Raw genomic sequence first — 54579 nt, 5'->3', positions numbered from 1 at the left:
TTTCTGTTTTATGCGTTGTATTCGTTCAATGTAAATGCTTGACTGTTTCAAGGTTTAACTTTTGATGATGACATGTTTGTGAAGTTGTCAGTTTCACTGGGTCACCAATTTGTTAGGGAAAACAAGTCAATACACACTTGTTTAGCTGTGTTTACAGCGACTTTATTCGACAATAAATGTCAATATTCACTGAATTAGCTGAACTGGTTTAAAATTGAACTTAGGAAAGGAGAACTGGAACGAATAATGAATATAGGGATTACTGAATACTGACATGTAATAATTGAATGAATGAATCGCATGAACGAGTGAATAAATTGAGGGGCAAACTGTGGTCAAGGGGCAGGACAATACTGTGGAAACAGTAGATGTTGAAATAGGAAGTTGAAATAGGAAGTTGAAATAAGAAATATGTAAAAAGGGAAAAAGTCGTTATTGTTTTGGTTACCTTGGTTCTCAGAAATAAAAAGTGACTATGAACGAGTAACAACATCTTAAAACAATGGTATCTTAACTTGGCTGTACTGATAAACTTTCGATTTCAAATGACCGTAAGACATATTTAAGGGTTAAGAACCTATAATTATGTGCAGCGGTCGAGGTTATTTACTCTGTTTAAAAACAATCTAAACTTCATGTAGGCCTACACTGTGAATGTCTATGGTGTAAATCGAGGACACACATGAAACATCATTGCGTAAGTGGGAACAGAAGTCATATTGAGGACGACCTGGATCAGAAAACGTAAACAAAACCAAAGGGAGCTTGATCGATGATGAGAAACAATATACACATGTAGGCCTATAGGAAATCCTCGATTTACACCGTAAACAAACCTGTATGTGTGTGTATGTATGGAGACTGTGAGTAGTGTGGAGCACAAATTGACCAATCGTGAGGATTAATTACAAAGGAAAGACAAATGTTCAAAACTTAATTAGCTAAAAATGAAGACGAATTGATAATTAAGAACTGGTTATCTAAAAACGCTTCGACCCTTTACCTACCTAGACATGCCTTTTGTAATTTTAGTGATCCCACGTACATTCAAGTAATCATACATAAATGACCTTTAATGAACTCTTCGATAATCACCACACAATATTTTGAACTCTCTTCATTCAATCATTTCATTGACCACTCCAGCCCTGCACATCCCTCCTCAGATCTTCTCACACCCCCACAAATCCAGTCTTCAGATTGGTCAATTATAGCGTGGAAATGGATTGAGGCCATGACCGGGAAATAACCTAAATCTCCGCCATAATAACCCGAAGGGAAACATTCCAGCGCAGCGTGCACAATAATGGCCTAATATTTTCGGTAAACGTACGCGTATACACTATGGTTACCGTGTTAAATTTTGAAACTAGCGTGGGACCTGGGCCCAATTTCATGGCACTGCTTAACACTTAGCAGAACGTTAAGCCTAGTTTCTGTATCGACATAAGAAACGCAGAGAGCATAGCAAACAGCACCCAAACCAGGGGCGTAGCACGGTCATTATTTATTGAGGGGGGGGTAAACATTTCTTGAAAAAGACACTTGCACATCCGTGGTGAAAATGAAAACACTTTTTTTCTCCGGACACTTGGCCTCCGTAAAATCGACCCCCCCCCCCCTGGATCCGCGCCTGAATTTTATGGAGTTACTGTTCTCAAACGGTCTCAACCAAGTGTGTAAACACCTTCCATCGTGGACCCCATATTGTCCTTTTGTTTGTACCGCTAATTAACCTTTTAGGAAGACGTCCCATACATTATGTACACGGTCGTCAATTGTGCACCTTCAGGAACTGTCAACCCTGTTGTCCTCTATTGTTTAATGTCCCAATGCATAAACAAACCACATGAAATGAACGGAGGCTGTATTAGCAGAAAATCGTGTGCTTAACAGCGCCTAAAAATTGGGCCCTGATAAGTTCACAGTTAATGTATGCATGTTGTTGCGCCTATCTTAATAGGGTCACATAGTCCTGAAATGTATCTGCCTATAACATTGTTTACTTATGGTTTTCTTCGTTGAAACCAATGACATTTTTTTTTAGCATTATATTTCCCCCACTTGTGTTTACATATTAACTTGTTCTATTTCGCACACTAAATTGTTTATTTTTAGAATTTGTCTTCTTTGCTTTAAGTTTTTGAATACCTTCTGATTTTTTTCCGAACAACTTGTGTGCATTTTTTTTGTCGGTTCGTTACCCAATAAGGTAAGGAATTTCTATGGGGTATCTACCATTGCAAATGTGAATTGCGCAAGGATTTGATCTTTAGAAACTACTTCCACGATATGACCTTGCTGTATTGATGTTGGATATAATACAAATGCCAACTCACAATTAAAATAAAATCGCGTATACTTTCAATCGTGGCAAGTGTAGGGAATTCTCAGGTACTGACAAAATGTCCAATTCCATCTCTGTAGTGCGTAATCACAGATCCTATACACAAGAGGATGGACGACTGTTATGAGCGCCAGTACAAAATGCACTGAACTGAACATATTACATTGAACGGAACTACAAGCCCACAGTCCAGAACACGTTTTTCCTTTTGCACGGCAAAAATAGCGAAGTTTTATTCTACGACAAATGTACTTACACTTCCGGCGGTCCTGACCAATTAGATGACAAGGATTTATTCAAGTGTTGTATAAAACAAATAATGGATGGTTGTCATTCGTGCAATGGAAAGAATAATTACATTTATGGCAGATGGAATTGTTTCATTTCACGAGGCGAATGTATCACCTCATGAAATTATTCTTACCATTGCATTCCAAACATTAATTATAATTGTATAACATTTAAATCAAAGAGGAATGGTTATGTCTCATTACTGCATCCTTAAAGGGCTTATGTAAGGTAATGTTTTTTACTGCAATTCTTAAAATGCACCTTTATGTCAATTTAACCCTATTTTCAGTTAGCCATTTTGAAGGATATCTTAGTTTTTTTTTTTCGAAATGCGAATATCCATATTCACGAGCAAAACTGTGATAACAGTGTAACAGGTATTTCAGCACCAAAAGTTGCCAGAATTTTGGATATTACACTGTGGTGGATTTTTCTTTCTTAGGTGAGTCGTTGTTTTGTCAGTAGGCCTACTCGATATTAAGCCAGTGAGCAAAGTTTTTTTTTTTTTTCAATGAGCAAATTTGCGGGTTCACAATTTGCACAGAAAATCCCTGAACTAATTACGAATGTTTTCCAAAAATTAAATACATCACGCAACAACGCCCTCAGATGTCAGGAAAAGCTAGGATTTTTTAAAAATGTTTAAAACAAGTTACTTTTCGATAACATCAACTACTTTAAAAACGGAATGTCAAATACTGTAGTTTTCATAGAATTAACAGGATCAGAAAGTTGCATAAAATATGTTCTCATGTAAAATCCATATGCATGCCGTGAATCCTCTTTTTAAAGAAAACCCGAATATAAGGCCGTAAGTCGGGTTTTTCATCAAGACTGAACCAGGCTTTTTTTTAGTCTTTATCTTCAGATTTTATCTCCTTAGGGCAGTTCACAGCAGCAGATGAATGCCTATCACCAGCAGGGAACAATTAGTATTGCTAGTCTTAACGACTTTTTGGGCATTCCTGAATCATTCTTCAGTGGTCTAAACGCACCTAGAATTTTCATAAATTAAATATCAAACGTAATTTCTGTTTTTGTTGGGTAATGAAACCATGTGTTCTTTTTTGATCATTGAAATTGATGCATGAAAATCAACGAAAATCATGAATTTGTTGGACTGTGCCTTTTCATGTAAAATGTATGGGGTTTTAAAAAGGTAGATCCAGCAGGATCCAATCAGATAATGTTACACTGGGCTCAGTCAAAGATAAACATCGAAAGCCTGGTAGAATTTAAAGGGAAAATTGACATTAACATCCATGACAGTTCCTTGTAATTGCTACATTTACATTAGGCCAATTGTTTGTAAAAAAAAAACCAAAAACATTAAATTTCAATACAAAGTACGAGGATAATGATTGTTTGTGTCAACAATGTTATTTTATTCTAAACTTGCTAAATTTAAAGTCTAAAAATGCACTAACTTCTATTGTTTTAGTCATATAAACACTAATATTGTGTATTTTAGTACCGTTCAACTCTCTTTTTATTTAATGACATTATGTTCAGTTAAGATCTCACTTTAAACTGAATATATATTCTTATATCTCCTATTGGTTAGAATATTTTCAAATAATTTTAATCCTTGTAAATTGCTAGTTGTGTCGTTGTTGCTAGTTTTTGTTATATATTTTTTATCGTCTATGTAATTGTAAGCTCAGGGCCCCTTTGGGTACCACAGTATGTGAACGAATAATCATGATTAAAGATCAGAAATAATTTACATGAACAAATTAATAAATATATAAATAATTAAATAAATAAACTGAGGTTCAATTGGCTCATTGAATTGTTTTTTTTTCCTAGTTCTTACTTAACCTGATAGTTTAGGGTACATATTTTCCGAGCCATTGTGCACTTTCTGCTTTAAATCAAGTAACGAAAGGTATTAACCTAAATATCAATTGAAATCATTTCGTGGGAATATTCCAGCGTAGTGCACACAATTGACATAGGCCTACAAAATATGTCAACAATTCAGCGCCGATAGGCCGTTAGTCACGTGTTTCTTTTTAAGATGTAAACGAACGCGTATATGCACTAGGATCGATGAGTTGCAAATCTTTATGGCACGCAGGATAGAAATAATAATACTATATTGTAACTATAAATGAAACCTCGTTTCAATGGATACAATCTTGCTGCGCCATATGTTGGCTCCCATCATGCCTTGCGCGATCTTAACGCGCACGCGCCCCTGGAGTCAAGGCTGGTATGAATAAGCTACGATGAGCTGCATTTCATGTGCAAAGCAGGGTGGGCAGCCATGCGAGTAGCAAGATACACCACACAACTCGTTTTGTTCCCCCAATACACTGTAGCCTATGTCTAACTTGTTTGTCCGTTTGTGTTATAACTGCTGAAATGTAGGCCTGCATCCATATTTATATGAGACCCTGGAGCGTTTTCTGCACAGATTCAAGTAGAGCTCGGTCGCCTTTCGGGGATTGATAGCTATTTTTCAGAGTAGTTTATCTTGAGATTATAGTATATACCATGTTCTATTTTGGTGCGTTTTGTCGCCTATTTCAGGGGTCGTGAGTGGCATGAAGATTACATGACCAGTATAGCGGATCCATGCAGGGGGTAGGGGAGGGGTGGTGAGGGGTGTGGGTGGTGGGGGTCAGAATCCCCCTTCAGCCGCTGACTAAGGTTATGAAACTAGTAAAATGAGGCCAACAATAATAAATGGAACGCTAAAGTTCGTAAATTCATCTCAAATTTTCTTAGAATGCAGGAAAATGCATACTACATTACAACATGTTCCCGGGGGCAAGCCATCTGACCACCGGAACTCGAGGAGGCACGCCTTTAATTCGAATCAAATACTGCTTGGAAAACCGCGCCTCTGTAATTCCATTGATGCTTTTTTTTCTTAACCTCCAAATTAGGAATATATAACTCCCCCCCCCCAAAAAAAAGGCTATATAGATAGGTAACTTCCACCCACGGTATTTGTACGAATTAGCTACCAATCTTGAATTTGAAACTGAAAGACTTTGTGTAACGGAATAAAACGCGCGCGCATGGACATACGACTGCAATATACTGTTGCAGTCCAGTAAATAAGCGATAAAAAAGTCCAGGGATAAATACCTCACTTCCAAAAGTCAGGAAAAAATACTCACAGCTCTCGAAGGCATTTGAGACACATCAAATTAACGCTTATTTCCTCTATCATTATATGTTTTTTTTTTGTTTTTTTTTTTGGGGGGGGAAATCTGATGACGTTTGGTAGATATTTCCATCCAAAGTAATCACCCCTAAAGTAGTCCAGAAGCCCATGAACATTTTGAAAAATGATGCCTGCGCTCTTTTGCAAAATACGGCAATAATAGGGCCCCATTTCATCAAAATTAGCTTACGGATTTCAACCTTCTTCTTTTTGCAAAACCTGAATTTCATTGCCCACAAAATATGTTTGGACCTGTTGGTCAACACAATGTCACAAGACCAGAGAACCATCGTCAGAACCAATTATCATAAAGAACCAGCAAGAAATGGGGGTCTGAAAAATAGACCTTAAGTAAAACTTAATCAGAGTGAATCGATCACTTTAACAATGGATGGACGTAAAAGACTTTCCATAATTCTGTCAAGATTTGAGAAGCAAGATTTATTTGTTAAATTACTTCTGCGCCAGTACCTATCTGCTGGAAAAATCAATCGAACAGTTCTTTCCATCAAGTCGTTTTTTGAGACAACAAGGGCAAAGATTTTGGAATTTTGTCTTTTTTTGCCGTTCTTGCGCCTCGGAAGTTCTTTTATCACAACCATAATGGTAAATTCAATCCGTCTTGTAAGAAAGTTGGACAGACGAAAAAAAAACCACAATTTGTACTGTCGCGAGGTGGCAACCCCAGCGATGATGTTGGGTGGTCAGGTTCACCCTCATGAAGATGAAGTAAGGTGGGAAACAAGCAGACCAGTCGAATACTCAGATGGTTATTTATGCTGATTCACTTGATCGAGTTTTAATTTAATTCAGTTTCTCATACTATACAAAATAATCCAAATGAAGATCGAAATGAAAACACAAAATGAAGTCCCCTGAATGAAGACTCAGGTGAAGAACCAAACAAAGACCCAGATAAAGACCCTGTTGATAATGAATAAAAGGAATTAGTCTTAACTTAACTTGTGTGAGTCTTGTTCCAACTCATTGGAAGTTAAATTAATGTTATTATACACAATATGTTTTCTAATTATACACTATCTAGTTGTTTTATAGGCAGGTGTCATGACCACTCGAAAGAATACTTAATAAGATGAATGATTTATCAGGCACACAAAGAGAATCACAGTCTTACCCTGATATAAAATAGAGAAGGATAACTACAATGCACTTTAGGTATCAAACTTCAAAGCTTGTGGCTGAACATTCTCAGTAAAGTCTCATGCAGCTACAGATTAAAATGCATAAAAATACAAATATCATAAACGGGGAACATATTTAAGGAAATATCTTCTAACATAAAAAAGTCCCGTGCACCCATCGCGACATACACGGACAGCTATTCCAAATAAAGCGAGTAATTGTACCATACAGCTGCGATTCAACGTTGTGCCGTGCATACGCATATATATACACAATGTACATGTACACAATGCTGAACTCAAGTGTCACCATTATTGTGCAGTGCATGTATACGAAAACGGTCATTCAACTCTAGAAAAGTGTTGACACTTTCATACAAAACTAACACCCTAAAAACTATAAGAATCAATGAGTTTGACAATAAGTATATCAATCAACCTCTTCTATATCCCTTAAATTGTCTACTCAATACCTGATTACAATCAAACTTACCCCAAAAAGGAGAGAAAAGTGGGCGACTTTTAGACAAGAGTTGACTCGGTCTGAGTTTCTTTCACGGCTCGCTCACAAGAGGACAAACCATGTGAGCGATAGCGCTCTTACCGTAATGCAATGACAACAACCCCTCGTCGCGGATACAAAAAAAATGTTAGCTTTGATACTGACAATGATGATGATATACTGTTATCAAATAATCATAAATATTTATATCAAATGACATAAATATCAACGAACATTGTTTCAACTAGGGCCATTACACAGTGGCGGAGTATGTACAATAAAGGGAACAGCCAAAAAAATAGCATTGCATTATTCATATTCCTCATGAATTAATCATAATTTTAAACCCCAAAACCCATATCGTTACTTTACGATGAAATATTTTCTTTAGAACAAAAAACGGCCACATTGGGGTGCTGCAGTGGCTATATGAAAACCTCCTTAAATAAGTCGCGAAGTACATCTAAACTCTATTGAAGAAAAAGAAAAACTCGAAAGAGTTTTACAATTTGTCTCCCTTGAACAAACTGTAGGTACTAACTGCAGATCTAAACAGTAGTATGGATTCTCCCGTTCGCGAGAAACAAGATGTTTGTGCAGATTTGGAGGAATCTCATTTGTGCACTGTAGCAGGTACGTATGCCGGTCACATTTCACATTCGGAATAGACCTGAGACCTGATGACGCTACGCTTGTTTACATAAGCGCTTCCCTACGTGGTAGACGGTCCCTGCTTCCTCTGGCATTCCAACTTCAGTCTTATTATAGGAAAACCCATATGAAAACAAAGCACTACGTCATTAGGCCTCAAGTTTAATAATGCGTACTTATTGCCTACGGTGTTTCTGTTGTTGAAACAGGTGCATACCTATGTGTTCCTCAGTAACTATGTTCTTTAATACCTATGTTCCCTAACCCCTAACCCTAACCATATTACCATAACCTAACCCTAATCCTAACCCTAACCCTTTGGATTTTTGGGAAAACAGGTATCGGGGAACATAGGTATTGGGGAACATCGGGTACTAGTAGACCCCGTTTAAACTGTTCATTTACCGCCCTTCTTTTTCATTGATCTGTCCTTCAATAGTAAAGATGGGAGGCATTTGTGACTTGTGGTCAAATGGTGCCATTCTTTGTTCTTTTTTTTCGTGTTAAAGGTCACAAAGGTCACAAGTTAAAACCATATGAGTTGAGGAAGAAAAAAGCCACGGGCATCCGTTGGCTTCGTTAAATTGTCATTATGCATTTCGTGATTCCAGTTCGGACTAAACGGATTAACGAAATTGTCAATTTCTTTTTGGAATATGGCGCTGAGTATAAACGTTATGTTTGAGTTAACAACAACACTTTTAGCCACGATTTTGGATTTCGGAGAAGTGTCACTAAAACAATCACATGCAAGGTTGAGGACAAATGCAATCATTTATTCCAAAAAACTGTTAATGTGATTTTTTTTCTGTCGTATATGACTTTCCTCTTCCCAGGGGAAGGATTAAGGATGAACATAATTGAAGAATGCCATTGGGCTGAAGACGCTGACCTAGAAAATACTCCTGGTCCCTCAAACGGCATTACTGAGAAGCAAGAGCAGGCGAGAGACACTTCTGCATCAGCATGTAGATGCATCGGTAAATTGTGCACATGATCTTAAGTTTCATCATATTGTTGTTAAAACATTTTTGTGCCCCTCGTTCGTATCAACCTGTTTTTATCACTTTTTTTATCCAGTATGAAAAAAGAAACGCAATAAAAAAAATGTTAGGCCTAAGTTAAGTTTTTTGGTTATAGTTTCGAAATAATGTGTAACTGCGTCCGCTCAATTTTGACTGAATGTGCATGCTTTTCACCCGATGTGTGCCCTCCTCATTTTGTCGTGAAGGTCAAATTAGATTGTCGCATGACTTTTAAATGTCATGGCAACATTATAACGGACCACCTGGAGGTAATAAGAAAAACCTACAATTTGAGTCTCAGCCACTTTTAAGCATTTTCAATTATTTAATACAGATGATCTAAACTTAAGTAATCTCGTTCTTTTTCCAACTTATGTACAGTGGAAAAGCGAAAGAGGAAGAAGAATATGAGGAGAAGGAGTTGGAAAAAGACGTGTAAGAATAGCCTCCTATAACTGACGAAACTAAATACTTACATGAAATAAAATTATGCAAAAATTCATGATAGTCCGTTAATTTCTTTTGTACTTGTCTACCACTTCAGTATGGAAAGTTTGATTGACTTATTGTTCCTCAGTTTTAAGAATCACATGTCTCTTACATAATACCATGTCATTTACTAAACTATTCGTTTCAATTTTTCGATAATGTTATTCCCATTGCATTCTTATATTTCATGAGATGACAACACTTGTGAAAATATAAAAAAAAAATCCATTTCCGGATAAATTTAATATCACTATACTATTTTTGGTATTCTTAAAAAGTTAACTGTTTTTTTTCATTATTTTGGTATCATTTGCAGTACAGCAACGGAGAACGAATATGCTGATAAGAGTGAAAAAAGGTAAGACATTCTTTGAATTCAATAAGAACAGAACGCAATCCACTAGAACTTTAGAAGCAAGTCCAGATATTACACACATGTCTTAACGTGAAACAAATGGCAACACTTTTGTATATTTCTCTCATAGTTCCTTAAAAGGTAGCCCAGAGTGTTGGGAAAAAAAAGTGTGTACACCAAAAGTGAAGAAAAAAACTGAGTCACTGCCATTAGTGTGGCAATTCGTATTTTTTTTCAAATTAATTAATTTTCTCGAAATGAGGTCAGTCACGTTCAGCGGGACACTGTTGAAATAAATTAAGCTAAAAATACATTTGGTATCATTGGAAGGCAATTTATTCGCTTAAACATGATAGTCCAGGAGATATGTAAAAAAATTGTGCACTTTTGCATAAAAGCGTGAAACTTGGCACAGGTGTTTATATTCATGCGAGAAAATGTTTTAGATGTGGAGCCATCGCAAATTTACCCTTTTAGGGGCGTGGCATCCATTTAAAAAAGGGGGCGGGACTTGTCGTGCCCGCTGTGAAAACGGTTTTTCCTACTTGTTACAAAAGCAGGAAACTTCACAAAGACATAATTATATAGATTATTAGTGTTTTCCAGATTCGGAGCCACCACAAAAGTACCTTTTTGGGGGCGTGAAAGCCATTAAAAGAAAAAAGGGGGGGGGTAATTATTATGCCCACTTTGGAAAACATTGTGCCCATATTTCATGAATGAATAAATCGTCCCACAGACGTTTACATTCATGAGAAAACAAATTCCAGATGTGGAGCCATCTCGTACACACCCTTTTAGGGGCGTGGCAACCATATAAGAAAAAAAGGGGGCGGGGTTTTCATTATGCCCACCCTGGAAATATTGTTCCCACACTCATAGAGAAATGAAACTTTCCACAAACATTAACATTCATGAGAAAAACAATTCCAAAGGTGGAGCCATCTCGAACACACCCTTTTAGGGGCGTGGCAACCATATAAGAAAAAAAGGGGGCGGGGTTTTCATTATGCCCACCCTGGAAATAATGTTCCCACACTCATAGAGAAATGAAACTTTCCACAAACATTAACATTCATGAGAAAAACAATTCCAAAGGTGGAGCCATCTCGAACACACCCTTTTAGGGCCGTGGCAACCATATAAGAAAAAAAGGGGGCGGGGTTTTCATTGTACCCACCCTGGAAATAATGTTCCCACATTCATAGAGAAATGGAACTTTCTACAGACATTTACATTCATGAGAAAAACAATTCCAGATGTGGAGCCATCGCGAACACACCCTTTTAGGGGCGTGGCAGCCATATTGAAAAAGGGGGCGGGGTTTTCATTATGCCCACCATGGGAAAAATGTGCCCACATCTCATAAACCAATGAAGCTATTTCCCACAGACAGTAATACTCACGAGAAAAAAAAAACACACGTGAAGCCATCAAACCTGTAAACTCACCCTTTTAGGGGCGTGACAGCCATAATAAAATGGGGGGGGGGGTAGTCATGATGCCCCTATAGAAGAAAGTTGTGCCTACCTTTCATAAATGGATTAAATTCTACTCGGACAATATATATTCATAAAAATCTTTTTTTTTTAATGTGAAGCCATCACAAACCTACCCTTTTAGAGGCGCGGTATCCATTTTTGAAATGGGGGGGGGGGGGGGTACTCAATATGCACACCGTGGGAAATTTTGACCCGTTTCATATAATAAAATCCACCTCAGATAGCTCTTTAATGTGTTGGAGTAGGGCCGCCTTTATAGTTGGAAGTTACCGTTGGCAAACCCTTTGTTTTCTTACACTATGCATTCTTGCCTCATCTATATTAACCCAGTTACTGGTTCTGTTGTCTGTAGAATTATTGTTAACCTTTCAACTGCAGCAATTTCAGAATTGGGGTATAAACTGGGGTACCTCAGTTAGTCTTGGAAAGACTAGTGTTACTTCTTCAAATACATTGTTTCCCCTGCCTTTTTTTCTGACAGACCAAAAGGCATATGCAGTGTCGCAACTGTATAAAGTATAAATTTGTTTTAATGGATTTGGTCAGGGTAAAAAAAAAATACTCATCAGAGCTTGATATACCATTTTTAAGAGAACAGAGGGGTTGTGTGGTGGGGGTACACAGATTTATTGAATGTGAAGTCATAGTGGACGTTTCCACCAATTTGTGAGGCGAGTACATCGTGTTGTTACCCAATCTGCTGTCAATGCAGCGCAACGGGTAGGGGGTAGGGGGATTTTACACTCCCCCCCCCCCCCATAAAAAAGGATTTCCATGGCCCTTAAATGTTTAATGTTAGAGTTTAGGGCTGCCATTGTGTGCTGTGTATTTGTAATTATGAAATCACTCTGGAATTTAGATGTGCATGATAATATAGGTGCAAGTACATACATTGAACCCTATAACTGGGGTTAGCCTACCGGTACTTACCCATGCTCTTTGGTATAAGTCATTGTATTACCAAAAAAATATAGGTTACGGGCCAATCAACATTATAAGAAATCAACAACAAAATATACAAAAATTGCAATTGGGGGCACAGTTAGTAGGCCCCTCACACCTCTAAAAGAATGAGTTTGCTATGGCTCCAAATATGAATTTATTTTCTCGCACCAAGTTTGTGTGAAGTTTACTCATTCATGAAAGTTGGATGGTGGGCAAACGATTAGTAGCACCCACCTCCCATTTTTTTTAAAAATAGATGCCATGCATCTTAGAAGATAAGTTTGTGATGGCTTCAAATTAAAAAAAGAGAGAAAGATTTTCATGAATATATTGTCCGGGTCGAGTTTAATCCATTAATGAAAGGTAGGCATGACTTTCTTTTATAGGGGCATCATGACTACCCCCCCCCATTTTACTATGGCTGCCACGCCCCTAAAAGGGTGTGTTAATATGTAGAATGGCTTCACGTGTGATTTGTTTTGCTCGTGAAATTTAATGTCTGTGGGAATTAGCTTCATTCGTTTATATGATGTGGGCACATTTTGTAAATGTTGGGCATAATGAGAACCCCGCCCCCTTTTTTTTCAATATGGCTGCCACGCCCCTAAAAGGGTGTGTTCGTGATGGCTCCACATCTGGTACTGTTTTTCTCATTAATGTCAATGTCTGTGGAAAGTTCCAGTTCTCTATGAATGTGGGAACATTATTTCCAGGGTGGGCATAATGAAACCCCCTCCTTTTTTTCTTATATGGTTGCCACGCCCCTAAAAGGGTGTGTTCGAGATGGCTCCACATCTGGAATTTGTTTTCTCATGAATGTAAACGTCTGTGAGACGTTTCATTCATTCATGAAATATGGGCACAATGTTTTCCAAAGTGGGCATAATAATTTTCCCCCTTTTCTTTTAATGGCTGCCACGCCCCCAAAAAGGTACTTTTGTGGTGGCTCCGAATCTGGAAAACACTAATAATCTATATAACTACATGTATGTCTTCGTGAAGTTTCCTACTTTTGTAACAAGTAGGAAAAACCGTTTTCACTGCGGGCATGACAAGTCCCGCCCCCTTTTTCAAATGGATGCCACGACCCTAAAAGGGTAAATTTGCGATGGCTCCACATCTAAAACATTTTCTCGCATGAATATAAACATCTGTGCCAAGTTTCACGCTTTTATGCAAAAATGCACAATTCATCGATATTTTGTCACATATCCGCTGGACTATGATGCGTAACTTGAAAGCCAAACCTGGGTGTTATTCCTCATTATGCTATGGCAGGTCACATATTACAAACCAACCTCAGAAAAATGGATTTCATTAATGTGTCAAAATGGATTCAAATTTTTCCACTTATCGTGTGCATAACTAGTGTGTAAATGAACACGCCTGTTTGCAGTTATTTCTCCGGACATTTACGCCTCCGAAAATCAAGGGGGGGGGGCCTCGTACCATATTGGGAGCGCTGATGAAATCCTACAATCATGCAATAAAGGTAAAGTTAAAGGGGACGAACCTGCATTAACAGGAACGGAGTGCCCATCTCTCTTTCGTTAGCGATTGGGCCGGACTCGTATGCAGCTGTTGGGCAGTGTGGCCGCTCTGTTTTTTTGTTTTTTTTCAAGATCGCCATCTAAAATTTTTCAAAATTTTTCAAGCCTATGAAAATTACTAGACCAGCCAACCTGTTCCATTATGCAAAGGTTTTTTTGAAAGGATTGAAGCTCTTTTCAACAACTGTGCCATTTTTTTTTCAAATTTGCTGTTAATTTTCTGTCAAAATACTATTTTTCCAGAATCCTGCCAGAAATCTGCCAAAAAAATCCATTCTGTCAAATTTTCTGTCAAACTCTTTTTTTAACAAAAATTCTGTCAAAGTTAGCCGAAAATCGGCTGAAACGGTCACAATGCCCTCTCCCGGAGAGGGCATCTAATAAAGCGCGTCATGTAGTGCCTAGCCTATAAGCTAGTGTATGTACATACACTGCAGGGTCTGACCGTAAGTATAGCGCGCCAATGCTAAAAGAATTACATTAAAAATAAAAGTCGCTAAAAAGCTCGGGTGTTCAGTAGAAAAAGTTGTCAAAGTTTCTACAAAACATATGGTTTTGTACTTTTAGTTGAAAATTTTCAAGATTTCTTGCTTTTTCATTTTTTTTCTTCAAGTTTTCAAGTTGGGTCTCAATTTTTCAAGATCTTGAAAAAAATTTCAAGCAGTGGCCACACTGCTGTTGGGGTTTAGATCGCCACACCCTCCTCCACAGCGAGTCTGTTACTTTCCCAGCATTGAATAATGCCGGTACCCATTTAACACCTTGGCTGAAAGGAGTAATTGAGGTAAAGCGCCTTACTCAAGGGCAGAACACACATTGCCACGGCGGGGCTCGCACCCACAATCTCACGATCATGACTCCTATGCTCTACCGCTAGACCACACGTGCACAATCATGCACTGTATTTCTTACTGAATAGTGTACAAATGCCCCCTTCTCACAAATATTTTTTTTGGGTAGACCGTTCGCATGTGACGTCATCTAAGCTTCTTACATTCGCTACTGCCATTTCATTTTTTTTGAGGAGGGGTCCCCCTCCCCTAGGCCCCCCTCCAAAAAAAAAACGCGCCTGGTTGTATATCATATGACACAGAGGCAAGGGATATTACTGAGAGTATCGTTGGAAATGAATAAAAGCACAATCTTAAAATTCTACTTTGTTTCTCCGGAATAAAAGAAGATTAAATTATATCAAAAGCTCCTTACTTTCTTTTTCAAAAATAAAATAAAATTGTTATCGTGAGACGTATGTCGTTTTGCAAATGGTCAGGGAAATTAATTGGTTACATCGTTTGATATATCTTTCAAACCTGATGCAGACACAAGGCCAAAGAGGAAGACAGAGAAGAAGAAAACTACAAAGAAAAGGAGGAAGAGAAAATGTAAGTCAGCTTTGCAGCCCAGGACAAAAAGAAGAATCATATGCTATATATATATACACTCAACCAAAAAAAGACAGTCTCCCCTTTATACTTTTTTGTCCAACTTAAAAGAAAATATACTGGGCACATCTTGCTCAAATTACGACTATGCTATGGTGTAGGAAAAGTAAACATATCGATTGGCCTAATTGCAGTTTGCCGCCCCTTGATGGCATTAAGCCAAAAACGATGTTCTTGGCATAAGGATGGATGGTTTCTGCTAAGTTGATACAAATGTATTAAGTTCACGCGCGCGCTTTGACGCGCTAAGTGCATAGAGGGCAAGAAAGGCCAGTTCGGCGTAGCATTTTGAGACCGCTACATCAAAAATAAACCCACCTTCTCCCCTTCATCCGCCATATTTTACGAATTTATAAATGGCAGTAAGGTCCTGGGAGCGACGGGCAGTGCCTCAATTCAAACTAAATAAACAAGTTGGGTATTTAGTTTTGAAGTAAGACTTGGAATTTGGACGTTAAACATTTAACAGGTTGTGTTTAGTCTTTGTAAAAAAGTACGCCAAGCACCCATTTGTACTGATGGGGCATGTCAACCGTATCTACGAGCGGTGGACCAAATGAGGGTGCTTTTCCAATTTATTTAGTAATTTTGCATATGTTTAAGTCACGTGAAAAACTTACAAACACTTTGGCTAGCACCCACTTGTTCTGGTGGGGCTAGTGAATGTTTGGCAAGCGTGCCAAGGTTTTGGGCCCAGTGATGCCAAGCATGGCAAGGAGGGGCAAGCGTGCCCCGTTTTATGGCAAGCGTGCCAAAATGTTTAGGCAAATAACTTTAAGTAAACCGAAAGATAATTTTAATTGGTCCGTTATAGTCCATCAAGGTATTCACTGCCATTTAATCAAGTTAAATATTGACCATGGAGAAATAAAATAGCGGCTCAAAAACTATGCCAAAAAGTCAAGTCATTGTTGCAATGCGTGGTTTGGTTTTGTGCGTTGTCTGAGAATAAGATGTGTTATTGCTCAGTCTAATTCCACACAATTACCAACAAAAAATACTATGTTTGAGAACTTTGGAGATCATAATTTTGTTTTGTTTCAAGAAAAAGAACCCCCTTGCATATAGTTTAGACAAAATTAACACAGTTCAACACACCATTAACTCACAGCTATCCTATTATATAGTCCTGTCCAGTTTATTCAAATTAAAAGATAAACAACCTGAATATCCGTATTGAGTTCAATTCTGTACGGATCAATACATTCTCAATTATATTTCAATTTTTACTAATTCAAATATTTTGTGAGTTGGACTGCAATTAGAAAAAAAATTCCATGACGTTTGAAATCTTCATTGGTTTTTTTTTTTTAATTCTACACAGGGTTAAAGCCGAGGCGGATGAAGAAAGGTAATTAGAGCATTAAACAACAGACAGAAAAAGGCAAAATACTATTTAAGATAATGAACAATTCTTAATGCAGCGAACATTGAGCAGCGTCTCCCAGTTTTCCCCGAGGCTTTCGTTGTACATAATGACCCCGACTCCAATCCGCTGGAAATTATGTGCATATTTAAACATGAAAGTCATCAAAGTCAAAGACAATTTTGGTTCTTGCATTTTTGGGGACATTTTGGAATAATTTTATACATACATGAATTGCGGTATTGACACTCATTAAGATGAGCTATTATTTTGCTGTATTTTACTTTACATTTTCACGCCAAAAGGTGATCTTTAATTTTTTTATTTATTTATTTTTTTTTAGTGAGGATTGTTCAAGGATTGAGAAAGTCCCCCTTTTCAAAAGGGGGGGGGGCAATGCTCGCTGTAAGCGCCGTAGGGAGAAGGCTTATCGTGCATTTTCGAAGTTGTTCACTTCTAAATTGGTCCTCGTTTACATTTCAAACAAATTGTAGTTCTAAAGCAAACAGCAAACATATGATATAAGTAAATCGTTCGATTGACTGTGGACTCTTGATATATCTCAAAGAGTGTTAGTTACCATGAATTGAGTGAATGACAGTTATGGATTTGTTTTGGTTGGTTTTTGCTTCGCACAGGTGTGCTAGTGCTCAAAGTAATTGTTTTGAAAAGGTTTTGAAGCAGAGTATTTTCTTGCGTGGCCTTTTTACATATTTATCATTTGTATTTCTATACTCTGTAGGCCAGACACGAAATATGTCTCCCACCTCAACTCAGACTGGGGAAGAAAGCAGAACAGATTCCCCAACAGCTGATAGTGACAGACAGGGTAATTTCGAATACTCCGACCAATCTGGGGAATCTCATTCTTCTACTGTAGAAGGTACGAATATCAATAACTGCGCAGTTCGCTTATAAACGAGTTTTTTTTTGGAAGGCAAAATGTTCCCTCTGTTATTTTCAGTACATCTATTGGTTATCGATTTACAAGGGCACTCTTGGAGCTAAAACGTTATGTAGGCATACGAAGTTAATGTAGACATAGACAGCCCCATATATTAATAGTATACAGATGTTGAGTGGCTCAGAGTGAAATGGGAGAAATATTATTGCAAGGTAAAATCTAGACTTTTCCATTTCACGAGGCGACGCAATGTAGACCTAAAGCACTATAATACCAAATGGTATACAAATGCCCCCTTCTCATTATTTTTTTGTTTGTTTTATATCATATGACACACAGGTAAGGGATATTATTGAGAATCATTGGAAATGAATAAAAATATAATCTTTATTTTCTGCCATGTTACTCTGAAACAAAAATGATTAAATGATATCAACAAGTCCTTACTTTCTTTTTAAAAATAAACTTGTTATCGAACGACGTTTGCCGTTGTGCAACTGGTCATGGAAATTTAATTGTTACATCGGTTGATATTTCTTTCAACCCTGATGCAGACACAAGGCCAAAGAGAAAGACAAAGAAGAAAACTACAAAGAAAAGGAGGAAGAGAAAATGTAAGTCAGCTTTGGAGCCCACGACAAAAAGAAGTATCATAATAGCAAATGCATAATGATGATGAGACATTCTTTCAAAAATTTACTGCAGTACTGGCCATGTATAGAAAGCCAAAGAGAATGATAAGATGTGTTATTGCTCAGCTTAATAATCATTCCAAAAAATTACAAATAAAAATAATGTTGAAGAAGGAAGAAAAGTACGGAGAGCTTTGGAGATCATACTTTAATTTGTTTGATTCAAGAAAAAAGAATCCGAGGGTGCAGAACTGAAGCACAATTCGATGGATGCTCATTAAGAAATAAAAATGATCAATGGTATGTAGCCCCTAGCATACATTTGAGACAAAATTAAACAAAATTTAACAAAACATTGACAGACGGCTATCCTGTTATATAGTTCTGTTCTGTTTATTCCATGTAAATTTAAAACAAACAACCTGGAATATTCGTATTTGAGTTCAATTCTGTTCGGATCAATACATTCTTAATTATATTTCAATTTTTACTTATTTAACTATTTTGTGAGTTGGACTGCAGTAATAAAATTCCGTGACGTTTAAAATCTTCAGTGTATTTTTTTTTAAATTCTACACAGGGTTAAAGCCAAGGCGGATGAAGAAAGGTAATTAGAGCATTTGACAACAGACCAAAAAAAAACAAACCTATTTGAGACAATGAACTATTTAGTAACACGAATATTTGGCGGAGTTTCCCAGTTATCGATCCCTGATGAGGCCGTCATTGCACATGATGACCCTCGACGCCAATCGGCTGAAAAAATATGTGCATAATTTAAGTCAAACACAATTTTGGTTCATGCAGTTTTGGGGACATTTTTAGAATTCATATTGCGGTATTCTGAGTAATTCTGATGAGCAGTTATTTTCTTTACATGCCAAAAGTGTTCTTCAACAATTATTTTTTGAAGATTGTTTAAGGATTGCAAATTCCTGCCCGTATCTGAAAAGAGGGGGGGGGGGGGGGCAGTGCTCGTCTTTATAGGCACCGAAGGGAGAAGGCTGATCGTTTTTTTTTTCGATGTTCACTTCTAACTTGGTCTTCGTTTACACTTCAAACAATATAGATCTAAAGCAAACAGCAAATATTCTTAATTTTGTAGCAGGAGGCCGGGCCTAGCAAAGTGTGGGGGGGGGCAGTTGGGTGTTCACCTATTGACAGAAATCCAAGGTAAAAGTTCAAAGCACACCTTAATTGTTCGTTATTTGAAAAAAAAAAATTTTGATGGAAACTATTTATAGAATGTGTTCGGAGTCCTCTGACAATGTTTGTTTGAATTTTTGTTCGGGGGGGGGGGGATTAAGCAGAAAATAATTGAAGTTTTCTTCGTTCATAACGGAAAATGTTACTCCTCGAAGAGTTATAGTTACTTCTGTTACAGTGTTTTGGCTGTTAGTTTAAAAACAAAAAACAATGTAATTTTTAATTTTTTTTTAAATCCGAGTATTTTCTTGCATGGCCATATTGAATTTATCAGTTGTATTTCCATACTCGGTAGGCCAAAAACAAAATATGTCGAACACCTCAACCCAGACCGGCGAAGAAAGCAGAACAGATTCCCCAACAGCTGATAGTGACAGACAGGGTAATTCCGAATACTCCGACCAATCTGGGGAATCTCATTCTTCTACTGAAGAAGGTACGAATATCAATAACTGCGCAGTTCACTTATACACTAGGTAGCGTGTTGTTTGGAAAACGCTCTCAACGCTCCCGACACTTTTAGTACATCTATTGGTTATTGGTTTACAACTGTCCATTCCTGGAGCTAAAACATTAGGTATATGCATACGAAATTAAGGTAGACAGCCTCATAGACCAATAGACGGATATACAGACGTCGACTTTGCTTCGGGAAGTGTTACCTTGTAATATATTTTTCTCCTACAGATCAAACCAATACTAGACAAGAGAGCGAAGGAGTAACGACTACAAAATCTGATGACCGAGATGAAAGAGCAGAATCCTTAGGCCCTGACGATGAGAAGAAAGAGAACTACGGTAACATTTTTTTGTTCTCTCTTATCGCACGCTGTTAAAAATAAAAGTAAATTACATAATAAACATTGACTTAGAGAAGGGATGGGGTACCCCAATCACCCCACCCCCGAAGGGGGGAGGGGGGATGGTATATGTATTTGTTCGTCAAGTTCACCAATTAAAACAAACAACTAAAACTAAAACTAAAATGTACCACCTGTCAACTGTGTGTTTTGAGGTAAGTTAAAAGACACTGACACTTTTGTCTGAGGTAATAATGTGAGCTTATTCAGCTCGTTTTTATCCTTTAAAATTATATACATTGAACAACTAATGTTTGTCGTTTATGTCCTTTCAAATCAACAGGGAAAGGGCCACAAAAGAAGCTCAGGAACACAAGAAGAATGAAGAGGAAACGTAAGGAGCGAGTTCCTGTGACATATCAAGCATTTTTCAAACATGGAAGGGGGACGTTTGCTTGGGTGTTCAGGTCAACAATTTTTCAGGGGGGGGGCTGTCGATGAGGCGTTGCAGTCAACTCGTGATATATGTTGTCGCGTCTGCATTATGGTGACACGCCTTGTTGGGGTGGCAAATTGGTGACGCCCTTTTGTTTAAACAAAATTTGAGGAATTACATTGTGGCAAACCGTCTATAGATCGATTCCTCGTGGTCCAAAGCATGTGTGCACCGAAATTTGTGGAGGCAGGATAAGGTAAACCTGGGTTAGTTGAAATTGTATGTTGCACAAGTCTTTGGGGAAGTCGACTTATTGTAGCATTCAGCGAGAATGTGATTATTAGTATTATTACTACTATTACTATAAAAGGGCGACAGATTTTGCTAACTCCGTCCACAATAGGGCGATACACCTTATTCAGGCGACATTTTAACTGTCGCCCTTTTATGAAAACGACCCTTAGGACAAAGAATTTTGATGTCGCAAACCATCTAGATCGATTCCTCATGGTCCAATTAGTATAAATACTAAATTTCGTGGAAAAAAAAAGGTAAGGTAAACTTGGGTTAGGTGACAGTTTAGGTTTGTGCACAAGGCTAAGGGAAAGTCACCCTACTGCAGCCAAAAGAGTAATTATTATTATTATTATTATTATTATTGTGCAATAAAGTTAGAGACACTGACCCTTTAATCTGAGAAAAATCAATAATGTTGAAAGCACAATCAGTTTTTTGTTTAATATAATAAGTTGATATTGAGCTACTGAAAACATAATTTAACTTTAGTGTACCTTTAATTATTTCGTAAATGTCTTTTTCAATATTCGCAGAGCAAAGGCCAGAGAGAAAGACCAGGAACAATACGACAAAGAGGAGGAAAAGTGAGTAGAGTTTTGGAGCTCATACTTTTGTTCTATTTCTAGACAAATACATCTCAGTGTGAGCAAGTACAATTCAATAGATGCTCCTTAAGAATTGAGAGGCATCTCAAGAAAAGTATCCCATGGATCGAGTCAACATTCATTGTATAGTCTCGACCATGTACTATATAAAAACAATGCACACCTTTGGACTCGCCTCTTGAAGAGATAATAAGAAAACTGAGTATACACAATTAGTACTAAGTGTATCTCTTATCTGCAACGAAACAGTCTATAACTGAAACAAAAGGAATAACCTAAAGAGGAGTAAACAATTAACTGTTTACTCCTCTTTAGGTTATTCCTTTTGTTTCAGTTATAGACTGTTTCGTTGCAGATAAGAGATACACTTAGTACTAATTGTGTATACTCAGTTTTATTATTATCTCTTCAAGAGGCGAGTCCAAAGGTGTTAGCCTTTAAAATGAAACAAAAGGTTTTTTTTTACTCTGTAGGCAGACAAAACTTAACCAAATTAGGCTTCATACAAGTTCAAATTCGCACACAAGGTAACTTTAATACAAATAAACAACATCGAATATGCGTATGTAAAAAATACTGTGTGGGATAAAGACAATCGTTTTGACAAATTTCAATATTATGTGAGTAGAATTGTCCTAAAGATTTTGATGGTTTTTTGTTCTAAACAGGGAAAAAGCCAAGGAGGATGAAGAACTGTAAGTAGAGTATTTGACAACTGTCAGAAAAAAGGCAGCGAGATATGGAACTTTTTGCCTGTATTTTGTTTTCCAATCCGATTCTGTTCTGTCCCAACGTTATACGTCAATACTTATCTGTCTACTCGAAGTATTTTTTTCCTTTTCTTCTTTGATTTTCTTTTCTGTCCCTTCCTTATGAAGCCCTTACTTTCGGTAGCCCTTTAGGGCCTTGTGATGGCAAAGTCTAAAATAATAATAAAATAATAAAAGCTATGGGAGACATTTACACACTTCTTAAAGTCGTGAACAATAGGCGGCATTTTCACCGATGAGGCCGTCATAGGGTTCATTGCCCTTGACCCAAAACCGCTTAACATATACTGCGCATATACAAACTAAATACAACTTTAGTGGAATATCCACTTTCAGGGACATTTGTGAATACCCCAGAGGAATATACTTAGTTATTAGGATGACCAATTGTTTTTCAGTCTTTTTCGTCACATTTCATGCCAAAACTTTGGGGTTTTATCTTCATTTTGTTTGTTTGTATGATCGTTGAATGTTGCAAAAAATTTAGCTCTGGTTATGATAACCAGTTGGAGGTCACGGCATTGAACCGTGTTAATTAAAGCTTTATTTTGCTGGTTTCACTTTAAACAGGTGTACAGGTGTTTTGCATTTATACCTCAGCTGCTTCGCTTGCTAAACATCAAAGAGTTTGTGGTAAGGCTAGGGCAAATTCAACTTTTTGTTTTCAAATTTAGAAGCTCCAACATGAAACGTAATATTTTGTTTGATAGAGATTCGAACGATTGAATCGAAACTTGAAATGTATTTGAAGAATAACAATAATTTTTGTGTCGCTCTAAGTAAATATAGTTTTATTATACTCTGTGGAAAATAAACGAAATATGTCTGACACAACACCTAAGCATGCTGAGGAAGAAAGCACAACATATTCCCGAAAAGCTGATTGTGAGAAACGACGAATCTGAATATTCCAAACAAAAAATGGGCATTCTCATTTGTCTACCGTGGAAGGTACGAATATCAATGAAAGTGTATAACCCGCTTCTATATACGAGATAGTGTGATGTTTGGAAAGCACAATATTTCCCTGTTATCTTCAGTGCATCGGCTTCTGTTAACTCCTGAGGCTAAAACTTTAGGTACAAATTTATGGTAGACGGCACTATATGCCAACGGACAGACACATAGACACCAACTTTGGTTAAGTAAGTGTTAGAACCTACCTCTGATTTTTTTTTAACAGGACATACCAATACTGGACAAGCGAGCGAAGAAGTAAAAACGCCACAAAGTGATGACCGATATGGAAAAGCAAAATCCTCTGGCTCTGACGATGCTCTCTACCTCATCATATGTGCTGGTGAATACATTATATTTGCTAAACATGCTACAATGCTGAAAAAGATGGCATACATATTACCTATCACCTTCTTCTATAATGAGAAATAGCTTGGCGATAACTTACACGCCCGTTAGAACAATATCGAACTAGATACAGCCATTCACCTCTGCATGCAAGTTTACTAATAGAATCGACGTCAGTGCTTCCTTTACCAAAATAAACCTTACTACAACATGTATACAGATTTTAACAGCATCGTGGAAGAAACTCGTGTTGTAGATTATTTGCATATTTGTCATGAAACGCAAAAAACACCCTGAATTGAAAAGTATATAACTAGAAATTAAACAAAAATAAATAAATTAGGCTGCATTTTTTTGTACCACTGAAGAAGATCTTGTTAAGATCGCAACATCAGGCCGCCATAATTGTTTTACATTTACTTTAAAAGTAGTACGGCCAGTTCTGTAATTCGTGTACAAGTTGGACGCTCACATTTCGGTCTGACGATGATGTTGAAACATTTCAAATAATATCGAAAGCCAGATAAGTTCTTTCTTTTCATAATAAATTGTTGTTGTGACATTTTGCTATAATAGTGAACGTATCATAACTTGTGACGTATACCAAATTGTTTATCAATACACAGAGGAAAGACCACAGAAGAAAACCAGGAACAATAGAAGAAGCAGAAAGAAAAGTAAGGAGAATTTCGGTGCTCTTACTTTTGTTATTAACTGTAAACATTGTGAGCAGCAGAACAGAAGCACATTTTAGGAATGTTTGTAAAAAAATGTGAACCTTGGGATGGAGTCGCTATGGATGTTATAGCCCCGACCATCTACCCTTTATCAATTGATATCGAAAGATCCATTCTGTTTCAAAATGAGTAGTTATTGTACGACTTATGGTGTTCAGATTTCTTTCAAAGGAATGCTAATCGCTAGACCTTTAACAGTGCTTATTAATCTTAGCGACAATTGTAACACGGTACCGCATTGCGATGCATGCTAGTCTTTCTTCAATTGGTAAATCATTCCAAGGCAATAGATATAGGTTATCGTAGATTTAAAGAAACATTGTCTTACTAAAGTACTGACAAAAGACGCCCAACACCACATTTGCTCTTTTTGTGAAACAAATGCACAACTTCTCTACAGGGTGAGTCAAATTATTCCATGTCGGGACTTATTGTTTTAGTGAAGTTCTGCATGTAGCACTTCAAAATTCTAAGACACGAAAGCCCAATTCATAGATTTCCTTTCAGTACAAGAATCATTCAAATCACTCATGTAGGGCTACTTTTAGAGTTACGGAATTTTAAACAAAACCACCGTTTTAAAGTTCTGTCCACGTATCACTAAAAAGTGTAAGTTCTTTCAGCAAAACTTAAACCATTCACACTCACCCCTATGTGATTTGTTTTCGTTTTGCTGAAGGAACACTTACCTTTTGGTAATCCAAGATTACAACAAGTTAATCCAAGATATCCAAGATTTTGAAAGTGTTAGATGCAGAACTTCACTAAAGCAATGATCCCAAAATTTGTTTTTTTTACTCACTCTATATATAAGATCAAGGAATAAATAAGGAATATAAGGGAATCAAGTAATAAAAATACATTAAAATACCGATTGTAATTTCCATACGTTGTAGGGCAGAAACGAAACATGCCTGACACCACATCTCAACATGCTGATCAAGAAAGCAAATCAGACTCCCAAACAGCTGATTGTGAGAGACAAGACGATTCTGAATACCCCGAAAAATCTGGGCAATCTCATTCGTCTACTGTAAAAGGTACGAATTTCAATAAAAGTTCACATTTCGGTTAAATACGAGATTGTGTACAGTTTCGAAAGCAAAATATTTCCTGTTATTCTCTTCAAGCGTGTATCAGTGAGAATAAGATGGGCTGCATCCTCAAGCTCGACACAGGCAAGAAGACACTCATGCGGACGTTAAGTTTAGTAGATGAAAATTGTGTCTCGCAAAATTGTTTCTTCACTCTCTTGTCAAAAAGAAAATAAAAATACACAAGAGAGTGAAGGAGTAATGACACCACAATATGATGACCGAGATGAAAGAACAAAATCCTCCAGCGACATGCAACGACAATCAAAAGAAGTACGGTTACACAAGAAAAGTTGTAATGCTCTTTTCATCAAGCGCTGGTAAAATTAGTTTACATTATAACTGCCAAGCATGCTGCGATGTTTAATAAGATGGCATATATTTCACTTTGTTGTAAAGACTAATAGCTAGGCGATGACCAAGACCTTCGTTTTTAACAATATTGAAACACGTTCAACACCCCCCACTCAGTATTAAACTTTACCACCAAAATTACAGACAGATGTTTCTTTCACACGGACACACCTTTACATATGTACAAACTCCCAGGATTGTGGAAAACAACTGTTCATATGGACTGGACAAGTCCGTGAGAGATTTTTCTTCAATGAATTCCGAAAATTTAAAAAAGAAGAGGTAAAATAAGTAATGTCCTCTGATTCATTGTTTAACAACATATTGTAATGGTTTAATAACATATCTTGATACAGGGCCTACACATTCCGAAGAAGAGACCAGTGTTAAGAATCTCCAAATTGATCCATCTATCCGTGTTGAATCTAGCGAGAAGCACCAAGACGCTAATGTACCTGACGTCTCGAATGCAAAAGGTAAATAGCACAAATAGCTTTAGGAAGTTGTATGTTATGTTGTCAAATTCACAATGGCATGAGGCATCTTATAGTAAGGCGAAATGATAACGGTCTGCAAACAAACAAAAAACACCCCAACACCCCCAACAAACAAACAAACAAACAAACAAACAAACACCCCAACAAACAAACACCCCAACACCCCAACAAACAAACACCAATGAAATCATAGGTAATAAAATAAAGCAACTTTTCACATTTTTAACTTGGGATCAGTTCGTATTATACTATTATTTTGATAGGAAGAAAAAAGGAGGAGGCTGCCACGGAGTTCAATCACTGTAAAGGAGAGAGAAGCACTGCTCTATGTAGCTCAGACAGTTTGAGGGAAGAGAAATCTGCTAATGCTTCGGACTCTCAAACCTCCTCTGTATCGACAGAACAGAAAGACAGGTGTGAACGGATCTCTTTTGTTCTGTTAGAACTTCTCTCTGGCATGTGAAAATTAGAACTTCCCACGTAAAGTGTTTGTTGAAATGTTTTAGCAGGCTTTTCTAGCCCTTCTATAGTCATCATTTTATAGCTTTTCACAGGTCACGTCTCTATAAGAAAACGTTAATGAAATGCCCTTTTTATCTCAATTACTGTTACCTCATCTTAATGAAATGTCTAAGTAAGTTAATCTCTAGTTCTAACCAGTAGTAACGTGCTTAAGTGATACCCCCATCTTGTTGCCTACAGAATACATAGACCAAACACACGCTGGGAATAAAATATCTTTTGACAATCTTTTCAAAAATGATATCTTTAAATGGATGAAATACCTCCCTATATATACAATCTGCTGTTTTTTAAACATCCTACGAGTACCGTTGCCATTCTTTTACTTCTACAGTAAAGAGAAGGGAGGACGCCTGATCCAGGTTTTTGTGAATAGTCCGTTGAGATCTCCTTTATGTCTGCAACTGCATCCATCAACCACTATCTCTGCTTTAAAAGAATTACTGCAAGACAAAATGGGAGTCAACCTTAAGAACAAGCATCTTTTCACCATGAGAAACATTGAAGTAGGTTTATTTAAAGAATCATGTTTCCTTTAGAAATAAAATGCTTCATGTCACTTGCACCAATCTCAGTGTTTATACTCAAACTCCAGTTAAGGTAGACAAACACTTAAGTTGCGTGGTTGTGTGACACAGCTTCATGTTTAATTCAAGACCACAACATGTATTCAGATAATGGACCATGACCACAACATATATTTAGATAGTGATTCCTATGACCACTACATATATTCAGATAGTGATACCTATGACCACAACATATATTCAGATAGTGATAAGCCCAGGACCATGTATTCCGGTAAACTTGTAATACAACGGTCGTTGGAGGTTTGTGCACATACAAGTTACAAGTTTACCGGAATACCAAAAAAGTAGGGCAAACCTTAGGCAATACCCCTGTTCACCATATAACTTCACAATGAGCAGTGATAACAATAACCTCTATATAGTGATACCAATTAACACTTTCCACACAATCAATCAACAAAGAATGCAACACTGTAAATGTTATCTACTCAAACCAATAATTAAAGTTGCGTTGAGTATAATGAATGTTATCATTTATGTGATAAAATGTGTTATCGGAAGGGCTAATTATGTCTTGGCTGCTTTTCTGTCTTTTCTTTTTATCAGCTTTATGATGCCGTCTCCCTTGAGGAATGTGGGATTCAGCAAGATACCAACATAGAGCTACGTCTTGTTTCTGGTCTGATGGGAGGTGTTAGGGAATGTGGTGAGTACATTTCAAGGGTTCAAGTGATCAATTTTTCTCAGGAACACATTTTGTTCAACTTTCTACTTATAAATGTATGAAAACTATTTTTAAAACCCTTTTTGCTTAATGCTATTGAAAAGTGCACTTCTTTAAACATTTGAATTTTCCGTGCTTTTCCGGACAACTGAGGGCGCTGTTGCTGTGATATCATTTCAGGAAGACACTGTTCAGATTAGGGGTTTTCTGTTCAAATTGTGAGCCCACAAATTCGCTCACTGGAAATATTTGTGAGAAGAGTTTGCTGATTGTCTTACTGCCATGTCTTGACATAACAACGAATCACCATGAACAGCGCCACCTAGTGTCATTTGCTGTCCAGCAATCCCCCTTCCTCCCCTTCTTATCCTACTCCCGCCCTGCTTTTCGAATTCCCACGGCATAGGAATATTTTGATTTAAGTCTTCCCCATCCCCCCCCCCTTATTCTCGAATTACGTAGAAAAAATTAGCATAATTATTTTCAATTTCACTATTAGTACATGGAAATGTTCAAAACAGTACAAGCAGCACCATGCATTATTTCTTATAGATGCAAGAGAAAAAAAACAGACATTATAACCCTTGTGTGAGGTCAAGGACAATTCTTTCTCGGTGGAGTTACTGGTGTCTCGGTGGAATTTTTTCTTCGGCAGAGGTACCAGTGTTAGCACGTGTAACAAGAGATGAAAACGAAGACGTTTTCTTGACACGGATTTTAAGGGCTATTGTGGATTTAAAGTGGCTAAGAGAAGAAGAAGGATATCTGAGGTCTATATCCCAGGAATGTTTAGGGCTAACTATAATAAAGGTTGACAGTGTGGAGGATGGATGGGTCAAATTGATCGCGCGTGTTAACAGCCGTGAGGGTTTGGACAAGCTATGGGCTTCGTACACCTCCAACGACCTAGCGAAGGAACTGACCCAAACGTTCATCACTGAAGAATTGACACCAGAGAGCAGCAGCACCTTGGCCATCCAGGTGAACATACCGCATAGTAGCTACGAGCAGGCATGCCGGGTATTTGAACCAGGTAATTATTGCATCATGGGAAGATCCCTTGTTTAATTTCCACTATTGGGCTTACTATATCAAACGAGGCGAGCAAACAAAATCTACTTCACACCAGGCAAGCTAAGGCAGCGCATGACTTAAGCTGTCACCCTCAGTGGCGTATCCCCTTGAGGATATTTTTAAAAGATATTTTTTTTTCAGTAACTATTTCCATAACATGTTAAAGAGTTCTGACTCCTTAAAGCATTGCAATGCGCCGTGAAAATTGGCATACATTTTCCAATAAGCATAATAATGGTCAGTTTTGAAGGGCGCCCCCATTTGGTAAATGGGAACCCCCGGCTTTTTGATTTTACGGAGGCTAATTAAGGCCTGAAACAAAATAATGTCTACATTTTGACACAGATGTGCGGTTGCGGTTGCCAACCGCCCCGCCCCTCCCTGACACCAAAAGCTGGATACGCCACTGGTTACCAAGTGGGTCACGCACATTCACACTATTTTCTACATTACATATTGTTCTGGTAAAGAAAAGACCATTATCATGTTGCGGCCATCTTGACTCTTTTGCCATTCAAATCAATATAAGCAAGGTTGGATCTGGAAGGAAAAGAGTCTGGTTGCTTTTTGCACGAACAATATCATACTGTTATTGGATACAAGGAATACGACTAAAATGGTGGCAGCATGATAAAGGTCTATAGACACGCATACTAGTCTGCATAGTTCGCGACAGTTTTAACCAAAAACTTAGCAGCTTGTTTATGCTATCAGTAAGAGTTGTTCACCTTATAATTATCCAGCCGACAACGGACATCAAAGCAGTGATAGTAGTGCCGTGCCTTACCCTCATACATCAATGGACAACACTGCTAACCAAGCCGCAAGTCCAGAACCCTTATCTCCAGGTGCCAGTCAAGGTAAATAATTGTTTGCTTTGTGTGCATTTTGTTTTTATTTAAAGCAACACAATTATTACTCCGCTTCATGTAAGGCAGTAAAACTGATTGAGATGGGGTAAATTTGATTGTCTAGTTGTTTTGTTTATTACTTCGGCATATGCCACTGCTTGTTCATTTTATATTTATTCAACAGTGGTTGTCCAGTATTCAAACGGTCCAGTTATTTTCGGACAAGTTGACCATTCGATTTTCAATCCTAGAACCACAGGTAGGTACTCACATTGCATACTGTTTATTTCCGAGTGTGATTTTTAAGTAAGAGGGCTAAGTTGATTAGATTTTATAAAATGCACGGACCAAACTATTTATAGGATTCAGTTCGCTTGCCACAAACAAATTATAATGCGTTACCAACGCATAGTGAATCGCATGAAGTGCATTTCCTCACGAAATACCTAACTTCTTTTCACTACAAGCGGCAACTGCAATTGTTTATTAAAGTTCATATTCTTTTTTATATATCCGTAGAAGAGCAATCACAACGTCCTCCAAATTCGAGGGAAGCCTTAAACAAGATTAGAGCGGATTTAGTGGAATGGTACAAGAATCATGGTGGTTGTACCATACATACGAAGCGCATACACACAAAATTACAATTGATCATAAAAGACACTGCAGAGGTAGTATATGGATGTGAACAGAAAAATGAAGAAATAATAAATTCAACTGAGTATAACAGAATATTTCAAGCAAAGACAAGTGAGGCAGTTATCATTAGGCGCGTTATTTTCATCGGCGAAGGCGGTGCAGGGAAGTCAACTATTATTGATAAGATAGCTTATGATTGGGCCGAAGGGTCAAGTGTGGTTCTCGCTAGGTTCAAACTTGTTTTTGTGCTACGGATGGGTGCCCTTGACCAAAGTTCAGACTTGTTGGATTCGATAGATAATCAGCTCCTTGGTAATTCGGGGGTATCAAGCGATGAACTGGACACAATCATTAAAGACAACGAAAGCGAAGTACTTGTCCTTTTGGATGGTTTTGATGAGTTAGGAACGAAAACCCTTGAAAGAGCTCGATTTGGTTCAATCCTAAAGGCACTAAATAATTCAAAATATCGGGGATGTTTCTTTGGTGTTACAACCCGCCCCTCTCATCTGAACAGACTTAAGACAGGATCGCTGATACAAAATCCTTGCATACATGTGGAGGTCATGGGCTTTGCTCAAGATGAAGTAAAGGAGTATGTCCAGAAGTTTTTCCATGATGATGAGGATCCCCATAATGGAAAACGACTTATGATAACCATTGATGATTCCTCCGCGCTGCGCGATATGGCGAAAAAACCAATGCTGCTGATGCTAATGTGCATGTTGTGGAGGAAGAATGGAACACTTCCAGAGAAAACACCAAGCCTCTTTGAAAAGGCAGTTGAGTACATGTTCACGAGAAAGCCAGTTGTAGCAGACTTACCAGATGCAGAAAGACGTAGGGTTTTCCTCGAAATAGGAAAAACTGCTCTGAGTGGTCTCCTCGATGACGACCTGAAACTGTCATTTCAAGAAGATGAGTTTGACCCAAATGCGCTAAAAGTCGCACTAAAGGCAGGTATTCTAACACAGTATCGGGTTGTCCGAACCCTGAGGTCTCACAAGAATACACAATTTGTGCATAAGGTAATTCAAGAATATTGTGCAGCAGCCTACTTGGGGAATTTACAAGCTTCAAATCAGCAGAACGAGTTCAAAAAATCATTAGAAAAATTGTGCGCATCAGTTACAAGGATTAACTCTCTGAAATACCTACTTCGTTTTTGTTCCGGTGAAAGTGAGCAGTGTTTGGTCGCAGTCTTAGAACAATTGGATAATGCTTTGCAAAAATATCCAGTTTTCGATGAAATGGCAGCACTCTGTCGAAGTTGTTTGTTTGACAGTGACTCAAATAAAATGCCACTTGTACCCGAAATAAACAAAATGATCCCGTCGGACATCCACATAAGCAACACCGAAGATTTTAAAAGCCTAGTTCACCTTCTGCAGATCGTCTGTCGGTCAAGGAAACGTGAGGAATTGCTGGCGCACGTCAAATGCATTCTTCTTTGTCAGATTCATTCGGTGAATTCCTTGGACTTTGCTCTGAGCCACATGAAACATCTCACACAACTGTTTCTGTGCAGCTGCCCCTTGGATCAGTCTAATCTGAACAGAATGTTACTGTCACTGAATTGCGACGTGGGCTTAGTTGAACTATTCATATATCGCTCTGAAAAGCTGGGTGGCCAAGCGATGCAGTGGGCACCTCATCTGAAACCCCTGATACACCTCAAAACACTTAGCATAGCGATCTGCAACCTGCAAGCCTCAGACATTGAACACATTGCTTCCTCCGTGAGTGACATGCCTAGACTGACTGACCTTAACCTATTCGGTAATAAACCGCTGGGTGGGTCAGCTAAGTTGTGGTCCCATCAGTTTTCACAAATAAAACAGGTACAAAGGCTGACCTTGAAAGATTGCTCACTGCAGTGTAAAGATGTTGAACACATTGCGCCGGCCTTGGGTGCTATGACTGATTTGACTGACTTGATCCTCAGTGGCAATGAGGCATTGGGCGGATCAGGTTGGTACTGGCACCGCAACCTGCGTTTGATGAAACAGATTCAGAGTCTTGACATGAGCAGATGCTCACCTGAGTCGGACGACGTGAGATGCATTGCAGAATGCGCAGAGTGTATGCCAAACTTGACCGACCTTGATCTTTTGGGGAACAGTGGCCTAGAAGAGTCAGATTCGTGGTTGCAGTATGTGGAAGAGTTGACATACCTCCAGAGGCTTCGCGTTGGTCTAAGCATAAGACGGGATAACCAAAAAGGGCCAACAATTATATGAACGGCTCAGACACGAATACAGTGACAAAATAACGAGACAATTAAGTTTGCTTGTAATCTTCCAATCAAAGCGAAGGAGCAATCAAACCTTCAACACCATGATGATATCACGCAGCGTGCTAGAAACAAACCAATACATAATCCTCTTTCCACAGAACTGAACCTGATGTATACTTTAAAAAAGGAAATATTCTGAAATACCATAGGGCCTACGAGGTGGAAACATGCAACATAGACGATATACCACGTTTTGTACAGAATGGAAAACTGCGAAGACAAAAGTACAGATATATATAGACAGTAGAGATAGAAGAAAACATCACATTTCAGACACTGTTTCAGAAAAGACTTAGTGATGAAAACTGTGAATATTGTAAATAACGAACATATTCTGGCAAGGGCATATTATTATGCTACATTAAATGTTGAAAAATGTCGTTATCGTTATGCATATATACTGCCTGGGGAATAACGTGATTAGGCTTATATTTCTTCATGGATGAGATTGTCAATAAAAAAAACCTTCATGGATTAATAGTTGTATTTCTTTCTTTTCTGGTAATGTATTTCTCTTAGATTCAAAAGTCTAAATGCAGACAAAAATCTAAACAATGTCATGCCTATTCTCACGAAAACTTAGTCACTGATAATTTGAAATCTTCCAGTCGTTATACTTTAATGTATACATGTAATGTGAACCAATGCTATTGAATATTGGCGAGTTTGTAGTTGAAACTTGCCTGAAGAGAAACGTTTTTATATCTATAAATTGACTTTTTTCCTCCAAATCATGGTGAACTCATTTATGACTGTGATTCTAGCATTAAGAACATTAAAAAAACCACGAGAAAGTGAGCAAAGGTTGTTCCATACCTCATTTAATTTTTAATTTTAAAAATTTGGCTAGGGCCTTTCATAAGGTGGCAGTATAAACTGAATCCCATACGAACTTTCCAATAAACAAGTGATTATGAAAGCCGATAGGTAAAATTTAAATATACGTGGAGAAATAGATGCACGTTGAGCGTATTGGCCGGGTTCCCATTTGATGTAGGTGAAATTAATCTCTAAAACAAATAACTAGATTTGTAACTTTTCCGATTTAAGTTTCCAGATTTGAGCATATTTCATTCAGCTGTTTGGCCAGAGAGTCTATAAAAAATGAGTTCTGTTTTTATTTCGTCCGATGTTTGTAGAAAACACTTTCAACCGTTTTGTTGCATATACTTGTTAATATTTTATAGAGTACAACGTATTCAGAGGAGATGAATTCAGTCTTTCATTTTTAAGTCAGAAGTCGAAACGACCACGAGGAGAAATCTTTTGAAATACTCAAAATGGGTCTTTTTTTTGTAAATAATTTTCTGGAAAAAATATTTGCGATATGAATGTTTATTTTGTTTGAATGCGTTTTGATAATTGTAAATAGCTCTTTGCTTAGCCATTTGAATTTTGCTCCTGATCTTTCTTACAACACATTTCACAGTATATGACCCTGATGTAAATTGTTGTAAGACTGCTGAAACATACGCTCTCGTTTCGTTCATCCTTAATTATCCTATCATGTGGTATATACTTTATTCTTACTTGGTTTTTATAATATTTAATTAGTTTCATGTGAGCCTTGGGTTATAATTCCTACAAACACCTATTCGTAACTTTTGAAAAAAGTGGTCATGAAAATTTAATTAATATCATTTTTCAATGAAATATTATTTTATTGTCAGTTATCTACAGTTGTATACCAGTTGATCTGAATTGAAAACAGCTTTCGGTGGTCGGTCAGTATTCCCTCATTTAAACGATGTTTTGGTAAAATGCAACTCATTTATTGCGGCATCACATGACTTTGGTTCTTGCTTGGTTTGTGTTTTATATGATATATAGGTTTCCCGACCAATTTCGAATTCTGAAAATCGGTCATTTGTTTTTGTTTGAATTTGAATGCATGTCTTAATCCCATTTTAATTCAACGACAGTTCAATCACTTTTATTGTCCGTGCATTCGGTTTTGAGAAACAGACGGCCAACTACGTTACCTTTGCATTCATTTACGCAAGCATGCCTTTTTTTGCGCGGAGGTCTTGAATACAATTTCGTGAATGTGCAATTAAAAGTACATTTTACTCATTCAAAATAGCAGATTACATCACAGAACATTAAAATTAAAGTGAAATAGAATGGTCAATGTTTGAAATCGCCCTCTAAAAGCGAAAAAGAAGTCTTGTAAACGAATCTGAATGAACATAAACGAAAGGTGCTGATCAATCACTTACTTGAACTGAAATAGAATTGAATGTTCTGGTAGCGAAATTAAACGCGTGTTCAGAGCAATCCTCAAATTCAGACGAAATTGAATAACCAATTTTCAGAAGTGAATGAACATTTGAAGAAATTGGCCGGGGAAACCTATATTTAATTTGTGTTTGTAATTTCTGATTTCCCAGTTACAAAACAAACGCACTTCCAGAAATAAAACTTGCGTAGAAAACATACGATGAAAAGTGAAAAGAATAAAGACGTTTTTGTTTATTAAAAACGTAAGAGAAGAAAAGTAAAATGGGAGACGTATACTATTTAAGTATTTAAGAAGTAATAATGACACGGTACATTAAGATTGTTTGTACTTTAAACTCAAACAAAACTGGCTTAGGCTACCAAGTTTTGATATTGTTGTGTGTAGACACACACAACTAAAAGCTTATAAGTACGTCACACACGGCAGCAAAACAAATAAAATTGGAAGAACAAACGGTAAGCCAAAAAGGAAGGGATATATTGAAAAACCACCAATTAATAAGGCGAGGAAACAATGATTTCCGTGCAGAGAAATTAAGGTTCACGACTTTTGATCATGATTCAGAGTCAATCAAAAGCAGAGTGAGAGTAATAATCAAGTATTAGTGGTTTTTGTATACAATCATTAATTGAGAAATCAGCCGATGCTTACGTAACTAGTTAAGAGTGAATGCCCGGTGAACTGAAGAGAACGTAGGAGGCCGGGTTGCTTTTACTTATAAATTTTCGTATTAATTTAAATACGACATACATGTATACCTGTCATTTACGTTTATCACATAAACTTTTTAAATGCTAAATAAGTATATTTTATCTCTAAGCACATGTTAAATTGATACAGTGCCTACAATCATATTCATATTAAAACTATGGTAAGTTCACACTGATATTTACGGCGGATGTGTTATTCTGAATAATTTAATTGATTCGTAACATTTGGTATACATGAAAAATCATTACATGTAATGCCATCTAATAACGTCTGGCTTCTTTCTCGATAGTTGAATAATTTCTCTGATGGGGAGTTAATTGTTTTCGAGAAATACCGGTAACAAATTGGATGACATACTTCAAGATCGTCTTCTTGGCACAACACTGACCCAACTCCAACATCACAAGCCCCCCCCCCCAAAAAAAAAGTGTGTACTGGATCCGCCCTTGCTGCTAACATGAATGACTTAGTGAAGTCGGGTGCAAAAAGAATTGGCACATGAACCAGCAAGGATTTAATCATCCTTGAATTGGTTTCAATTATTGTTGACGGGTTTTGTCCTTTCCGTTGTAGAGCGACGGTGCATGCAGTGCGCTCTGTTGCGTAACGTATTTTGTGTGTGTGTGTGTGTTTTTAACTGTTTTTTTTTAGTTGCTCTTCTTTTTTTAAACGCCCAGTTCCTCTTCTTCGCTCTCGATCTAGTTTGCATTAAGCAACCCCGTCCCCCCCCCTCCCAATGCGGACATCAGTCACTAGATGTTCCAATCTCAACTTAATAAGCTTCAGGTGCAACAGGCCCGAATGAAGTGTTTCGTATGCCCTATAGTCACGTGTTCCGTAGGCCCTATACTCCGCCCTAGCCACCGGCACCAAATTCATGTTGATGCTATTAAAGTACACAGCACTGTTAAAATCTAGCCACCAAGTTTGGTACATTTGCTTAAGTTGCCAAAAGTCCCCCAAATAATCTGAGGATCTCAGCTATTAATGATGACCTCTTAAATCTTCGATTCTAGAAGGCCAAGGTGGAGTAGCAGTACAGGTGTTTTGGGTAGAGCAATTATGGTCAAGTATGATAAGGCCAAAAAATAAGTCTCCGGTTTCTGGTATGGAGCTTGCCCAAAAAGTGGTGCGGCGACGCGGCTTTTTTTTTTTTAACCTGCTTTTTTTGCTTCAAATGTAGGCTGATGACTGCAAATGGTGCCCGACTAAACTTAGTGCCAATATTATGGGAGACCAGAGTGGCCACATAAAGCTTATTCTCGATCATAACCCCATCTAAAAACACGTTGAAATTGTGCAGCAGCAGGATTTCAGTCAAACAAGTGAGTTTGGCGGTTTTGAGACATCATCTTTTATTGAAAAAAAAAACTTTTTTATTTTGACGACGCGCATGGTTACGGCGACGCGCGCGCATACCAGAAACCGGAGACTTTTTTTTTTGGCCTAAGGGCGATGTTTTTTTTCGATAAGTAGATCGACGCTTCCAGTGGTCAATGTCAATTGCCCAGTTGCACTTGGCCAATGCGCCAAGTAAGCTTGGTTTGCACAATGATTGCACAATGGCACTTTCAGTGCGCCCTCAACAAGTTCTGTTTTGTAGTTGGCTTGAGCAAATCGGACTTTTGATAATCACGCAGCTACTTCCGCCTCAATGTTCTCTACAATTGATATCTATCCACCATTAACGAAGCAGTGCACATTTTGGTTCGGGACTGGATAATTAATTGCTGAATAAGGAGGAACCTACCCATGCCGATTTGATGAACACGGTAATAACAAATTCCTTTTGTTCGAATTAAATGTTATACATAAGGCCTAAGCCTACTTGTAGAAACCAAATCGTTATCAACACAAATACCGTAGCTAGAGACGCGCAATGGATGTTAAAGATATACACATGATATACTTTACTTATCAATTTACAAACCTTTGAAAGTTTGATTAGAGGAATAGCAACAAGTTTATAGCGAGGCTTACAGGGAATTGGATATAACATAAATACACCCCACATTTCTTGAGTTAAGCAGAGTGCGTGAAAGCGTTAGTTTATTATTCTTCGTACTGTCTAATTATGTACATGCCCTTTACGTATGTGATAATGGAGAGTTTCGGCATTCACGAAAAACGTTCGTGTCCGTAAACGTATATATATATATATATATATCCATAGGGCATATATATATATATCCATAGGGCATCACATGTCACGTACACGCATATGTAATGGGGCATTCAAAATGTTCATGTTGCTAAGGAAATCCGGTAGGAGGCAACAGAAAATGAACAAAAACTGTACCACATTCTAGTCCAAGCCTTTATACATGCTCTTACTGTGAGTCAATCGCCGTGGTTTTTTTTTTTCGAGTTTCATGTCGAAAATATTTTTGATTTGTTTAATTGCTAATGAATAAGACATCGAACTAAAGAAATCCATCGACTTTTAGTTATTATATCCATTCTTCCCAAAAATTGAGTTATTGCTGCCAGAAGGTGTATTTGAACGGAAAATATTCCTATTTCCTATTTCAGAGGATTGCAGACGCCCATAATCGGAATGTAGGTTTTTTTTTTGTTAAAACAAAACATACTTTATACAAATAGAAAAAAAATGTGAAGAGAAAATAATGCCTTTGATCGAACAGCACGGGATATGCATCTTTACAATTGAGAATGGAATAAATTCCCTTTTTTAACTTTATTAACATAAAAGTACCTATAATTTATTTGAAAAAAATGACGTTTCAATTAAGAACACTTCCTAAAAGGTAACCTGTAAAAAACAGGTTGGACTCTCACATCAACTACGTTTAACGTTGCCTTGTATATAGTACATTCATGAACCAGTCACATCATTTTATGTCACCAAATGCTTTAAAAACCATTATAAATTCGCCATTAAAAACACTCCCACTGCAATCTGAGACTCCCACTGCAATCTGAGATACCGGTATTTTTTGCGTCATGAACAAAACAGCCAGGATGCGTTTGGTCATTTAGAGTTTACGCACAAAACCCTGGGCTGCCCAGGGACTTTGGACCTTCCCAGGGACATAGGGCCTTCTAAGGTTTGGAAAAAAAATAATAGGCTGGTATGTCTTTTTAATAAATGAACAGGATGGTGTAACAATTCCTCGGAAAATCGGCAATCACCACAAGTAACCGGCCTTCCTTCAAATTGTCAGGCCCCGGTAATTAACCCGCCTGGTTGTGTCCCTTGAGTTTCTGGTCGGCATCGAATTAATTTCCCTGTATGTTGAATAATGAAAAATAATAGTTAGCCGATTTTTTTTGTCAATAACCTTTATAATGTTTGCCATAAACACTCACACATGTATGAATTTGTATCCTTGTGAAGTACATGTAATTTCTTTGTTTTCGTGTACTAAAGTTTTTGAGTTTGAAAGTGTAGTTTCGACATGCTCCTATTTTAAACAGAACTAACTTTCCTGGACTGAAAATTGGACTTAATATCCTTACAAAAAATTACTTCAATTTGCGACGGATCAACGGGGACCGCCCAATAGTCCGAAGGTCCGATAGTCAGAAGGTTCTTTAGTCCAAAGGTTCGATAGTCCGAATGCACACAATTCCCATAAGAGGGGGTTCGTTATAGCCTGAAAATGAAACAAGGTTCGTTAATCCAAACATTTGATGCAATAGCCAGAAGGTTCATTAATCCGAAGGTTCATTAGTCCGAAGGTTCATTTATCCGAAAGTTCGGTAGTCCGAATTTAGAATAAGGTTAATTAGTTCGAAGGTCCAATAATCCGAAACGAAAATAAGGTTCAATAGTCCGAAGGTTCATTATTCCGAATTGACAATAAGGTCTGATAGTCCGGAAAGACAATAAGGTCCGATAGTCCGAATCGACAATAAGGTCCGATAGTCCGAATCGACAATAAGGTCCGACAGTCCGAATCGACAAAGGTACGATAGTCCGAATCAACAGTAAGGTCCGATAGACCGAAGTGTCCGACTGACGAACCGTATTGCCCATTTGGACTATCGAACCGTATTCTCAGTCTCAAATTGCGAAGGAGGAAGATGCACGTTTATCCTGCCCGGTTAAGGTAGATATACAGAAGACCCTCCGACGAAAAAAAATGACTACAATAAACAATTATTAAGGCAAATTAGAATCTGGGACTTTAAACAGCACCTGACACATTATAAATTTGTAACATGCACAAACTTTACATTAAAAGCTTCACTACATATATAGAAATGATCAATCACGTCCTTTCCATTAAAGTACAGTTAACCCTAAAAGGGCCGGGTTATCTCTCAGCCGTGGGGGGGGGGGGGAGATTCCCCGCCCCTTAGATCTCGGCCATCGAGTGACGAACAATTTTGAAACTCGGTACATGCATGCCGCAACTCAATATAAACATACCCAAGAAATGTCATTACTATAGGTCAAAGGGTTTTGGAATTATGGCCAATTAATAATCCATATGTACGAATGGTAATTCTGCTCTGTGTACACGACGTACATGGGAAAATTCAGTTTGTACGGCGCGTAGCCGGGGGGGGGGGGGGGGGGGTGATGGCTGTCACTACAATTTATTTTGTAAAACTTGTCATTTTGTCAGTGTTAGCATTGGGGAGGCCACTTAGGTGGCTTCTTTTGCAGTAGAAGCACGCAATGAGTTTCACAAATTAAACACTAATTTCTTTCTCCACAACATTTTTAGGGGTTGTGTAGGATTGGGGAGCACACGTGGGGGAGGGGATAAAGGACTCAATTGGGGCGTGACCCGACTCCCTCTCCGCCATTCCACCACTGTAAAACGGCATTCGGCAGAACATTTCAAATCAGTTCTTTCGGTATCAATTAGGGTCTCTTTCTGAACATTTTGAAGAGTTTTGAGGGCAGAAGCCTGTGCTATGTTGACGATGACGACACTGATTATGATGACTGTGACGTTCTGTACATTTGTACATATTCCATTGTCTCAAAGCCTTCTATTCAAGTCGCATCATGTTGCGTCTGCCAATACTAAAAGAGAAATGGAGGTCAAATGTCACCCCAGTTGTTTGTGTTCGGTTTGAATTCATAAAATGACCGTTGAATAGTACGTGCAATGCTGTTCTTTTGCACTCAGCTTGGGCACGAAAAATTGGCGTTTGACGAAAAAATATAAAAAATAGCCACAAATAAGGTATACACAATTTGTTGTCCTCCTCATGGATACCAAAGTTCAGATATGATGTCCGCGCATCTGAAATTTTTTGATGGCACGAAGAGCCAACTTTTAGACCCGGGTCATGAAAACGTGGGGTTTTGAATAGTAAATCTTAATATATATATATAAATAGGGCAAACAAATTTTGATAAATTCTTGAAGGACATCTCTTTCATAGCAGGAACACCTAACATTTAGACTTTTAACATTTAGAAGAGTTAATCATTTAAATAATGATAAATACGGTACACAAAGGTCATTGACCTCTGTAAAGTCAAAAAAAGGTCGAATACGATTTTTTCTACACCTGATCATTATTTTCATCATGGCCTGAAGACCTATGACTCGGACTTGGGTCATATGAAAGTGGTGTTCCCAAGAACAGTTGTTATAAGTAGAGTATGTGAAGGTAACTGATCTTTCAAATGTCACCAGAGGTCATATATGAAATGCCTCTACATCTGAAAATTTTACGGAGAACAAACATGCGAAGTTTTATGCTTTAGTCAAAAGGTGCACAATAGTACAAGATATTTGACCTTACCAGCCCAACTACAAGACAGTCGTTCTGGTGAAGTAGACATTCTTTAAACCCCTAGACCTGACATGAGCATGTATTTATTTCCAGACCATTAAGTTAACGCACAATGTAGGATTATCCAATACTGTTGGCGTAACATGGCAGTCACGTGACAGCGTTTTGCATCCAGAATTAAACAATGTAATATCACAGGCGGGTATATGTTTTCGTTAGATGCCTATGGTTGAAATGTCAAAAATTATCCCCCAAATGGCAGTTTGACAAAAAATGGGCAAAAAATTAGTACAGTGCCCTTGAGCGTAAGACGTAGTGTTACCCGACGAGTAGGTAGCCTAATTGGATAGCAAACATCATGCGAAAATGGCCACCAAATACGAAACTTATAAAGTTGGTACTAGTCACAATGAGTAATATCCCCCATTTTGCAAAATGACTGCCACGCCTCTCAACGGGGAAGTCTGCGTTGCCTCCATATCAGGAAATATATGTCTAACACTAAACATTCTGTATAAAGTTTCATGCCTTTATGAAAGCGGGCGGGGGGCGGCTGGGCTGGACACCACATGCAGTAAAGGGGGCGCTGTTGATGCAAACGTCTCTTAACTTTACATCAAAACGGTTAATTTTAAAGTCTGTGTACTGTTTGTTCTCCGTTTTCAGAACTTGTTCAATTCATTTTGAATAATGGAAAGTTAAAAGATATCCTTAAAATCGCCACTTTAATTTAATGGCCCATCTCCCCTGGTCATAAAGTTATTTACGCCAATTGAAAAAACTAATGAGGGCGCGCTCTCTTTTTCTCACGTGATTGACTTTTTACACATCTTTGTTTTATAAGCGAGTTGTAGGTTGAGCTGTCGCATCTTCAAAAGGTAAGTCATCAAAAATATATGTTTTCAGACCTCAAAACTAACTTTTTGATAGAAAATTTGGTTTTTAAATCCTTCACAATAATGAGAATCGATACATTTGACTCAACTGGTTAAATAAAGTATGAATTTAGGTCTACGAAACCCACAGGCATAATGGCGTGTAATTCCAATGGCGTGGAATTCCCCCAAGATAAAAATACATTTGTTAAAGCGTACAAAGTACCATAAAGGTCAGTTGTTGCACTGTTATTAATCAAATTGCATTCCTTTAGTATAATTGTAAGCAATGCATGCTCAGGCAGCACGACTCTGGACCATTTCAAGCTGATTTTTTTTTTATGAAGATGTTGCCTCGAACGGATCACATACAGTTGATGCATACTTGGGATTTGAGGCACAAGATCGAGTATCACACGCTGATATTTTTGCCGATTTGGAGCAATGCTTCAGGTTCCTTCTCATCATTTCATATTTGCCGTAAACAAAGTTGCTCTGTTTCGGTCTGGTGTTCTCGTCTTTGGGATGCACCAGGCTCTGTCAGAGAGTGTCGGCTGGTCTGAAGCACACTGGGATGCGGTAATTGCCCAGGATACATTTGATATTTATCTGCGACATCTTGCAGGTAGGGATGGTGACAGAGATGACACGGCGCTGCTTAGTCGCGTTAGCAGTGGTCGTGTTGCGAGAATGGCATCTCGGGTGTAAAACTTCACTTGAACAATACTGCTTGGAATGGAAATGAACAACAAATCCTAGGTGTTAGCTGTAGTTTCAGTGATAGGCCTACGTGTTGGCTCAGGAACATGCTGTATCAAGAAGTCCATTATTTACATGAGATGGGTATCGCCTGGTGTTGAAGTCTGTATCCCACCTCCCTCAACTGATACATTTGGCATTGTAGTCACCGCTTAAAATGATATTTGGCACACTTCAGAGATCTGTGCGGAATCTTTTCCAACGGTGAATCAAGATGTTTCCGTTCGCTAGACGGCAGGGTTAGCGAATTTAAGCGATAGTAACAGCCTAACAGAAGAGTTGTCCCTGTCTTGATCCTTGGAGCAAAATTTGATCCCAAATAATTTCAGAATCGGTATCCAGTTCTTGACAAGGAAGGCAAGCACTCATGTGTTCGGTCCAATAGACATTGTTAAAAGCCTTAGGAAACAGTTCCTATGGCAGAATTCCGAATAGAGCTGTCTAAGTGGGCTTTGGTGGTGCAGATCACATCAGCTTTGTGCTCTTCAATCAGTGCTTGAAATGCCCGTACCTCCCACGTAAACTGACAGACTTCACACTCATCAACATCGGAGGGAATATCTTCGTTTTTGCAAAGGTTGCAAGGTGAGGGGTACAGCCGGCAGGTTTAATTTGCTGGATGGACTGGCAACTTAATTAAGGGACTTTAAATGTCCGTTCAGATTGACCTTCAGCTCTCTCTAGGCATAACAGTCAGCAAGCTGAAGAGCAGACTGTTTTCTCGAGGCTCATTTTTATAGAAGTAATTGCAGAAGGAGGTCATGTCATGTTCACCCTTGGCTCAAAATAGTGATTTGAGATGGACTTGAAAGAGTGATTAGAGAAGTCGAGGCACAGTCGTCCGCGTTCAGGTACTCTTGGAGGGTGTGTCGGGCATGTCGGCTGTGTAGATATTAAATATAATCTGAGCGTGGACCGATCCCTGTGACAGGACGTTTCGAAGCATAAAAGTAGTTATACAAAAAGAGAGCCTCTGCAACTAAAATAAATCTGATACAGGTGAAGTAAGCCTAATCACTGGATTTCAGGAAACATGAAATATGCACTTTATTGGTTGTAAACAGAAAAAGTAATTAAAATAACAAGGACAAAAAAGATGAAGCCGAAATATTTAATGCTAAATTTGACTTGTGAATATTTTGCTGTTGCAATACAACACTTTTACATACAACTTGGTAATAGTTCTATTAAAAACAATGCAGCGGTTCTTTTTAAATTAAACTACTTGCCCCACGTTGTAGCAATATCAACCGTAGTTGGGGAAAATTGCAACAAAAATACTGTTTCGTTAATGTATTAATAACTAATTAATCAAGAGACTGCAAAAGCTGTACCTTTTTTTTTATTAGAAATACAGAGCTTAGGCCTACACCGGGTGTAAAGCCAAGAAATAATAATGAAAGTAGGGCGCAAGATGTATATATTTGTAATAACTAGCACAAGTGCCCCCCCCCCCATCATTCTAGGCTGAAGAAATATTCTTCCAAGAGCAGCACTTGTGTATACACGCAACAATAACATGTATAATTTTTTTTCTAAACAGGATAAAAATTCCATCAAACGTCGAGCCCCTAAACACGGAGATTGTCACTACCTACTTAAAAGGAAAACCAAAACATGATGCAATTAAAGCTCTCGAAATGGATTTATTAGCTATACCGTTAGGCAACCAATTAAGCTTTCTAAGCATTCGCATGCACAAGGAAACAATAAACAAATAAACACATTTCTTAAAGGGAATATACAACATTTGCAAACATCGAGAAATAAAACTACCAAGTTTTTACGAAATACCTTACTAGGATGTTGGTAAATGACATTTTCAAGCATCTTGTAAAATTATAGCACCTGGTGTGAAGTCATTTTCAAGAAAATTGTATTTTTGTAAACATTTCCAACGGTGGTCGGCCGACCAGCGTTGGAAAAACCTAACTATTTTTCAACTACTGCTCCAAATTTACTCCCAATTCACCATTTTTTCAGTCCAAATTTTCAGTCCAAATTTTGTTTGGTTACATGTTCATGAATGGGTGCAGGCCAGCTAGACTGGTTCCTTGCCTTACAATTTTCCATCATCTATAAATTGATCCATTTTATCTTTTGTGAAGTCAGGGAACCAGACTACTTGACCATTTTTGTTTTCTTGGTTTTTCCAACCTTTTCGAACACCAAACTTCAAAAATGTCAGTGTAATAATATTTGATCTATTATACTAACCTCTCAAATAGTTCATTTCTGAAAATTACAGCAAAAGCCATTGATGTACATTCCCTTTAATCTAGATGTTGATATTGACAGACAGCATGATTTTATCACTACAGATATTACAATTAATATCGTGGTTTTATAAGCAAATAGACCTAGGGAGCTTTTATAATATGCTTGTTTGTTTGTTTATGTCAACGACTCAAAATTATAATTATTTGCAGCGAGTGCCTACCGTGTTTATGTTAACTTCATCCAACGCCAACATTTAAAATGTTAGGCAGGTATATATTTCATGGAAACATACTGTGCTTAACGAGCAGGCAAACGACAACCATGCCGTGTATCATGAACAATTAGCCAACTGTTCACGCAAAGTACGTACAGAAGAACTTTGCCCCCCAATCCTGCTAGAGCGTATCAAGACATGAACGCAACCTACTACTGTGTGCTTAACCCCGCCAGTCAAATGTGTCGTAAATTGGAATAAAAAACACGTTTTGAACTTATCAAGTACACAACCAAAAAGGACACTTATCATGGCATGAGCATTTGAATATCGTCGACTGCTAATGATAAATACCATGCACCTTTTGACCTTTGTGGATCTTTGTTTGCTTTTCACAATAGTCGACTACACGTTGGGAAATCCCAAATGCATTTTATGTACCAGGACGCATGTAGTTGTTTGTTCAGTATTTTTTTTTATATCGATGAGCGGGATCAAAATAATCCCAGCCTCATGGAATTTGTGTAAATACAATTACCACAATTATTGACTGTATTTTGGTTAAAATCGATTCTGTACCATTCAAACCTCATATATTTTTTTCACCATATTCCAATAATTATTTTTATGTATGCGTACCATACCCAAACACTTTTAAATAAAAACATACCAACTGACTTCCAATCGAAGTAGGTTTGTGGATTACGGAAACAATTCATGACTTCCAGTAGACTGTATGTGGGTGTTTTATATAACTATCTTTGTTAACGATTAACAAATTACCAATCCAACAGATCGTTGTTTGAAGTTATGTTTTCGTTGATATATAAAGGAGTCTGATGAGGATGTATATTGAAGACCGAAGTACAAACTGATCCGTGTATAGTTCCAGTAAAGTGGTTATAAGTGCTCAGGTGCCACTTTGGAGGCAATGTGCTTGAAATGTCGTTAAGGCCGATTAAAAAAAAAAGTTTCTCGTCCAGGTTTTTGAAAAATAGGAGGAAGAGGGGCTTTTAATTTTAATTTTTTTAATTTTTTTCAAGATGGCCACCATTTTAAAATTTCCTGCAACAGTTGGTGTTTCCACTGTTCAAAGACACTTTTAAAATGAAAGACAAGTTGGACAAGAGAACTGAACATATTTACAGTGTCCGTTAGAGTTGTATTGGTGTACCAAGAACAGTTTTAGATGCATTTGCTTTAACCGCCAAAAGTCGCTAGCAAATTCTTTAAACACATGCTCCAGCGTGAGCTAGTCTCATACCGGTTGCATTCTGGCTTAGAAGTCAGCATTTACCGCATACAGTACGGCAGACAGATTCCGGTTGAATTTTCAAACGACTGTATTCTAAAACAATCAATAGACATACATGTACGTAGTCTGGTTCCATAGACCTGACAATTATTCCTGATGCTCACGTCTCAGCCTCGACTCCATGGGCGCGTAGATTCATCACGGATAGTCAGAATATTTTGGTCTGGGAACCAAATGGGTGAGTTGTTGTGAACTCGCCATGCTTGCACTGTCGCAGGGGTAGCGATCACACGTCGATATTATGTGGTGTACAAAGTGACCGACAGAGTCTATACTGAAAACTTCGACTCACATATTTCGCAAGTATTTTATTTTCCGATGAATTTGTGGACTTTTTCAGTGTTTTTACTGCATTTTTCAAAAATAATAAAAAAAATCCAGGCGGCCTCGAAAAAGGAAGCGGGCGGGGACGAGAAACTTGTTTTTTTTTTTACTTTGCCTAATGAATACGTCTGCTTTATACAAAATGCAGGTTTTGGGGAGTCCAAGAGCTCTTTTTTGTGCTAATATGGTTTTGTATTTGCTTACGCATTTTGCTCATTCTGTTTGTCTTTCAGTGGTCTTTGGTTGAAAATGTATGCAAAGAGTAAAATGTTTTACATTAACTTACAGGGCTGGTTAAGGAGTGATAAAAAAGAACCATGAGTGGACATTGTGAGAAGGGGCAGACGGACGATGACAAGAAGAAAGAGGAGCCCAAGGCACCCCAGATACCAGAAGGTGAGTAATGCCGAGGATCCAAGAAAGAAGATCGAACTACGACTTCTTTGGGAGTGTACTGATGTCACTAGCGGAGGGGGGGGGGGGTTGAGAGGAGGGGAACTTGCGTCAGCACTTTACAGCCGCAACGAATATAAGTACATTCTCTCTGGCACGGAAAAAAAAGGCCACTGAATGTTGTACTAACTCAGACTTATCTGAGTGCATTAAGCTATTAAATCGTATAGTTGCCATAATAGCGCCATCTTGGGGGAAATTACATAATGTGTATTTACAAATCCGTGGTTTGATCAAAGTGTCAAGTCTCAGCGTTGCTCCCATGGCTTTCAAACAGTAAACTGTCACTGAATCTGCCAAAGATTACTGACTAAAATGCTGTGCGCAGATCCAGAAAATGTATTGTTTTGTACATTTTCTTACAGTTTTGGTAGTCGTACACATGTTAGGCTCAGGTACATGCACAGATCGACTACAGTAAAACAGAAAATAAAATGTATGTGTTACAAGAAATTATCAAGAGTTTGTGTAACCTAATTAACAGAATCAGCTCAAATTACATATCACTTACAAGTAAATGTACTATATATACATGCACACAAATTTCCAAACTAAAAGCAATGCTTATGAAAATACACGTGTAGAAAATACAACTGTTAGGCTTACAAAATATTACTAAATATCACACTAGTCACAGAATCATAAATTATTTAGGAGTAACCAACCGTTTAATAAACCTTGGCCAGATTAATGCTTTGGGCAAAGAATAACACAAGTTGCAACTCTATCGAGATCGAGCTGAGGCCATGTTGCTTTTTGCTTAGCTGCCGTCTTTCCGTTACAGCGCCCTCACTTGGCAAAAAATAACAAATCTGTCTAAGTTTGGCCGCTACAGTCACTACACGTAAAGGTATTTGCCCTCTCATCTTGATATTAGATCATTCGCAAATAGACCTCCACTAACATGATTTTGAGCAAATTAAAACAGAGAATTGTTTTAGAAATACCAATGAGCACACGTAACTAATGAATATCAAAAATTGCACGATGCGAAAAAAATTAGCTGCTAAGTAAATTTGCTGAAAACATAGCTAAAATGTAGAAGGAAAGAAAATAATTAACACAAGTGGAACCGCTCTTTGTGAAAGTTACGGCATGCTGTCTGGAGGCAAGTGTGTTTCCAAGCCAAAAAGTAAATATTTTGCAATGTACTTTATTTAAGGCGAACACTCAGCCGTTTTTCAGGTCGGAGATGTCTTTACAGATTTCCTTGAGCATAATTATGTCGCGTAACCAGGGTTTTGTTAGCCCGTTGCAGTGTGGCGTATGCAAAGGTCATTTTGACCGGACACCCAGTAAAATCAAAACGTGGTAGTGGTGGTGGTGGTGATGGCGGTGATGGCGGGAGCGGGGGTGGTGGTGGTAGTGGTGGAGGTTCATGGTAGAGGTAGAAGCGTTGTTCAAACCGGAAACCTTTGGACAACACGTAGCGCTCTTCAAGGCGACACAATCCTAAACAACGGCACTCGTGATGATGTAAGAGTGCTCGTGAAAAAAAATGGGGCTCGTAACAAAAGGGCAATTGTGAGAAAATATTCCGTTGCAAAATAGAATTGTCGTCCCGTTGCTCATTTTCACCTTCCCAATTTTGTTTCTATCAGCGTCCCGATTTTGCTTTTAAAATCTCCCGTTGCAATCTGTCTCTCTGCACCCCCATCTGTTTACGCAACTGATTCTGTTTACGCTACTGATGAAATGTGCTTTTATTTGAGGCGATATAATTATACCGTGCTGATCATTTGATTAATTTTATTTTAGGTGCTCAACAACCACGTGGAAACATCACGGGAAACGTCGGCACTATTACCGGCGCTAACAACCCTGTCATTACTGGTACATCAGGTCCAATTAACCTTACTTTCGGTGCGCCGCCAGAGAGGGCAGGTAAATACGAATTTTCACTGCGTTACTTATGGGCCCTGTTTAGTTTTATATTTCAAATAATACCACTGAGTGATAGGGGGCAATTTTAGCGTAATGTAATGTCTGTGACAGAGCTTTATTGCATTTGTCACAATGTCATCACTGTCGCACACTACAGAGTTTAAGTATAGCAATCATGGTTATTTGGCTCTGTCTCGGACATAACATTTCCTTTCTTAACGATGAAATTACCACAGGGCAATTCTAATTCTAATTTAGAACTAGACATTTGCGTTTATTGAGTTAACAACGCAGGGTGCTCGGGCTGGCAAATAATTATTGCAATGGACATGAGGTTTGAATATTAACATGCCTGAAAAAAATAAAAATAAGGACACTCAGCCTTTTCGAGTGGAACCATTTTTCTCAATATAGAAACAATGCTTAAACACGGTTCGGGTGATGGACTTGAATAATAAAAAAAATGACCGTTTTAACATTTTCTTACAATAATATCCGGTCTGATGACGTCATGATTTCGAAACCTCGAAAAGTCATTTTTTGCGGTTGCAAACTTTGACGAATGGGTTTAAATCCTAAAGTTCAACTATATCTTTGACGTGCCGCGAGAGGACGCCCTTTCAAATGATGACATTGTGCTTTTTTGGGGTATTTTGCACTCCTCACTGATCATATGCATTATTTATAACTGTAGGAAAGTTCTTCCGTTTTCAAGTTATATCCAATCTTCCCTGCACTTCCAGTAACAATGGAAATACAAGTCAAATGGCTCTGTGCCCGGGAATCAAAAATATTGCGAGAGGCAATGTCTTCATGTATCTTATGAACATTCTTCAAGTACATCATAAAAAGTGAAAATGCTACTCCATTCCTTCGTAAGGTTATACTTCAAAGTTATTTTTTCAAAATTTGACACTTCATCGCTTATAATTTGATACCTGATAACGTCCGATGAGCTCTTGAAATTGGTCACATTTTTTGGACCAGGGTTCAAGTTCATACTAGGTGTCATTGTCATCCTGTAAAATGTTTGGAAAAAAATCCAGTATGTCTTGATTTTAGGCTTCTGTTTGCATTTTACCTAACTTTGACCTTTCGGTAACCCCGGAAGTAAAGGTCAAGCGACTTCAACGACACAAAATATCCATCACTGTCTATCAGATTACAAAGTACGCACATGGTTGTTAATTGTGTTCGTGAGTTATTGATGAATGAACATTTTCATTTTTAAAATTAAAATTTGGTATAAATTGATACCCGATGACGCCATCATGAAGTCAGAGTAATAGGCACACCTCAGGGGTTGATATGTTGAAAGTTCAAAAGCCGCCGGAAAATGTTTGGACGGGAAAGGGGGGGGGTAGAAGGGGGAGAAGAATTTTACTATTTAAAAACGTGATTCGTACCCGATCACATAATAGGTCGGCTATCTAATGCCAAATTGAAGTGTAAATTCCCAGGCGATTCTAGCAATTTACTTTTTGTTAGACTCATGATGGTCATTCAGTGGGTGATCGGGTACGACCCGGTGACCCTTTTACAATGGTAAGAATTACATCTGTTGATTCCGGACAGTAGGTTTCCGAGACTTTTCTTCTAAACGGTACATAGTATTAATTTGTAACTTCTAACATATATCGACGCTCAGTGGTGCATAGTACCCTGACTTCATGATATAACACCATCTCTTTTCACCTATAACTCTTGAACAAAATGATCGATCATTCATACTTTGTAATCAGATAGACCATAAAGTGATCAACAATTTTTGTTGTGTAAACTCACGGGGTCTTCCGGAAGGTCAAAGTAAGGTGAGTTTAAAATTATTATTATTATTATTATTTATTTACCCATTCTCACACCATTATACAGAAAGGCAAGGAACAACAAAAGTACAAGTACTGTTGTCCGAGGACCCGCTGCACCGTTAAAACAAGCTAAAATAGATAATAAATAAATGAAAAGCCATAAAAAAGCATATTAATACATAAAAAGCAAGTACATTATATATATACATATATAAACAAGCACTAAAACGTTTCAAAAGATAAGACACTGACAGAAAAAAAACAATGATTTTAAACATGAACCCAAAAATTGAGGGAGATTACCGTGATAAAAAACACAAAATATGACTAAAACGGGGATGGATGATTAAAAGTCAAAGATACAAAACAATAAATAAATTAAAACAACAAAAAATATCTTAGGTGACTTAAGCGGGGAAAGATGATCAAAAGAATGCTGAAGGATGATGCCAGAAAAACAAATGACAGAATGAAAGAAAACAACACTGAATTTAGAAGTAAAAACCAAAAATGTTACGTAAGAGAAAAAAAACCGGCTCGAGTTGAGAAAAGCGCTAAAATAATGACTTAATGATGGAAAAAACAATGAATTAAAACACACAAAAACCAAAAATTATACAGAGAAGATAGGAATGTATCTATATAAAAAACTGCATTATATAAAAAGCACATTAAAAGACTGGAGCGAGGAAGATGATTACAATTCACTCGGAAGAGCAAACAAAATCTACAGACAGAAGCCTCATTTCTTCCAAACAGTTCATGGGATGACGATAAACCTAGACGGAGCTTAAACCGTGGTCCGAAGACGTGAACAAAGTTGTGACGTCATCGTGACGTCATCATGTATTAAATTACAAGCGACTTAACGTCACAATCTGAAAAATTACTCGCAATTATTACTTTATAACGGAATAATCTAGAGTAGCGTTCTCACTTTTTGTTATATTTTAGACGTTGCCTCTGGCGATTATATTTGATTTCCATGCAGATTGAATATAACTAGAAAATGGACACATTTTCCTATATTGATATAAATTATGAAAATAATTAGTGAGGAAAGTCAACACAAGCATTGGTTCGATGTCATATTCGGAAAGGGCGCCGCTAGCAGTTGTCAAAAGATAGATTTTTGAACTTAAAACCATTCGCTACAATTTTACAAAATTACCCCAAGATATTCTTTGTACAACCCCGGCGAATTTGCAACGTTTCCGAATCGTGACGTCATCAGACTAGAAGTTATTGTGGGGAGAATGAACAGATGATAAGTTTTGTTTCCTTTAAATTCAAATTCGTTATTTGATCCGTTTCTAATGACTATGTTCGTACCTCATAACATACATCATTATTTTCGGTACAATCATACAATGATGACCTTGGGCGTTCAAATATTGTGAAGACATCAAACTGGAAGTTATGTGTTAAATACATATACATAAAATATTCATTACCATTTCAATATTTTCAAAGTTTGTTTTAACTTCATAATGATTTTTTATCCTGTCTGAACTGAATCAATATTCAGTTTAACTGATGACGTCATCAACCCGAAAGTAACGTTTAGCTGTGAATAGCATGTATACTGAAATAAAAAAAACACAGAGGGTGCAATTTTGTTCAAGTTAAAATGAATTGTTTCACTGAGGAAAGATGAAATGTGAATTTGTTTTTGCTATGACAATAATCACAACTAAAGTGGACAATGCGTAACTCAACCAACGCCAATCTTTGTACTTGTTCTTTTTTTCTGATGCAGGAGCTCATGAACGTGGGGACAACGCCCCAGCTCCACAAAATCCTTAGTCTGAAAATCCATTTAAGGTATTCTTTAAGAATTTTCAAATTACTGTCATGAATGATGAAATAAATACCCATGGTTGGTTGCACTTTATAATTCTTCTTTAGAAAGAGATCTTCTTTTTACAATCGTCATTTTTTTCAATTATTGAACTTACGGTGCATATAAAACAGTGTGTGTATTGACAAAGGTTTTAGTCCATTTATTTTAGTTAAGCAAAATGCGTTTCCCGTTTTTCGCCAATTGTACTGGTACTGCGTCAAGGTTATAGATAAAAACCAAATAATTTTGTTGACATCCAGTTGGTGGGTGAGGGTGAGGGGGCATAAGTCTGCGACTTGCGCAACAAACTATCGCGTAATTTGCGCAATCATTTCAGGTGGAGTAAGTTGTGGCGTAGCGACTGAAGATTTACCATCGTATGGGAAGGTGTTATTTTTTTTTCCATTTTGTGTATTAGTATTTTCAAGTGACGACCAAAGTACCCCGTAATTGTCTTGCAAAGCTGTGGCATGCACAAATAGTTATAGTGGCTGGCTAATATTTCAATAATAAAAGTGGTCACTTTTCTTCACTATAGTTCCATTGAACAAGGTTGGGGCAGTTAATTGTTTACTTCAGTCTCATTGGCGATAATTCGAAATACTATTATACGTATTTTGTTTTACCTGCGTGAATGAAAGATACTGATCGTTGCTTGGAATGATGGTTATGTTATACCTGGCTTTAGTAGAAATGTTGAATTGCAATGGAGAATTCCATAACAGGCAGTATAGAACACAGTTAAGATTGTCCTTATAATACCAGAGACCGTCATGTGCCATATTACAGTTTTTATGATATGTAAATAGTCATTTTTCCTATACCTTTTACTTCAGATTGAAACCAACTGTTTGAATTCAGTTATTTTATGAAACCGAAAGAAGTGAGATAGATATCTAGATTTTTTTTAATTGCTTGTTATCCAAACGCCTCCGCACGTAGCATTAAATTCCATTGAAAGATAGAGACGGGTACTTTCTGACCTGGCTTGATAGATAGTAGCAATTAACAATGTGATTAACACATCCCGAGATGATAATAGATAATACTCACTTCGCAATCTTTTGATTTAGTTTTTTAACTAAAAGTTAGGAGAGCCTTTGCTTTAGCTTTTGTTTGTATATTAATCCATCATGTATAATTGTATGA

The 54579-nt window shown here is 37.7% G+C and overlaps 1 protein-coding gene across 1 annotated transcript; it reads left to right on the top strand.

Moving 5' to 3' along the window:
• The first annotated feature begins 6509 nt into the window (after nt 1-6509).
• LOC119720431 (cilia- and flagella-associated protein 251-like) lies at nt 6510-22364 on the top strand. The gene is made up of 11 exons (XM_038190095.1): nt 6510-6550; nt 9518-9571; nt 9942-9983; nt 15297-15359; nt 16744-16770; nt 17424-17440; nt 17528-17668; nt 20215-20325; nt 20671-20794; nt 21594-21644; nt 22334-22364. The coding sequence occupies exons 1-11, from the start codon at nt 6510-6512 to the stop codon at nt 22362-22364; spliced, it is 702 nt and encodes a 233-aa protein (XP_038046023.1).
• Nucleotides 22365-54579: the final 32215 nt, after the last annotated feature.

This window comes from Patiria miniata, unplaced genomic scaffold (assembly GCF_015706575.1).
Source record: "Patiria miniata isolate m_02_andy unplaced genomic scaffold, ASM1570657v1 HiC_scaffold_9, whole genome shotgun sequence".
Lineage (NCBI taxonomy): Eukaryota > Metazoa > Echinodermata > Asteroidea > Valvatida > Asterinidae > Patiria > Patiria miniata.
The sequence above is the reverse complement of the archived record's forward strand: the minus strand, read 5'-3'. Positions and strand labels throughout refer to the sequence as shown.

Excerpts from the sequence above, each read along its gene's own strand:
- LOC119720431 (XM_038190095.1), top strand. The coding sequence starts at position 6,510 with ATGTTGGGTGGTCAGGTTCACCCTCATGAAGATGAAGTAAG. Across the intron at positions 15,360-16,743 it reads GAAAAGGAGGAAGAGAAAAT|GGTTAAAGCCGAGGCGGATG; the intron begins GTAAGTCAGCTT and ends AATTCTACACAG. Across the intron at positions 20,326-20,670 it reads TGAGAAGAAAGAGAACTACG|GGAAAGGGCCACAAAAGAAG; the intron begins GTAACATTTTTT and ends TCAAATCAACAG.